Source organism: Hemiscyllium ocellatum, chromosome 13 (genome assembly GCF_020745735.1).
Source record: "Hemiscyllium ocellatum isolate sHemOce1 chromosome 13, sHemOce1.pat.X.cur, whole genome shotgun sequence".
Taxonomy (NCBI): domain Eukaryota; kingdom Metazoa; phylum Chordata; class Chondrichthyes; order Orectolobiformes; family Hemiscylliidae; genus Hemiscyllium; species Hemiscyllium ocellatum.
In genome coordinates, this window is record NC_083413.1 from 37,966,109 (window position 1) to 38,038,197 (window position 72,089).

The 72,089-nt window shown below is 41.0% G+C and overlaps 1 protein-coding gene and 2 non-coding genes across 4 annotated transcripts; all 3 read left to right on the forward strand.

Moving 5' to 3' along the window:
• The first annotated feature begins 33,194 nt into the window (after nucleotides 1–33,194).
• Nucleotides 33,195–50,764, forward strand: ncl (nucleolin). 2 transcript variants are annotated; one of them, XM_060834764.1, is made up of 15 exons: nucleotides 33,195–33,301; nucleotides 35,330–35,422; nucleotides 38,083–38,212; nucleotides 40,857–40,943; nucleotides 44,099–44,317; nucleotides 45,305–45,394; nucleotides 46,529–46,655; nucleotides 47,436–47,572; nucleotides 47,884–48,013; nucleotides 48,099–48,247; nucleotides 48,487–48,604; nucleotides 48,793–48,920; nucleotides 49,022–49,148; nucleotides 49,423–49,661; nucleotides 50,377–50,764. In XM_060834764.1, exons 1-15 carry the CDS (start codon nucleotides 33,284–33,286, stop codon nucleotides 50,427–50,429), a joined length of 1,845 nt encoding a protein of 614 aa, XP_060690747.1. In that variant the 5' UTR covers nucleotides 33,195–33,283; the 3' UTR covers nucleotides 50,430–50,764. The 2 variants fall into 2 exon arrangements, with proteins under 2 accessions (XP_060690747.1, XP_060690748.1); XM_060834765.1 differs by having other exon boundaries at nucleotides 40,860–40,943.
• Nucleotides 46,387–46,454, forward strand: LOC132821996 (small nucleolar RNA SNORD82). The gene has a single exon (XR_009645382.1). It is a non-coding gene; the product is annotated as a small nucleolar RNA SNORD82 (small nucleolar RNA).
• On the forward strand, nucleotides 48,336–48,412 carry LOC132821998 (small nucleolar RNA SNORD20). The gene has a single exon (XR_009645383.1). It is a non-coding gene; the product is annotated as a small nucleolar RNA SNORD20 (small nucleolar RNA).
• Nucleotides 50,765–72,089: the final 21,325 nt, after the last annotated feature.

Genomic DNA, 72,089 nt, shown 5'->3' on the forward strand with positions numbered 1-72,089 from the left:
TCAGGGAGTCTAGAACTAGAGGGCATAGGTTTAGAATGAGAGGGGAAAGATATAAAAGACAGCCACGGGGCAACTTTTACACACAGAGGGTGATACGTGTATAGAATGAACTCCAGAGGATGTGGTGGAGGCTGGTACAATTGCAACATTTAAGAGGCATTTGGATGGGTATATGAATAGGAAGGGTTTGGAGAGATATCGGCCAGGTGCTGGCAGGTGGGACTAGATTGGGTTGGGATATCTGGTCGACATGGATGGGTTGGACCAAAGGGTCTGTTTCCATGCTGTACATCTCTATGACACTATGACTCTATTTTTTGTTATGAAGACCTTTAAGAGACTAAAAACTAGCAGTGACAGCATTAAGTGTTCTCAATAATACACAGTGTAAGATGTGCTGCAGCTACTGGGTTAGCTAGTTGCTTGGAAATCACAAAACAGATTTGAATTAGGCCAATAATTCAATAGGCCAAGTTATACCCTGAAAAATACCAAATTTCAATCAAGTTTGAATTGAATATATTGACAATCTTAAAAGCCAATGACACAATCCGATGCTTTGGGGTATAAGACTGGGGACAACTGAACAGTTGGGAGGAGAACTATCACCACACCAACAGCTGTAGATTGCTAGTCAGAACTTTCTGAGAGGTAGCTGTCCCGAGAAGAAGTTTGCACAGAGAAAAACCTCAACACTGACTGGGAGAGCCAATCTACCAATGAAGATAAAGAGAAGATTCGACTGCTGGCTAGTTTTAACATGTGAATTTTCCTGTAAATTGTAATCAGGAGATTTATTGGACTAGTATTATAAAAGGGAAGGTAACAGATAGGTTAGAGTAAGGAATTGTAAATAGTTGTTAGTTAATTATTCTCTGTTATTCTTTAAGAAATAACAGTGTTAATTGTTACTTTAAATAGTTCTCGGCCACTTGAAATTTTTCAGATTACTGCACAGGATAAACCTTTTCTGTGTTGCTGATTTTAAATTAAGCAGGAGGGTTTACCCCATGTCATAACATTTAGTCCATAAAAAGTCTTAGTAGGACAATCAGAATATCATACCAACTTTTACTGTTCTAACCTTTGCTGTAATATCATTTCCTCCCTGACTGAACTGTAAGCTTTGCTGCATCTTCCCACAAATCCCTCATGATGTCTCTGAATGTCTCACTGCATCATCAATGTGTGAACTATGGACCATCTGGTATGTGCAAAGCTGCAGAACGGAAGTCACACCTTTGTTCATCAGTTCAAGTCTTGGACAGCCACATACTGGGCCTTGCAAATGCAATTCATGAAAGTTATGCCAAAAGGTGATTAACATCTACAGGGCTGTAAGAACCAAAGGTCGTTTTCTTGCGATAGCAATAGCTGAGCATTCTCTGGATACAAGGTAGGCAATGCACACCTCAGAAATGATTATCAGCATTCCTGGTTAGGGAATGGGGGAGTAGCAATTATGGGAAAGTGTTAGTGTTGTGCACTTCATGATACCAGAAGCTCACTCCAGAGGTTGAGCAGTCTTTGTAACAGTTCAGTTTAGAATTTTAGCATTCTGCCTGATTATAGGGAGAAAGAGAAAACAATGGAACTAATGGCACCAGGTGGATGTCACAGAGCTGGAAACCTCTCCAGGGTTGTCACTCCCTGATCGACCTTCTCTTTAAAAATGATGTGCCCAGAATATCGCAGCTCTCTGTGAGGCACTGTTTGTGTTACAGTGACAGGTACATACAGTTAACACAGACTGTAGATGTCTCTCAGCTAGTTGCCCTGCTTCAAAGTTATCATTTTACAATCAGAAAGAAGAATTTTGCATTCATTGCAAATTATAGTGCAAGCTGAAACATTTCTCAGTCAGAAAGTGTGGTGCTGGAAAAGCACAGCCAGTCAGGCAGCATCTGAGGAGCAGGGGAATCGACGTTTCGAGCATAAGCTCTTCATCCCAATTCCTTTGCCTCTGCTGCACTTACTCCCAGGAGGATCATTTTTTTCTTTTCGTGAAATGTTTCTCAGTCAATCAGGTAAGTTGAATAAAGGATGTAGCGATCTCCCAGCCAATTGGTTCAAACCATACAGAAGAGTAAAACAAATATATCCATGTAGGTCAGTACCCCTGAAAGCAATACGGTTCTCACACACCATTCTGAGTGCTCTAGAGTGTACTGCACTGCTCTGTCAGACTAGTCAAAGCATCTTATCTTTGAAGACTTGTGGTCTGCTCTATAGTGGCCCTAGAGGAAGTATGGGCAGTTTTGCACCTCTTCTTGGTGTCAGTCTGTAGATTCTTGACAAATGTCATGAACCAGCATTTGAGGGTGTAGCCCTTGCCATCAACCAATCATCCCTCTATGCATGAGGGGGCTTGAAAGTTGCAGGCACTTGTGACTGTTCCAGAATGTAGATGTGGTAACAGTTCCCTGGATAAAGGGTGCAGATCTGCATTATCTGGCTGGTGTGGTCACTGATAATCTACACTTCATTGAGTGGGGGCCTTTCTTATTCAGGAACACGGCTGGTTGCCAATGAGTGCTCTAATGGTTATGGGGGCACAATTGCACCCTGTAGCTGTGGAAATCTTACCAAGGTCACAAAACCAGCTGCCCTGGCTGCCTGACTCCTAGGATCTAAGGAAACGTTAATAAATAGTTGAGGTTCTACAGAATTCCCCAGTGCCTTCCTGGAATGATCCACTAGCATAGAAATTGAGAGCTGTCACCCTCAAGCAACAAGGAGGAGATTCCCTCTTAGTCGATGAGTACATCGGTGCTCATCCAGTAGCTGGTAGATGTTGGAGACAACTGACCGGGACATCCTGACATGGTGACAACACTGATGGTCTTGTACGTGCAAGGAGCTGCAATGAATCATGTAGATTCAATTTAAGTCACATTTGCTGTCAACATTGGCATTTGTGCAGGACTTTGTGACAATGCAGGCTGGTATCAGCTCTGCCTGCTGCTGTGGCCTCACTGTTGCAATTGAAACAATTGATGCATACATTCATAGCAGGGTTGATATATCATCAGGAGATCTGTTGAGGTAGTGTACTAAGACAGTAGTCACGTTTCTGTTGGACTACTGCACTGCCAGCCTGTCTGAACGTAACTAAGAAAGATCATCAATGTTTCCCACCTGACCTCCTCCCCAACCATCATGCCCTCTATGGGGAGCAGCATCTTGGATGGCTTTCTGAGTACTCAAAAAACCATTTAAGTGTCAACTTACTATCCCATTGCCTCCTGCATCAACCATCACCAAGCCACCTTTCCTGGTTCCACATTTCCCTGGATTCCAAAAGCTGCCCTCCCTCACGGACATAACTTCAACATTTCACAGTGAACTTCATCAAACTAGGTCCACTCCTGGAATGTTCTGAGCTCTAATCATGCTCATGTCCATCTATCAAACATAGATTGTTGGTTTTCAAAACCAGTCTGAGCAGCACTGACGGATTAATGCTGTCAGGCATTTTCCCTCAGCCAGCAACCTCCCCATTTTCTCCAATCTCAGAACTTCTTCTGAGCTCATGCTGGGGACTGCAAAGAACACCCCATGTTTCTTTCCTTTCCAACCTTGGTTCTTGTCAAAACCATGTTAAGAAAAATTGTGACCCTTATCGTCCATTTCTCTTGAAAACTGTTCATAACTGATTGTGCATGCAAAAGATATTTCAGTATGAAATGTGTTACAGTATACTTGGTTGCCTATTAGAATTGCCTTCTACGTTCTGACAGCATTGAACCATAGAATAACTGTTATTGACTTCTCACTGATTCTCTTGCACAGAACCATATAGTTTAGCTACAGTATAGCTAAAAAATAGCATGCCTGACATACAATCTACACTTTGTTTTCTTCACATACTCGTGAGCTTCAATTCTTGTCTGCAAGCTTTCAAATTACTTCTCAGTGACTAGCCCTGTCCTAGGTGATCTTGTGATAAACCCCGCTCCTGTTGCTTGGCAGGTTGGACTTTGCCACCCAACAACATTCGAAACTGTCTTTCAATGAATGCTACCAGTGATCAATGGCTTGCTCGCTCGGTACTAAGAAGTATTTACAACCACAGTAATTCATCATGCGAAGTATATGCTTGGTTTTTATGTCAAATTTCTGAACTGTCAAGCTTCTTAGTGGGCGGCACGGTGACACAGTGGTTAGCACTGCTGTCTCACAGCGCCTGAGACCCGGGTTCAATTCCCGACTCAATTGGATAGATGCCAATCGGGAAGACAAAGTTAATTCCAGCAAGTTAGGCTCCTTGGTCTATATACTCAACCTGCCACTTTAAAGACTGAAGTTTAATTTGAAGGTGAGAATCTGATTTTATGTCTCCTGCCAGACTAACTTCATCTGCCTACTGTTCTTCTCACCATGCTGGGGATTGCAAAAAGCACCCCATGTTTCATTTCTTTCCAACCCTGGTTCTTGTTAAGAACATGTTAAGAAAAATTGCGGGCGGCACGGTGGCAAGCACTGCTGCCTCACAGCGCCGGAGACCCGGGTTCAATTCCCGATTCAGGCGACTGACTGTGTGGAGTTTGCACTTTCTCCCCGTGTCTGCGTGGGTTTCCTCCGGGTGCTCCGGTTTCCTCCCACATTCCAAAGATGTGCAGGTTAGGTGAATTGGCCAGGATAAATTGCCCGTAGTGTTAGGTAAAGGGGTAAATGTAGGGGTATGGGTGGGTTGCGCTTCGGTGGGTCGGTGTGGACTTGTTGGGCCGAAGGGCCTGTTTCCACACTATAAGTAATCTAATCTTTATGGTCCATTTCTTTTGAAACCTGGTCATAGCTGATTATGCATGCAAAAGATATTTCAGTACGAAAAATGCTACAGTGTACGAAAGACAAGTGGAGGGCATGAATTTCCCTGAAGATTTTTTTGTTGTGCAGCTTTATGCCCATATCCGACAGTTTATGATTAAGACAGACTGGTGAAATGAAGATAAGGTCAAGATCTGTCCCCAGGCTTGACCTTCTTATAAGGCTAAATGTTACCCACGAAGGTTAAATGCTACAATATATTGAACTGAAATGAATTAGGTTTATAGTCACATTGCTGACATGATTACGGTGAAATGTTTACAAGTCACCACTTACAGTGCCATCTTAGGGACTAAAGGTACCTAGGTACATACAAAGCAGAAAATTAAGGAAAACAAAGTTAAAAGTTAAACATTACAGTCTTTCTTAACAAAAAGTTAACACTTCAACACCACAGTTGAGAAGCACCTAGCTTTGCTGGCCTCACACTCCTCACAAAGGCTTGACTTCCAAACACTCCGGGCTCAACCTTGCCCCTGCCACTGCTCTGGGCTGCTGGCTCTCACCACCTTACAGCCTGTTCCTGCTACCACCGGTCACCCAAGGCTTCCTTCTTCCACTCTCACCGCACACCACCCTGTGCTGCCTTCTCCCACTCTCACCACACACCACCCTGGGTTGCCTTCACCCAAATCCCACCAAGGGTTATCTCCATAACCCTTGCTTCCACTATCCTTGAGATATGTTACAGCACAGCACAGTCCCTTCGGCCCTCGATGTTGTGCCACCCATTCTGATGCCCATCTAACCTACACCGTTCCATTCTTATCCATATGCACATCCAATGCCCACTGAAATGCGCTTAATGTTGGTCAGTCTACTAGTGTTGCAGGCAGGCCATTCCATGCCCTTACTGCTCTCTGAGTAAAGAAACTACCCCTAATATCTGTCCTAAATCAAAATCAAAATCCAGAGTCTGGGCCTCCACTGCCCTCTGGGGCAGAGCATTCCACACAGCCACCACTCTCTGGGTGGAGAAGTTTCTCTTCATCTCTGTCCTAAATGGTCTACCCTGTATTTTTAAGCTGTGTCCTCTGGTTCGACATTCACCCATCAGCGGAAACATGTTTCCTGCCTCCACAGTGTCCAACCCTTTAATAATCTTATACGTCTCAATCAGATCCCCTCTCAGCCTTCTAAACTCAAGGGTATACAAGCCCAGTCGCTCCAGTCTTTCAGCATATGATAGTCCTGCCATTCCAGGAATTGACCTCGTGAACCTATGCTGCACTCCCCCAATAGCCAGAATGTCTTTCCTCAAATTTGGCGACCAGAATTGCACACAATACTCCAGGTGTGGTCTCACCAGGGCCCTGTACAGCTGCAGAAGAACCTCTTTGCTTCTATACTCAATCCTTCTTGTTATGAAGGCCAGCATGCTATTAGCCTTCTTCACTACCTGCTGTACCTGCATGCTTATCTTCATTGACTGGTGTACAAGAACACCCAGATCTCTTTGTACTGCCCTTTTACCTAAATTGATTCCATATAGGTAGTAATCTGCCTTCCTGTTCTTGCCACCAAAGTGGATAACCATACATTTATCCACATTAAACTGCATCTGCCATGCATCTGACCACTCACCTAACCTGTCCAGGTCACCCTGTAATCTCCTAACATCCTCCTCACATTTCACCCTGCCACCCAGCTTTGTGTCATCAGCAAATTTGCCAATGTTATTACTAATACCATCTTCTATATCATTAATATATATTGTAAAAAGCTGCAGCCCCAGCACTGATCCCTGCGGTACCCCACTGGTCACTGCCAGCCATTCCAAAATGGAGCCATTTATCACTACTCTTTGTTTCCTGTCAGCCAACCAACTTTCAATCCAAGTTAGTACTTTGCCCTCAATACCATGCGCCCTAATTTTACTCACTAACCTCCTATGTGGGACTTTATCAAAAGCTACATCTACTGGGTCTCCCTCATCCATCTTCAGTGTTACATCCTCAAAAAATTCCAGAAGATTAGTCAAGCATGATTTCCCCTTCATAAATCCATGCTGATTCCGACCTATTCTGTTACTCCTATCCAGATGTCTCGTAATTTCATCCTTTATAATAGACTCCAGCATCTTTCCCACCACTGAGGTCAGACTAACTGGTCTATAGTTTCCTGCTTTCTCTCTCCCACCTTTCTTAAAAAGTGGTACAACATTAGCCACCCTCCAATCCACAGGAAATGATCCCGAATCTATCGAACTCTGGAAAATAATCACCAACGCATCCACGAATTCTCGAGCCACCTCCTTCAGTACCCTGGGATGTAGACCATCAGGCCCCAGGGACTTATCAACCTTCAAAACTAACAGTCTCTCCAACACCAATTCCTGGCAAATATAAATTCCCTTCAGTTCAGGTCCTTCAGCCACTGTTACCTCAGGGAGATTGCTTGTGTCTTCTCCAGTGAACACAGATAGAAGTACCAATTAAATTCTTCTGCCATTTCTTTGTTCCCCGTAATATATTCAGCTGTTTCTGTCTTCAAGGGCCCAATTTTAGTCTTAACCATTTTTTTGCCTTTCACATACCTAAAAAAAGCATTTACTATCCTCCTTTATATTTTTGGCCAGTTTACCTTCGTACCTCATTTTTTCTCTGCGTATTTCCTTCTCAGTAATCCTCTGTTGTCCTTTAAAACCTTCCAAATCCTCCGTTTTCCCACTTATTTTTGCTATGCTATACTTCTTCTCTTGTAACTTTATATGTTTCGTAACTTCCCTTGTCAGCCCCGGCCACCCATGCCTCCTCCTAGGATCTTTTTTCCTTTTTGGAATGAACTGATCCTGCATCTTCTGCATTATACACAAAAATATCTGCCATTGTTCCTCCACTGTCACCCCTGCTAAGGTATTGCACCATTGAACTTTGGCCAGTTCCTCCCTCATAGCTCCATAGTTGCCTTCATTCAACTGAAATATTGTCACTTCCTATTGTACCCTCTCCCTCTCAAATTGCAGATTGAAGCTTATTATATTATGGTCACTACTTCCCAATGGCTCCTTCACTTCGAGGTCTCTGATCAATTCTGGTTTGTTGCACAAGATCCAGAAATGCCTTCTCCCTGGAAGGCGCCAGTACCAGCTGTTCTAAGAATCCATCTCTGAGGCATTCCATAAACTCTCCACACACCACCCCGGGCTGCCTTCATCCACTCTCACCGCACACCGCCCTGGGCTGCCTTCATCCCCTTCCACCGCACACCACCCCGGGCTGCCTTTTTCCAAATCCCACCACACACCACCCCGGGCTGCCTTCTCCCACTCTCACCACACACCACCCCGGGCTGCCTTCACCCCTTCCACCACACACCACCCCAGGCTGCCTTCACCCACTCTCACCACACATCACCCCAGGCTGCCTTCACCCACTCTCACCACACTACACCCCGGGCTGCTTTCTCCCACTCTCACCACACACCACCCTGGGCTGCCTTCGCCCCCTTCCACTGCACACCACCCCGGGTGGCCTTGGTTCACTCTCACTGCACACCACCCTGGGTTGCCATCACCCAGTCTCACTACCGGTTGCCCCAGTATGCCCAGTTCCACCTTTGGTACGGCCACCCAGGACTGCCTGCTCCCCATCCCACTGCCAGTTGTCCCAGGGCTGCCTTCTCCCACTTCATCCCCAGGCAGCCTAGGCTGCCTGATCTCACTGCTGCCCCCTTCTTTTGGCATCAGGCACAGGAGCTAGAGCACTGCCTACCCTGCAACCCCCATATAATAATTTCGAATCTCGCTGTAACATTACCGATGGACTTTACAATAAACTCTGCCATTTAATGCTCATCGATGCACTCCACATGCTTCTCTGCACATGTTTGGAACATTTGCCTGGCTAGATTTCAGACTTTTGCCTAGCTCTCCATCTGTTTCCCTTTTGCTTCTCTTGGCTCCATTTATACTGTGCTATTTATACCTAGTGAGGAGCCACTCTGAGTCATCATTGCAAGATTGCTGACAGTCTCCAGATAGACATTTACTACAAACCCACAGACTCACATAACTACCTGGACTACACCTCCTCCCTCCCAGTATCCTGCAAGAACTCCACCCCATTCTCCCAATTCTTCCACCTCTGCCGCACCTGCTTAGATGAGGAGACATTTAATTTGCAAGCATTCCAGATGTCCACCTATTTCGAACAACATGCTTTCTTCCATCTGTCATCCAGATACCACCTCCATTCATTGTTCCACTGCTCTAAACCATCCCCCCTCCCAATTCAATAAAGACAGAGAATCCTAGTCCTCACCTAGCACCCCACTGGCCTCTGCATCCAACACATCATCCTTAAACACCTCTACCAACTCCAACTGGACTCCATCACCAAGAATATCTTCTCCTTCACATCCCACTCAGTCTTTAGCAAAGACAGTTCTTTCCAACAGTACTTGGTTTGCGCTATTCTCACTACTGACGCCCCCAAAACCCCAGGTACCTCTCCCTGTGGCCGGAAAAGATGCAAAACTTTTCAGTACATCACCCTGCTTACCTCCATCCAGGGCCCCAAACAGTCCTTCCAGGTGAGACAGAGGCTCACCTGCCTCTCTTCCAACCGAGTTTACTTCATCAGGTACCCCCAATGTGGTCTTTTCTACACCAGGGAGACCAAACGGAAACTTAGGGAACGGTTCACCAAGATCTCAGCTGGGCCTGCAGGAGTTGACTGGACCCCCCAGTCATCACCCATTTTAATTCCCCTTTCTGACATGACCATCCTTGGCCTCCACCATTGCCAAAATGAACCACACCGCAAATTAGAGGAACAACTCCTCATCTTCCGCCGGGACAGCCTACAACAACCTCCCTTTGCATCCCTTCACTCCCAACCACCAACCAGATTCACTCCTCCCATTGATCAACCAGGTCAAAGCCTCCCATCTTCACCTATCCCCATTTCACCACCCTGCCCTTCACCACCCCCTTTATCTGCAGCTCCTCCTACACCAACCCCCCAGTTCTGATGAAGGATTACACTCAAAACATCAATCTCTCCACCTCCTGATGCTGCCTGGCTTGCTGTGTTCTTCCAGCTTCCTGGAAGGATCCTAAAAGCCTTTACTCAACACCCGTCCAAGCTTTTCTCCCCAATCGTAACACTATCATTTAATAAATATTCTCAAGTGAGTTAACAAGATTACTTCTTTTACAACATTTATTGATCACTTTTCCTGATAACACCCACCTTTTCTCAAGTCTTTAACATATAGTCTATGTCAGTAGGTGGGTGAGAAAAGTCTTTGATTAATAAAGGAGAATGTGAGGTAAAGTTGCTGACCTTTGAATGTCTTTGCTGGTTTCTGTTAGTTCAGAGATTTAATTGATCTGGTGGCCTGGCCACAAGTCTAGAACGGGTGGTACAAACCAAGGAGTCAGTCAAAGGAGGTGGTGCTATGATTTGTTCCAGTTGAATAGGTGGCTCCTGCGGTGATAGAAAATGATGTGACTGCAGTTGTGTTGCAAGAGTCCTTCAGTTGATCTAAAAGATGCTACCTAGACAGGTGCTCTCTGATGGTATCCTTTCTATTAAAGATTAATTGTCCACGTTTCAATGTCAGTGATGTTTTGATTGCATAACATTTGTTGTAGTTCCACAACAGCCCACTTCAGAGTTGACATTCTTTTTTGGGAAACAATCCAGATTACCCTATTATTGTCCCTTGGAACTAAGTTGCTTGGTAGCATGGGAAGATGAACTGTGTCCCATCAACAATTCTGATGGTGACAGTCCTGAGGAGAGTGAGCAAACTGGTAATTGAGCTGAGCAGTAAGGACATCTGAACTTTTCTTCAGTAGATGTTTTGTTCTGCATAACCTAGACTGAGGGTATCTGGTTGAACTGGTGATATGTCGAAAGTCCAGTGCCTTTGTAAATGTTTTGAACATTGTGTGAACATTCAGAAACAACATATGGAATACTATGAGTGGTGAATACCTGTCTTAGGACTCTCACAGCAGTTTCAGTGGTCATTCATGTCAGTTTTTGAAACAAACTATCTTCAGCAGCACTGAACTGGCATGAGGTACAGTTGGCTCTCTTACATGAAAAGGTCAGTGCCAAATGGGCGCAGGATTTAGGAATGAGAGGTTTCATCATTCATTGCTGATTATGACACATGTATTAGAGTTAAAAACAAGGCCCTCAAACTGTTTGAAGATCTCTGGCTATCAACTGACCTCACAAGCTCTTGTTCTACTTTGGTGCATGTGCTGAAGTTGTTCCACAGTGAATGGGAAATTACCAGTCAATTATTGAAAAACTAAATCCTCATTGATAGCAAAGTGCTGCCTAAATTCAAAGTAGGCCTTCAGAACACAGTCTCCAACTTGAGATCCAGGTCCCCCTTTAGTGCAATACTTGGACACAATCACGCATTTAGAATCCTTCCTTTGTAACTTATTAAGAGGTTAAGTTTGTTTGGTGGGACTGGCCATAGTTATTGCCTGGACATTGGATTGTATTTCAGCCCCAAAATCATGCTGATCAGATGTGAGTTTATCAACTGGGGGTCTGGAAAAAGTACCTGCCAACATCTGACACTTACCTTGGTCATATCAGATTCAGTAAGTTTGAGATGAAATCATTGTACACAAGAAAGCATTTTTGCTAACTTGTTTTGATCTAGCAAGGAGACCAAAGATTTATGATCAGTCTCAATCATAAATTTTGAAGTCCAAACTGTCGCAAAACATTTTTCAACAGCCTATGTAAACAGAAAAGCCTCTTTCTCCATGACAACATCCCAAGTTTTGTATTCAACAGGGCTTAAATTGTAACATGTAGGTTTTCAACTTCCTTCTGACTATTCCTGATTAAGAACTCTTCAATGCCTGTGGCTGAGCCAACATCATGGAATATGATTAATTGTAATGTACTAAAACATCAGTAGAGGTCAATGTGTCCTTAATGTTCCAAGATGCCTGTATACCAATCTTATGCCTTTGACTCCATAGAATCATCATGGAATCTCTAGTGTGCAAATAGGCCATTTGGCCCAACAAGTTCACACCGATGTTCCAAAGAGCATCCCACCCAGAATCAACACCCTTCCCTTTCCCTGTAACCTTGCATTTCCTATGGGCTAATCTACATAACCTACACATCCCTGGACATGATGGGCAATTTACCAGGCCAATCCACCTCACCTACACATCTTTAGACTGTGGGAGGAAACCGGAACACGCAGATACTGGGAGAGCATGCAAACTCCATACAGTCACCTGAGGCTAGAATTGGACCTGGTGCTTGGTGCTGTGAGGCAGCAGTGCTAACCACTGAGCCACTATGACAATCTTAAGAGATTTTTCAAGGGTTCTGTAACTGAGCTGAGATAAAAACTTAGATAATTCATTCACCACACCCAAAACTCATTACAAACCATGCAATTACTTTGGAGTCAGAAGTCTTTGACTAATTTTTCAGAGGAACAGCTTATACACCATCCTTGCCAATAATATGACATAGGAGATGAATGAAATCTATCAAAAATTCACGGATCATTCAGTGTAAGGCTTCATAGAGTCATAGAGATGTACAGCACAGAAATAGATCCTTTGATCCAACTCATCCATGCCGACCAGATATCCTAACCTAATCTAGTCCCATTTGCCAGCACTTGGCCCGTATCCCTCTAAACCCTTCCTATTCATATACCCATCCATATGCCTTTTAAATGCTGCAATTGTACCAGTCTCCACCACTTCTTCTGGCTGCTCATTCCATACATGCACCACCCTCTGCGTGAGGAGGTTGCTCTTTAGGTCACTTTTATACCTTTCTCCTCTCACCCTAAACCTATGCCCTCTAGTTCTGGACTCCCCCACCCCAGGGGGGGAAAACCTTGTCTATTTATCCTATTCATGCCCCTCATGATTTTATAAACCTCTATAAGGTCACCCCTCAGCCTCCGATGTTCCAGGGAAAAGAGTCCCAACCTATTCAGCATTTCCCTGTAGCTCAAATCTTCCAAACCTGGCAACATCCTTGTAAATCTTTTCTGAACCCTTTCAAGTTTCACAACATCCTTCCCATAGGAACATGACCTCCCAACTCCTGTACTCAAAGCTGTGACCAATAAAGGAAAGTATACCAAACACCTTCTTCACTATCCTATCTACCTGCAATTCTACTTTCAAGGAACTATGAACCTGCACTCCAAGGTCCCTTTGTTCAGCAACACTCCCCTTAGCAAAAGCAAATCTTAGCAGGACCTTACCATTAAGTGTATAAATCCTACTAATATTTGCTTTTCCAAAACACAGCACCTTACATTTATCTAAACTAAACTCCGAATTGTAAACCTTCCAGGAGTGATACCAAAAGTCTATTAGCACAATATCAATTGAATAGGGTGATGAAAATGGAGACAAGTCAAAATGTCTTGTCCAGAGGGAACTGTTCAAAACCTACTATTGATATTCGTGATTCTCTTGATGAAAAGCGTAGTTAAAGCCTATTGACTGTAGGCAAACAAGGAATTTCTTGAGCAACTGCTTTATTAGGTTGTGTGATATCCATACAAATTCATAATAAGCCACTGGAATTTGGAACTGTGACCATAACTCTTTTACCATCATGGAGATAACTCCCATACTGACCACATTTTTATGTTTTCGGTTACTAAATATGGAATTTTCCTAGGTGTAAGACAATCTATTTGTTTGGAGTCAACTTTCAAAGTTTTCCTAATCCTGTAAATAATTTGGGATACTGGCACTGAAAGACTTTTTTTTGTAGTGCTTGTGAACTGCTGTAACCTATATTGAAGGTTAAGGGCAATGCATGTATTCTTACCAAGTAGGAAAGATTCCTGATTGGTAATGTTATATGCTTTCTCCTCACATGAGTTCTTTGAATGTCAGGATGACATGCAACATTCCTTTAACTATAGGTAAGGCACCCCTGACTGCACACAGCTTTAAACCAGGTCATAAAGTATTCATCTCAGCTAACCATGGGATATCACCCACTGTAACCATTACACTGGCACGGGTATCAAGTTTAAGTTTGATTGGATAACCATTTCCATAGACGACTTTTATCAAATCTACATCAGGTGACTGTTTTATATCTACATGGGAAGGATAATATTCGAATTCCATAGGTAATTGCTCCTTGAATAAAAACACCTGTTCCATTGCAATATTGACCTATTCCTGAAGGCGCTGTTTCAAGATACACACTGGTTTGCAATGATTTGGTTTGATGCTGTGTATGTTCTTCAGATTGCAGCTGTCTTTGACAAGTAACTTCTTTTCCAACAATGAATATATTATTGGTGTAAGGCTGAACAGGTTTTTCTTTGCTCATGTAAGGATTTAGAACCATACCTGAGACAAGATACTATACTACTAGATTGTTTAGGATTTCATATTGATGTTGTCTCATCCAAAATATTTTTCAGATGAGATGTCGTTCTTCACTGTCTTCAAAAGCTGTATTGTGCTTTAAGTAATTAACACTCATTTATCAATAATGAATCAATGATCAATGATGATCCTGTTAAAAATTGAATGTTTCCATAGCTACATGGTTAAATAGCACATTCATGTTGTTAAGGACCCATTTACTGAGTCTCCTGGGAGTTCATATGTGATATTGAAACATGATCCTGCCAGTGTCTTATTTGATTTTGAAGCAAAATATTAATCAAAAACCACTTTGAGGTTGTGATGCATCATTTGTTTCTCATCAATCTGTTGCTTATGTAACCGATGATCTGACATTCTTCCCATGTGGTGAAAAATTGCCAACCTGTACTTCATTTGATTTGGTATCCAATTCTGAAGCCAGTCAAAATCTTAGGAGTTGAGTTTTCCTCATTTGTCAATTGGTTGATTCATCAAATGGAGCTGATAGATTTTGTTTCTAGTGGGAAGCTTAGTCCAGATGAATTTTGTTGGATTTGCTGATTGTTGATAAGCACTTCAAATTGTTGTTATTTTCTTGATTTGGATGATCATTGATATAACTTTTATACACTACACTATTTTCTACCATGTTGTATTCTTAGCTGATGAAAGCTCTTGTTGGATCTTTGTTGTTGCAAAGCTTCTAATACTAAAACTGAAAGCAGTCCAAGTGTCTGCTGTTGTACATACCATTTACAATATGAATTTGGGTCTTCCTTTACCAGTAAGGTGTTTTCTTAGAAATGAATGAAGTCATTCCTTTTATAAGATTGCTGAAGGGGCTTTTCAAAAGATCTGTAGGCAGAAACGTTCTTAAGTTAGCATTGGTCAAAAATATTCAATAATTTCTTATCAAAGATAGCTGCCATCAAACGTGCTATGTATTCTGCATCCAAGGCACTTTCATACTGAATTCCACACAGTGATCAAAATTGCACTCCTCAACCTTTTCTCTTATTTACTGGGTTTTTAATAAAACTGCTTATATTGCATTTCTCACTCAAACCATTAAAATAATAAAGATGACATTAACTTTATTGTCAGGACTAATTTTCTTAACTTGCTTACTGCTAATTTTGTCATCATCTAAATAGTTTAGAAATTGTAAAATCACCATTGGAAGTCTTAACCCTGATTCTCACTTTACATTTTGGGTGGAAACAAAACTCTGTTTTCTTCTAAGGGACTCAATGCTTTTGGGGTGCCTGGTAACTGGGTCTTTTCACCAGTGCTCAATCCAGATTTATCCCCTTGGTTGTATGATGCTGCTCCTTTAACAAGCTTAAACTGTCCTTGTTTTTTTTTCAGAGAGGTCATAAAAGCAGTGATTCTGAAAAGTTTGGCTTGGATGAGTTCTGGGCCAATTTGATTATAGCTAACAGATACTGCCCCAAGAAATAGGCTTTCAAGTTTTTCAAAGAAACACTTGTACAATGAAAGGGGAGTGACAAGTTCTCCCAGCTCAGCTTTTCTCTGGTTTGGTTTAGTTTTAGCAGTCTCGCTGTTCACTGAAAGCAGTCAGTTAGTTTTGAGGCTGCTGATCTAAGAAACAGCTCCATGGAAGGGGGTATTCCATGCTGCCATCTCTCTCTCTCTCTCTCTCTCTCCTGTAAGACCCTATGCTTGATTTTAACTTTTGTGCCAAGGGTGTGTTTATGGGGATTATTGCAAATATTTGGTATAGCACCATTAAGTTGGGATAATCTGTTGAGTTTTTGGATAGGTTAAGTTATTTGGTATTCTGTTCTCTTTTTTGTGTGTTTCATTTGGTAATCTTAAACAAAACAGACTTTATTTACAAAACTAAGTAGTTTGACCAGCTGCATCTCCTGAACTGTCCACTTTTCACCTGCTGAAAACAGTTAGCAAAGTTAATGTCTGGGCTACTTTCTTGAAATGTTTTGAGGGGTCTGGCCTGGTCCATAACAGATGCTGATCTCACTATTTCTTTTCTTTAAAGTTTGTTTCCAATTGTTCTCAGGTTGAAGGTGTGTACTGTGCCTTTCAGAGAGAGTAAATGCTGTTCTGCACCAAGAGCTTACAAGCAACCATGTCTATGGCTGATGTCCATAACCACCTGATGAAGGAGCAGCGCTCTGAAAGTTAGTGCTTCCAAATAAACCTGTTGGACTATAACCTGGTGTTGTTTGATTTTTAACTTGTTCCCACCATTTTTTTTGTGAAGCTTTATGCCACATCCAAAAAGAATTTGCTTCTTCCATTGTTCATTTATTAAAATCTCAAACTGCTAAATGTTATCCAATGTGATCATGGAAGTGAGTGAAGAGACATGAAATCCATACATCTGTAGCATCAGCAAAAACCGGACAATAGTATTAGCTAAATTGTGTCCTTGTATACTTAACTCTAAATATCCTTGTAATGAACAATGTTTAGACATTTCAGTACTACTAGCTATAGTACAAATCTGCAAGCCAAAAGAAAAAAAAAGAAACCAAGCCCTAATCTTAATTATAAATGTATACACAACTATATATATCTCAACTGTATGTGTAAAACAGAACAAATCCAATTAAGTATTGAAAATGCCTTCAGCAGTACTATTAAGAGTTATCCATTTACCTCTAACCTGCATGCTGTTGCTCAGTTCAGGTGGGGCCAGGATTACTCAACTCCAGACCATATTGCAGCCTTGGTCCAAACATGAATGAAAAAGCTGCATTCCACATGTTAGGTGAGAGTACATACCAAGACAGCTTTTGATCAAGTGTATAATCAAAGAATCCAGGTAAAATTGAAGTCATTGGAATCTGGAGGAAACTCTTCACTAGCTGGAGATATAACAATCACAAAAGGAAGATTGGTGTGGTTTTTGAAATCCAATTATCTCAGCATTAGTGCATCACGACAGCTGTGCTTTAGGCTAATGTTCTCGAACCATCCATTTTAAAATGTATTATCAATGGCCTTCTACAGTTAAATCATTGGTGAAAATGTTCATGGATGATAGCATCTGTACAGTGCCATTCACAACTCTTCAAATAATAAAACCAAACATGCAAAAAGAACTAGGCAACAACCATTAAGTTGCTTGATGACAAATAACAAAAATGTCAGGCAATGATCACAAGTAAGAATGGAGCTTAAGCATTTCCCTTTTACATTCAACACTACCATTTTTGAATACAATATACAACCATCAACATCATGAGGTCAATATGACTAGAAATTTAATTGGGCCATCCATAAAATTCTATGGCTATGAGATAAAATTGGAGGCTGGATATTTGATGGTGGGATACTCATCTTCAACATCCAGAAGATTCAAGACTGGAGTGCAAAGGAACATTCAATTCTTGCCTGAATGAGAGCAATTCCAATACACAAGAAACTCAACACTATCCACAACTAAACAGGCCCCTTGACCAGTATGCGATTTAACATCCAGTCCCTCCTCCAGAAGGAATAGCAACACAAAAGCAATGTGCCCATCTACAAGATTCACTGTATCAATTTGCCAAAACTCCATTAGCAGCAGCTCCTAAACCCACAACCTCTACCACATTCCTCTGGGGAAGGGTTACTGAACCCAAAATGTCAACTGATTTCTCTGCACAGATGCTGCCAGACCTGCTGAGTGTTTCCAGCAATTTCTGGTTTTGTTTCTGATTTCCAGCACCTGCTGTTCTTTCAGTTTTTATCTCTACCAACTCATAGAAGAGAAGCAACAGATGCTCGGGAATCTGGACGTTACCCTCCAAGTCACATAGTATTCTGACTAAGAACTATCCCTCTATTCCTTTATTGATGCAGAGTCAAAATCCAGGAACACCCAACAGGTACACCTTCATCTACATAGACTGTAGTTGTTCAAAATGTTTCAGATGAAACTATGCAAGTAGCAAGTGACAACAAATAAGCCCTGTAGTGTATGTCGTAAATAGCATGTGCAAGACACAAGTGCAAGCAAATGGCCATGAGCTATAATAAAATTCAACCATCTCCTCTTGACCATATTGCCATTTTTCAATACAGCACAATTAACATCATGGGCTCACCATTTAGGAGAAACTTAAGGTAATTAGGGCTGGACAATAAATTCTGGCTTTGCCAGTGGCAGTCTTATCCATAAAGGAGCTAACAAAAAGGAACACTCAGTCTACCGTGTTTTTGTTGGCCCATGCTGGAGTTCTGTCAGATACTTTTAAGATGATGTACTGAAGGCAATATAATATCCAGACTTGGGCTGACAAGTAGCAAGTAACAGTTATGCCACACAAACGCCAGGCCATGATCATCGCCAATAAGAGACAATCTAACCACCGCAACTTAGCATTCAATAGTGTTACCATCACTGAATTCCCCACTATCAACATCCTGGGGGCTATCATTGCCCAGAAATTCAACTGGATTTACCACATAAACATTGGCTACAAGAGCAGGTCAGAAGCTAGGAATACTGTGACAAATAACTCACCTCCTGATTCCCCAAAGTCTATCCACTATTTACAAGACACAAGTCAGGAGTGTAATGGAATACTCCCCACTTGCCTGGATTAGTGCAGCCCCAACATCACAAGAAGTTTGACACTATCCAAGACAAAGCAACCCACTTGATCGGCACTACATCCACAAACTTTCACTCCCTGGACCACCAACATTCAATAGCAGCAGTGTGTCCATTTGCAAGATGTACTGCAGAAATTACTAAGGTCCTCAGACAGCCTTCTGAACCGACAACTACTTCCAACTAGAAGGTCAAGGGCAATAGACATATGGCAACACCACCAACTTCAGTTCCCATTCAAGCCACTCACCATTCTAACTTGGAAATATATTGCCGTACCTTCACAGTCACTGGAACAAAATTCTGAAATTCCCTTCCTAATGCATTGTAGGTCAACCACAGCAGATGGACTGCTTCAGTTCAACAAGGTAGCTCACCAATACCTTCTCAAGGGCAACTATGGACAGGCAAAGAATACTGACCAGCCAGCAATGCCCACATCCTACAAACAAAAAAAAATGTAAGCTGTTGTTAAGTAAGCCTGTTGAGCAGAGGTGGAATAAAAACCTGCTAATAACAATAGCTCAAATTTATAGCATGAATTTTCTGCCAAGGTTCAAAAGCAATGCTTATTATTTTTATTTGAACTGCAGTTAACAAATTATTAAATTGAATGCACGATTCATGCATAATATTCCCTTATAAAATTGGCAACTGGTTTGTTAAGATTCAAGTACGTGTTAAACTTTCTGCATGAAAACATTGGCAGCAATAAAGTGATCAGTGGCAGGAATGCTACAGGACAAGATTTTCCAGTGAATCCGTAGTGAACACATCTCTGTGGATTGTGAGATAAAATCAACAGGGCTACTTAACCAACCCATAGTAAACACACACAAAGCCGTGCTAGATAAACTTTGGTTGAGCTACGACTGAAATCTTTATCAATTTAATGAATTATGTTTATTGGAACACAGAAAACAATAATGAACAGCAGTATTGCGAGGGAACAAATAAAATTATTCAATAAACCATCTCAACAATTCTTCATTTTAAAATGTATCCATTAAAATATGTTAGCATCAAAGCAATCACTTTGATAAACATAGTAATTAAGAGTAGAGGTTGACTATTCAGCCCCTTGAGTCAGCTTTGTCATTCAATAAGATTGCCACTGATTTGCTTCTGTTTTGAACTCCACATTCCCATCTGCATTTGATAACCTACTATTCCATTGCCTAACAACAATCTTTCTGAAACAAAACAGAAATTGTTGGAGAAATTCAGCAGGTCTGGTAGCAATTGTGCAATGAAAGCAGACTTAACATTTCAGTCCCGTGACCTTTCTTCAGAACTCTGCCTTGTCATGTCTTGTTCACAACATACTTTCCAACTATTATTAGAGTCTTGGAGATGTACAGCATGGAAACAGACCTTCATTCCAACTCGTTCATGTCGACCAGATATCCCAAACCCAACCTAGTCCCACCTGCCAGCACCCGGCCCATATTCGTCCAAACCCTTTCTAATCATATACCCATCCAGGTGCCTTCTAAATGTTGCAATTGTACTAACCTCCACCACTCATCATCACCACTATTCTATACACATACCACCCTCTGTGTGAAAAAGTTGCCCCTGATGTCTCTTATTTCTTTCCCCTCTCAATCAACACTCAATAGCAGCAATGCCCTCTAGTTCTGGACTTTCCCACCCCAGGGAAAATACTTTGCCTATTTACTCCATTCATGCCCCTCATGATTTTATAAATAGCTGCGATCACCCCTCAGCCTGTGAAGTTCCAGGGAAAACAGCCCTAGCCCATTCAACTTTGCCCTATAGCTCAAATCCTCCAACCCTGGCAACATCCATGTAAATCTTTTCTGAACCCTTTCCAGTTTCACAACATCTTTCCAATAGGAAAGAGACCAGAATTGCATGCAATCTTCCAAAAGTGGCCTAATTAATGCCCTGTACAGCCACAACATGACTTCCCAACTCCTGTACTCAATACTGTGACCAATAAAGGAAAGCATACTAAATGCCTTCTTCACTATCCTATCCACCTGCAACTCCACTTTCAAGGAGCTATGAAACTGCATTCCAAGGTCTCTTTGTTCAGCAACACTCCCGAGGACCTTACCATGAAGAGTATAAGTCCTGCTAAGATTTGCTTTCCCAAAATGCAGCACCTTTCAATTATTTAAATTATACTCCATCTGCCATTTCTCAGCCCTTTGGCCCATCTCATCAAGATCCTGTTGTAGTCGGAGGTAAACTTCTTCTCTGTCCACTACACCTCTGATTTTGGTGTCATCTGCAAATTTACTAACTATCCCTCTTATGCTCACATCCCAATCATTTATATTAATGACGAAATGTAGTGGACCCATCACTGATCCATGTGGCACTCCACTGGTCACAGGCCCCCAGTCTGAAAAACAACCACCACCCTCTGTCATCTACCTTTGAGCCAGTTCTGTTTCCAAATGGCTAGTTGTCCCTGAATTCCATGAGATCTAACCTTGCTAACCAGCCTCCCATTGGGAGGCTTTTCAAATGCCTCACTGAAATCCATATAGATCACATCCACTGCTCTATCCTCATCAATCCTCTTTGTTACTTCTTCAAAAAACTCAATCAAGTTGTGAGACATGATTTCCCATACACAAAGCCATGGTGACTATCCCTAATCAGCCATTGCCTTTCCAAATACATGCACATCCTGTCCCTCAGGATTCCCTCCAACAACCTGCCCACCACCAATGTCAGGTGCACTGGTCTATAGTTCCCTGGCTTGTCCTTACGACCTTTCTAAAACAGTGGCACCACGTTGGCCAACCTCCAGTCTTCTGGCACCTCACCTCTGACTATCAATGATACAAATATCTCAACAAGATGCCCAGCAATCACTTCCCCAGCTTCCACACAGTTCTTGGATATACCTGATCAGGTCCTGGGGATTTATCCACTTTTACATGTTTCAAGACATCCAGCACTTCCTCCTCTGTAATATGGACATTTTTCAAGATGTCACCATCTATTTCCCCACAGTCTATATCTTCCATGACCTTCTTCACAGTAAATACTGAGGCAAAGTACTCGTTTAGTATCTCCCCGTCTCCTGCGGTTCCATACAAAGGCCACCTTGCTGATCTTTGAGGGGCATTATTCTCTCCCTCGTTACCCTTTTGTCCTGAATGTATTTGTAAAAACCCTTTGAGCTCTCCTTAACTCTATTTGCCAAAGCTATCTCACGTCCCCTTTTTGCCCTCCTGATTTCCCTCTTAAGTATACTCCTACTGACTTTATATTCTAAGGATTCATTCAATCTATCTTCTCTATACCTGACATGTGCTTCCTTCTTTTTCTTAACCAAACCCTCAATTTCTTTAGTCATCCAACATTCCCTACAACTACCAACCTTTCCTTTCACCCTAACAGGAATATATTTCTCTGGACTCTGGTTATCTCATTTCTGAAAGCTTCCCATTTTCCAGCCGTCCCTTTACCTGCGAACATCTTCCCCCAGTCAGATTTTGATAGTTCTTGCCTAATACCATCAAAATTAGCCTTCCTCCAATTTAAAACTTCAACTTTTAGATCTGGTCTATCCCTTTCCATCACTATTTTAAAACTAATAGAATTATGGTTGCTGGCCCAAAGTGCTCCCCTACTGACACCTCAGTCACCTGTCCTGCCTTATTTCCCAAGAGTAGGTCAAGTTTTACATCTTCTCTAGTAGGTACATCCACATACTGAATCAGAAAATGTTTTTGTACATACAACAAATTCCTTTGCATCTGAACCATTAACACCGTGGCAGTCCCAGTCTATGTTTGGAAAGTTAAAATCCCCTATCATAACCACCATATTATTAGATTAGATTAGATTATTTACAGTGTGGAAACAGGCTCTTCGGCCCAAAAAGTCCACACCGACCCTCCGAAGAGCAACCCACCCAGACCCATTCCTCTACATTGACCCCTTCCCCTAACACCACAGGCAATTTAGCATGGCCAATTCGCCTAACCTGCACATTTTTGGACTGTGGGAGGAAACCAGAGCACCCGGAGGAAACCCACGCAGACACGGGGAGAATGTACAAACTCCACACAGACAGTCGCCTGAGATGGGAATTGAACCCAGGTCTCTGGCACTGTGAGGCAGCAGTGCTAACCACTGTGCCACCATGCCGCCCACTTTTTAAAAAGTCCAGACTGACCCTCCGAAGAGTAACCCACCCAGACCCATTCTCCTACCCTATTACTTTACACTTCCCCTGACTAATGCACCTAATCTACACACCCCTGAACACTATGGGCAATTTAGCATGGCCAATTTACCTGACCTGCACATCTTGGGATTGTGAGAGGAAGCCAAAGTACCTGGAGCAAACTCATATAGACATGGGGAGAATGTGCAAACTCCACACAGACAGTCACCCAAGGGTGGAATCGAACCCAGGTCCCTGGCACTGTGAGGCAACAGTGCTAACCACTGAGCCACCGTGCCATATTTTACAGATAACTGAGATCGCCCTAAAAATTTATTTCTCAATTTCACACTGACTATTAGGGGGTCTATAATACAATCCCAATAAGGTGTTGTCCCTTTCTTATTTCTCAGTTCAACCCAAATAACTTTCCTGGATATATTTCCGGGAATATCCTCCCTCAGTACAGCTGTAATGATATCCCTTATCAAAAGCGCCAAAAATGCAGTTTAATTTATCAGTCCCACCTTGTTCTCTGCTTTGGCCCTGACTGTTTGACTCTCTTCTCAACTGTACAGGTCTCAGATTTATCTCTTTCCTCACTATCTCCCTGGGTCCCACCCCCACTTTAGTAGCTTAAATCCTTCTGAGCAGCTTTAGCAAATCTCCCTGCCAGTAAGATTAATCCAATTTAGGTGCAATCCGTCCTCTTACTAGAGGTCACTTCTACCCCAGAAGAAATTCCAATGATCCAAAAATGTGAACCCTTCTCCCATACACCAGCTCCTCAGCCATATGTTAATATGCTCTATCCTCCTATTCCTATCCTCACTAGCTCGCAGCACTAGGAGTAATCTGGATATTAATACTCTCGAGGACCTCCTTTATAAATTCCTGCCTAACTCTCTATATTCTCCCTTCAGAACCATATCCTTTTCCCTTCCTATGTCATGGGTTCCAAGGTGTATAATGACTTCCTGCTGTTCCCTCTCCCCCATGAAAACATTCTGCACCCTCTCTGAGACATCCTTGATCCTGGCACCAGGGAGGCAACACACCATTCTGATTTTCATTGCTGGCCACAGAAACATCTGTCTGTACCTTGGACTAGAAAGTCCCCTAACACAATCGATCTCTTGAAACCTGACTTTGCATTCCAGCCAGTCTCAATACCAGAAATTTGGCGGTTCTTGCTACATTCCAATGAGAATCCATCACATTTTCCAAAACAGCGCACTTGTTTGAAATGGAGATAGCCACAGAAGACTCCTGCACCGCCTGCCTACCTCTCTTACTATTCCTGGAGTTAACCTATCTATGTGACTGTAGCTGCAACATTTTTTTTCCCTTCTATAACTGCCATCCATCACATCCCCTTGCTCTTGTAAATTGCTCATTGCCTCTAACTGTCTCTCCAATCGATCCATTTGATCTGACAGGATTCGCAACGGACATCATTTATTGCAGCTATAATCCTCAGTAACATGCAAACTCTCTCTAAACTCCCACATCACTCTACTAAAGGCCACTTTTGCTTCTTCCACTCTACATAGAAAATAGCACTGTCTTATCCCTCTACAAGACACAGATCCAGGCTAACTTAATACTTATGGCTTATATTTTTTAAGTTTAATCAAGAGACATATCTTAATAAAATATAATCAAGAAAGAACCCACTCTACTTACTACTGCAGACATATTGTCAGGCCACATTTCAAAATATTCACTTACCTGTTGTTTATGTGCTGTGACCTCTCCCACAAAGGTTCCTCCAAGCTTGATTGTAAATTTCACTGTATGTTAATTTTCCCAGACGCACTCCGATGTCCAGCAATACATGAATTCAAAACAGCAAAGGCAGTAATTGTGCAGGTTCACTGCTGTCAGGGAGCAGTGTGGATTTCTTTCTCTTTCTTTCTTGCACTGCTTGACCATGTGCTGCCTTTGTCTGTTCCTCTCCCTTTTAAAAGGGCTGTTGTTTTGACTTTTTTTTCCTCCAAATTTCCAAAACAATGCAACAGCATTAAAAGCAGTAATTGCTGCTCCTGGAATTTGAGGACATCACCTCCAACACCAAAAATACCTCAAAAAATGGAACAGCTTGTGACAGCCAGAAATGTTTTCCGTCCTCCATCTTGGATTATCCAGAATTTATTGTGTCACCTATGAATTTATCTGTCATACCTATATTTCCTTTATGTACATAATTGGTCTGAATCTTATCTGAAATTGGTTAGGTGTCATTTGTGTCAAGTTTCATGGAAGGTTTTCCACATTATCATCCTAAATGCAACTCATTAACTAGGTGCCATACTCCTATGGTTTTCTGTTTGGCTGATGCTAGCCAATTCTCCCACTCCTTGTAAGCAATAGTAACCCCACTGCCAGGATCACTGTGCGGTGCTGTGCACCTGGTAAATAATCAGCAGCTTGGAGCTGCTCTATCTAGTCATAGAGATGTACAGTATGGACAGACCCTTGAGTCCAACTCGTCCATGCTGACCACATACCCTAAATTAATCTAGTCCCATTTGCCAGCCCATATCCTTCTAAACCCTTCTGATTCATTAACCTGTTCAGATCCCTTTTAAATGCTGTAATTGTACCAGCCTCCGCTACTTCCTCTGGCAGCTTATTCCCTACAAGCAGCACCTTCTGCATGAAAAAAGTCACTCTTTAGGTCCCTTTTAAATCTTTCCCCTCTCACCCTAAACCAATGCTGTCTCATTCTGGACACCGACAACCCATGGACAAGACCTTGTCTATTTGCTCTATCTATGCCACTCACGATTTTATAAAGTACTACAAGGTCACTCCTCAGCTTCTGACGTTCTAGGGAAAACAGCCAGGCAGGAGACTGGAAAAACACAGCAGGCCAGGCAGCATCAGAAGATGGAGAAGTCAATGTTACAGTGTAACCCCACAGCCCCAGGCTTATTGACAACCACATTCAATGTATTTGCCATGTTTGCTATTCTGCACGTGTGACATTGATGTAGACAGTGCTGTAAACTATCATTAAAATAACACATTATTAATAAGGGTCAACATTCTAGTCTTCCTAAATATTTGTTGTAACTCTATGCTAGCTTTCTGTACTTATATAAAAATCCCTTTGTGTTTTAAGTAGAGCTGGTCTTTTGTTCTCCCATCCAAAATGAACAACTTCACATTTCCCCACATTATACTTCATTTGCCAACTTTTTGTCCACTAAATCTATCGATATCTCTCTATACAGAGGAACCTCTTTTATCCGCAGAAGATCTCAAGGTCCTGATGGAAACATTACATCAAAGATGTGTTGCCAACATTGATCGCGTCTTTTGTTTAGTGATTAAAAGTGAACTCGGCAACTGAAATGCTGCCCAAAACAGTCCTGGACATCAATGGGAGTCCAGGCACCATCTCCAAATGACTGACCTCCCGTCCTCTCTCTCTCTCTCCCCCTACATTTTCCCTGGAGTTCTACACAGGGATGTACCCTACACCCCACCCCGCCTTCCCCAAATAATCTCTCCAACATTGTCCTGTACAGTAAGAAATTGTGTGCGCACGCTATTTGGAGACTCACCGCCAGCCCCTCCCCCCCAAAAGGCAGCACCAGCAGTATACAGTCTATCTGCCCTGGAGAAGTGACAGTGGTGGCCGGGAGTGCACAAGTGGCGGAGGTGCATGAGGGGGCAGGGCATGGACGGGGAGACGGGTGCGGCTTGGACAGGGCTGGGGCACGGACAGGGGATGGGTTGCCGGCAGATGAGGGGCGGTGTTGGGTGGGGGTGGGGGTGGGGGCGGGGGCGGGGGCGGGGGCTGGGCATAGGGCCAGTGTTTTGGAGGTGGAGGCTCACACACGATGTGCTGCTGCCTAGTCCCCTGAACGGGGAGCAGACTTAACAGAAAATTCCGAGCCCCAGAGGAAAGGTATTGAATCAAATTAACCAATAGTGCCCATCCTTCTCATTCAGATAATCGAGGTTTCTCTGTAAACCATTTGTATCTCCAATTTTGCTTCCCTCTAAGTCATTAACATACTTTGTAAATACTTGCTGTCCCAGCACTAAACCCTGTGGAACCCGACTGGTTACAGGTTGCCAATCTGAAAAAGAACCCTTACTCCCGACTCACTGTTTACTGCCCATTAACCAATTCTTTAGCCAAGCCAATGGGAATCAGTTTCACTCAGCTGGCTGGGTTGGTGGTTTGCAGAGCTATGTGACACCAACAATGTGGGTTCAATTCCCATCACTAGTTTGAGATTACCATGAAGTACTCTCCTTCTCAACCTCTTCCCTCACCCAAGGTCTGATGGCTGTCAGGTTAAATCACCATCAGTCACTTCTCTCTAATGAAAGAGCAGCCCCTTTGATCGAGTAAGACTATGAGGACAGACAATGTCTAAGCCAGTACAATGGGATCCCCTTTTATGACTTAACCTTTTGTGAAATATCTTGTCAAACACCTCCTTGAATTCCAGATACTCACATATACTGGCTCTGTCTATCCATTCTGGTTAACACTTCTTCAAAAAAAAACTTAGTCAGATATGATTTCCGTTTCATGTCCCAGAATGTAGAATAATCAAGGAGTTGCTTTACTAAGTATGTTAGTTTGTCGATCAATAACTCAAGTTGAACGTAATCTGTTCAACTTAGTTTGTGCGACAGAGCAAATCCAATTTGAAGAAAAGATATAATGCCCATGAAATTAGATTTTTGGGCTTGGAAAGTTCTGCAATTTTCACAATCAACCTCAAAACAATATAATTCTATCAATTCTAACCTTAACTTAATCAGCCCAGCACAACTGTCTCTATTGATGGGACACATTTCATATTCCATGCCAGCTGAATACCTGACTTAAACAAAAAAGTCTGTGTTTATACCACTGCTACTCAATTGTGCTCCAATTAAATTATTAAAATAATCATTATCTCTGTTCTCATTCCCATATCATTGGGGACATTTATTACATAATAATTGCTCATTTTTCTATGTCAATATTTGAGAGCAATTAACATTTTTCAACCTAAGTATCACTTAGAGATATCAATGGTGAGGAAGTACTACACAGGACTGTCAGATGCTTGTAGGATGTTGTCGTATAAAATATGGACTACTAGCTATCAAATTCCATCAACTAATTATTAGCTTATATTTCAAGAGCTTTTTTCAAACAGTACACAGTAGATTTCTGACTGCAGAAACAAAACAAGCTGAAAGAAGGCTTATCTATCCTGATGGAATATTGCATGCAATTCTGGTCTCCTTCCTCTCGGAAAGATGTTGTGAAACTTGAAAAGGGTTCAGGAAAGATTTACAAGGACGTTGCTAGGATTGGAGGATTTGAGCTATAGGGAGAGATTGAACAGGCTGGGGCTGTTTTCCCTGGAGAGTCGGAGGCTGAGGGGTGACCTTATAAGAGGTTTACAAAATTATGAGGGGCATGGGTAAGATAAATAGACAAAGTATTTTCCCTGGGGTTGGGGAGTCCAGAACTTGAGGGCATAGGTTTAGGGTGAGAGGGGAACGATATAAGAGACCTAAGGGGCAACTTTTTCACACAGAGGATGGTATGTGTATGGAATGAACTGCCAGAGGAAGTGGTGGAGGCTGGTACAATTGCAACATTTAAAAGGCATTTGGATTATCCATCCAAATGAATAGGAAGGGTTTGGAGGGATATGTGCCGAGTGATGGCAGGTGGGACTAGATTCTGGATTCTGTATGCCTGATGAAGGGCTTTTGCCCGAAATGTCGATTTTACTGCTCCCCAGATGCTGCCTGACCTACTGTACTTTTCCAACACCACTAATCCAGAAACTGGTTTCCAGCATCTGCAGTCATTGTTTTTACCTAGGTGGGACTAGATTGGGTTAGGACATCTGGTCGGCATGGAAGGGTTGGACCGAAGGTTCTGTTTCCATGCTGTACATCTCTATGATTCTAAGAACAGTTCAACGACAACACTGACTTGAAAGAAACATCAGAATCCAGACAACTTAGAAGGTACCAGCTATATTCATGACTGCTGACACCCATGACAATTTAACAACTTTGGTCTCAGGTTAAACCTTAATGCCACAAAGATATCCAAAGGATTCTAAATGCATATTCTTTTTGGACTGGAGACTATCCTCAAGAGGTAGAAATGCTGTATTTTATTGGCTTGCAAGTTCTCTGAAGAACTCTGTTACATGACTTTGATAGGACGCATCCTCTCCTTTTTCAGCATGATGTGAAGGTGCTAGTATTGACATTACCGGACAAAAGAGCAGTGCTCCAAAAGCTTGTGATTTGAAATGTACCTGTTGGACTAAAACCTGATGTCTTGGGACTTCTGACCTTTTTCTGGACATTGTGCTAATGATGCTTAGTAGACCTGCGGTGAAAAGTGGTTTCCACACAGGTTTCTCTACAAGGGACAGCTGATCTGGCACAGCCTATATGGAGTGACATTGTGACCAGACCCATTCTTAGGATCACAAGGGACACCAGAATGTCAGCAGAGTGATGTCTGGTGTTTGCGTACAGAGGGGCCATACACATGCTACAAAAAAATCTATAAGAATACAGGCAATGTTGGGTACATTTTTTCCTGTTTTATTTTCAAGTTTGTATATCATAACCCTGCAAATAGGGCTTATTTTCAATTCCAAGTAAAGCAGAAAATGTTTCAGGCAATTACCACAGCATATGGACAAACAATGGGCCAGGCCTGTGCTACATACAGTGACACTAACCACCTAGCACCCACTGACCTGATTCTTAATTGAAATAAAGAGAAAGCATTACTTCCACATATTTAGTTTTCAATCTCACCTTGGTTACTTACTCCAAGTTTAGTGCACATCCAAGCCTCCTCCAAAACTATATAATCAGCACTTCCTGTTAATTAGACCAGTTTGTGAAGGTTCAGAGGATTGGTCAATCCATTTCCCAAAGAACATTGACTCATTTCACCATGGCTCATAAGACTCCTTAGAACTAGTCATAAATGCTAATTAGTCAGACAGCAGAACCACTGATGGTGATGTCACTCATGTACAGGGAGGTTTGACTGGAGCACCTTCATTGCCCGGGACACATTTGTTCCAAATATTATTTTATTCATAAAATTTGTAAAAACATTTCAACTTGAATCTTACAGAATTTCAATTAAAATTCAACTTGACTCCAAACAGTACTTTCCAGTCAATCCAACTGCAGACTTTACATTTAAGAAATATATGTCAGTTATTCAGGCAGAGGGCAAAACATTTCAAATTGCAAATTATGGAAAGTACGATAGATATAACATTTTTCTCTATATTACTTTCTACTTCAAGGTGCCTCAATATATATTCAAAACTTTTCATTTGCAGCGTGCATTCGAAGATACAAAGGCTTCGGGGTTCTACAGTTTCCAGTCCCCTGGTACACGATGGCTGAAAGGCCTTTCACCACTGCACATCTAGGACAGCTATGCCAAGCTTTAGCATATTCCTCAGCATGTTCTGAATTCCTAGACCTTGAAATTGCCATCTGTAACACTCATTCAAGGACAAACTGGAGACCAGCAAGCTTCAGGGAGACCAAAGCACATTTTTCTACCAGGTTGGTAGTGCTTCATGTAGTAGCTGTGTGTCTCATTGTGCACCCACAGGTACAGACTACCGAGCACAGAACTGCTCAAAGTGAATCTTGCCTATATGTTACATCCCTATCCTGGCTCATTGAAAAGAGACATTCGTGAGAATAACTGTCTCCTCCGGTTTCCTCCCACAGTCACAAAGATGTGCAGGTCAGGTGAACTGGCCATGCTAACTTGCCCATAGTGTTAGGTGCATTAGTCAGAGGGAAATGGGTCTGGGTGGGTTACTCTATGGAGGGTCGGTGTGGACTGGTTGGGCTGAAGGGCCTGTTTCCACACTGTAGGGAATCTAATCCAATATCTAACCATCAGCATCCATAGCCAGAAGATCATCAGCTGCTACTTCCACCATCTCCAAACACATATTCCCCTCCCTTCCCTTGTCCACTTTACACAAGTACCACTCTCTCCAGGACATCCTGGTGCACTCTTCCTTCACTCCCAACACCCACCCTACAGTCCCACGGAACCTTCCCCTGCAACTGCTGAAGGTGTAATACCTGCCCATTTGCCTACTTCCCTCCTCAGTATCCAAGGGCCCAAATATACTTTCCAGGTGAAGCAAGACTTCATCTGTACTTCTCACAATCTAGTCTACTGCATTCACTGCTCACAACATGGTGCCCTTTACATTAGAGAAGCGAAGCATAGACTAGGTGACTGCTTTGCATAACATCTATATACTGCTTGCAAAACAAAATAAAAGACCCTGGAGCTTCCAGTTGCCTGCCACTTTAACCTGTCCCCTTACCAACATCTCTGTCTCAGGCTTGCTGCAGTGCTCCAGCAAAGCTGAGCGCAAGCTGGAAGAACAGCACTTCATTTTCTCCTTACAGACCCTGCAACACTCTGGACTGAATACAGAGTTCAATAATTTTAGGGATTGAATTTACCCCATGTCCTAGCCCCCTACCACACACACCAGGCCATGTTATCACAGAGGAGAAAGTGAGAATGCTGGAGATCAGAGTCAAAAAGTGTAGCACTGGAAAAGCACAGCCAGTCAGACAGCATCTAAGGAGCCGGAGAATCGAAGTTTTGAGTGTAAGCTCTTCATCAGGACTTGTTATCACATAGTCTGCTATTACACACTACCTATTGTTAACCACTAACAGCTATTCACCCTCCCAGCCAGATCGTTATTGAGTCTTTTGTCTATCCAACTGTTCTTCTCTCTCCTTCCCCGCCTATCATTTACTCCTTACCCCTTCTCTCCTCTTGAGATGCCTCATCACCTGAACTAACATTAAAACATAATCTTTGAGGCAACAACCGAATGTGTATTTAGATTCCTGCCTGCACAAAATGATTGCTGGTATACAGTTATACAATCACAGAGTTGACAAGAAACAGACTCTTCAGTCCAACTCATCAATGTCAACCAGATATCTTAATCTAGTCGCATTAGCCAGCATTAGCCCATATCACTCTAAGTTAGATAGATAAAGCTAGATAACTGAGTGTGGAAACAGGCCCTTCAGCCCAACAAGTCCACACCAACCCTCCAAAGAGCAACCCTTCATCTAACACTATGGGCAATTTAGCATGGCCAGTTCACCTAACCTGCACATTTTTGGACTGTGGGAGGAAGCCAGAGCACCCGGAGGAAACCGACATGAATGTACAAACTCCACACTGACAGTTACATGAAGCAGGAATTGAACCCAGGTCTCTGGCACTATAAGGCAGCAGTGCTAACCACTGTGCCACCATGCCACCCAAGTCTTTCCTAATCATGAACCCATCTAGATACCTTTTAAATGCTGTAATTGTACTAGCCTCCACCACTTCCTCTGGCATCTCATTCCATACATACATCACCCTCTGCGTGAAAAAGTCCCAAAGGTCCCTAGTTAGGCTTACTATTTCCTGTACCACAGGAGTTTCTAGTCTTCCAGGTCTGCTTGGGACATGTGTCAGCCATACGACATTCATAGTTTTGTAGGTGAAGCTGTAGACTTATAATACATCTGGGGTTTGATTCTCTTAACTACTTTACCCCAACGTTCAACTTGACCACCGTAATTAAGCTATTGAGTGAAAGTGAAATATTTTCAACAAATATACAGTAAGTCTCAAAAGTTGGTCTAGTGTCACTCAAGCAAAGCTTCAGCCTCTCACTCCTCCTCCAGAAAAGAGCCATTTTACTTCAGCGATTCAAGAACACGCCAGAGTGACACCAAATTCACTGTCTCATAAAATCCTAATCCTGCAAGCAACAGGAGAGTACACTTAAAATAATCTTTCTATGTGTACATATGCAAGTATTTTCCCCTCACACGCAACAGAGGCAATCAGAAGATAAGTTTTGAACAAACGACAGTTTACTTGGCGCCCGAGGCGGCCATTTTAAAAAAGCACGTCCATCATTCTGCCTTTTTGAGAAATACACGAGCTGTTGATTCGCTGCCTGGAACACTGATCGGTCCTGATTGGCTAATCCTTCTGACGATCGGCTTGGTGCGTGGCCTGAGGCAGCGATTGGTCACGGAGATGGCCCCGCCCTCTTGTGCTAGAGCCCGGGACGCGATTGGTTGTCCGTGGTGGGAGGGGACGGCGTCCTGAATTTCCGATTGGTCGGAACGCATCACGTGGCGGGGTTGATGCATGTCAAAGCGTGACGTTAGCGGTGGCTTTTTCTTTTGGTGCGCAGCTCGCGGGGAGAACAGCGACACGTGGGATCGCTCCGTCCGCTCGAGCAGACAAACAACGTTTATCAAGATGGTGAAACTCGCCAAGGTGAGGGCGCTATTCTTGTCAGGCCGGACGTGCGATCTCCCAGGTTTATCTATGGCGTTCGGCTGAAGAGCCTCGGATCTGACGGCAGTGAATCGGGGCACGAGCGAGTTTCGTTATGGGCCCCCAAAGAGCTGGCAAGATCGAGGCCCCTGGACCGCGTGTTAGCCTCGGCCTATCACCTTCCCCAACTCCGACCCCACCGCACGCTCGCTGTCGTGTGCACACGCACACGCTGGGGAGGGAGGACATCAGGTGGCTCCTTCCTTTCACCGCCCGATCCCATCCTTTTCCCCACGGGCCTCGCGTCTGTTTGAAGCCGCTCCCTTCGCTCGGGCCATCCAAACTCCGGGCTCGTCCTCCCCGTCTCTTCCGCGTGTGGGTGGGGGGTCGCGATGGTGTGCGGGGCTGGCACTCCGCTGTTCCTGTTCACCGTGGCCGGTACATCGCACGTGTCTGAGGGACACACTTGCTTTTACCGACGTCCATGGCTAAAGTTTTGATTTTATTCTAAGTCGATTTCGATCTTTCACCCCCCCCCCCCCAAAAAAAACTGTTGCACCCTGGAAAGAAATCCGCCTGGTTCAGGCAGGTCCACGTTTTGCGGAACACGTGTGAGGTCTTGAATGCATGTTGACCATTTCAGACGGCCTCCTGATCGCTTGGAAGTTGTTTGTGCATTACTACTGAACCATCCTTAATAACCATTGCTGATTTTAAAAGAACACCCTATGGTCGGTTATTGTTAAGAGATTTTGTAGACCTGCAAGCAAGAAAATCATTATTTAGACATGTTGTTTAGAGTATGACCGAGTTACTTTATGGCTTTTGAAGTATAATTGCTATTCCGTAAAATACCACGAACGGTTGCGGGTGATCAAACCAAAAAGGCGAGCTGTAGTGTGATGCTTGAGAAGTAAATAGTTATTTAAAATTAATAAACTTGTACCAAGTTGCTTGCTCTGATTCAAAATAACTTGCTTGTGCTGGGAGTCGCAAGTAAAACCTGAATGCTGGAAATCCTCCGGTCTAACAGCATCTGTGCAGAGAAAAAGTTAATATTTCATGTCACAGACCTTATTCGAATTCTGGTGCTTTTTCCCCCAGTATAGAGTAATACAAACATATAGCACAGAAACAGACCCTTCGGTCCAACTTATCCGTGCTGACCAGATATCACAACCCAATCTAATCCCACCTGGCCATATCCCTTCAAACCCTTCCTATTCATATACCCATCCAGATGCCTTTTAAATGTTGCAATTGTCCTAGCCTCCACCACTTCCTCTGGCAGCTTGTTCCATACACCTACCACCCTCAGTGGAAAAAGTTGTCCCTAAGTTCTCTTATTTATATCTTTCCCCTCTCACCCGAAACTTTTGTCCTCTAGTTCTAGACTTTTCCCACCCCAGGGAAAATAATTTGTCTATTTATCCTATCCATGCCCCCTATGATTTTATAAACCACTTATAAGGTCACCCCTCCGACGTTCCAGGGAGAACAGCCTCAGTCTCTCCCTATAGCTCAAATCCTTCAACCCTGGCAACATCCTTGTAAATCTTTTCTGAACCCTTTCAAGTTTCACAATATCTTTCCGATTGGAAGGAGACCAGAATTGCAGGCAATATTCCAACAGTGGCCTAACCAATGTCCTCTACAGCCGCAGCATGACCTCCCAACTCCTGTACTCAATCCTCTGACCAATAAAGGAAAGCATACCAAATGCCGCCTTCACCTGCGACTCCACTTTCAAGGAGGTATGAACCTGCATTCCAAGGTCTCTCTGTTCAGCAACACTCCCTAGGGCCTTACCAGTAAATGTATAAGTCCTACTAAGATTTGCTTTCCCAAAATGCAGCACCTCACGTCTATCTAAATTAAACTCCATCTGTCACTTCTCAGGCAATTGGCCCATCTGATCAAGATCCCATTGTAATCTGATGTAACCGTCATTGCTGTCCCATACAGCTCCACTATTGCTATCATCAGCTAACTTATTAACTATATCTCTCTACTTGTTTTATCCTTCAGGCAGGTAAAAAGCAAGGAAAACCTAAAAAGGCTGCCCCACCACCACCCCCTGAAGAGTTTGAAGAGTCCACTTCTGGGGAGGAAAATGAAGAGGTGGTAATTACTATATTCCAGTCAAAATTTGTAATTTTGTATTAAGTCCATCAAGTCTCCCAAGTGGGCAGGTCACTTAATGCTATTTCTTCACATCTCCCTGCAGCCTTGCAGAATTCCATTATGCCCAATTCCATTACCTTGGATGTAGTGTGGTAGTGTAGTTGATATCTTAATCCACTTGTGGTGTGAACCGTTTTTCTTTGTCTATTCTGTCCAGACACCTAGTGATTCTTGAATGCCTTTTTCAAGTGTCATCTTGGCTTTTTCTCCAAGATCTTCAAGATCCAACACTTGTGACTAAAGTTTTTCATATTTATAACTATATTTGTAAACTTGTTTTGCACTTTTTTTTTCAATGTCTTCACACTTTTCTTTAAGTAGGGTGTCTAGAATTGAATTCGGGCCATATTGCACTACTGTCTTGCAATATTTCACTAGTCTTCTTGCTTGAGTACTCCATGACCCAATTAATAAAGCCAACGCTATTGTAAACTTAAAGTGCTATCTAAATTTGTTGTGTAACCTCATAACTTTTATGCATATACACCCAGTTCCCTCTGCTCCTTTCAATTGGTACTATTTGTTCTCTGCCGTATTCTTCCAATCTATAAATTGGAGTCATAGAGATATACAGTGGAAAAGTGGCATGGAAGCACACAACACATCTGGCAACATCTGAGGAGCAGGAGAGACAATGTTTTGGCCTTAAGCTTCTTCATCAGAAATGTTCCTGATGAAGGGCCCATGCCCTCAGGAGAGCATTGCAGTCCTGACTTTCTCAGAGACTCTCCAGTCTAACTGATCTCTGATGCTCAGAGATCCCATATAAATCTAGTCCTAATTGCCACAACTGCCCCATGTCCCTGCAAACCCTTACTATTTGTATACCCATCCAGATGTGTTTTAAGTGTTGTAAGTGTACTAGCCTCCACCACTTCCTTGTAAATCTTTTCTGAACCCATTCAAGTTTCACAACATCCTTCCGATATGAGGGAGACTGAGAATTATGGGCAATACGCCAAAAGTGGCTGAACCACCTCCTATACAATGGCAGTCTGAACTCCCAACTCCTATGCTCAGTGCACTATGTCTGCATTGGTAGAGGATTGGTTGACTGACAGGAAACAAACAATGTGGATAAATGAGTGCTATTCTGCCTGGCAATCCTTGACTAGTGGTGTGCCTCAGGGTTCAGTGTTGGGACTACAATTATTTACAACTTGTATGGATGATTTAAGTTGAGGACCACGTGTCAGAGTTTGCAGATTACACTAAGATGAGTGGAAACCAAAGTGTGCAGAGGACTATGAAACTTTGCAGACTGATGTAGATACTTTGAGTGAGTGGGCAGAGGTCTGGCAGATGGAATACAATGTTGACAAATGTGAAATCATCCATTTTAGGAGGAGTAACCGTAAATAGAATTATTACTTGAATGGTAAAAAGATGCAGCATGCTGCTGTGCAGAGGGACCTGGGTGTCCTTGTACATGAATCACAAAGTTGCTGTGCAAGTATAACAAGTAATTAGGAAGGCAAAGGGAATTTCGTCCTTCATTGCTAAAGGGATTGAGTTAAAAGCAGAAGTTATGTTGCAGCTGTGCAAGGTACTGGTGAGGCCACACTTGGAGTATTGTGTACAATTTTGGTCTCCTTACTTGAGAAAGGGTGTGGAGGGCCTGCAGAGGAGGTTCACTAGGTTGATTTGATGCTGTTGGGGTTGGCTTTTGAGGAAAAATTGAGTAGACTGGGATTCTATTCATTGGAATTCAGAATAATGAGAGGGGATATTTTATAAAATGTACAAAATTACGAAGGAAATAGATAAGATACAAATAGAGAGGATGTTTCCATTGGTAGGTGAAGCTAGTGCAAGAGGGCATAGCCTCAAAATTAGAGGGAGCAGATTTAGGACTGAATTGAGAAGGAAATTCTTCACCCGGGTGTTAATCTATGGAATTCCTTGCCCAGTGAAGTAGTTGATGCTACTTCAGTAAATGTTTTTAAAGCTAAGGTAGCTTTTTTTCTTAACAATAAAGGAATTAAGGGATATGGTAAGATTGCGGGTAAGTGGTTCCGAGTCCATGAAAAAAGTCAGCCATGATCTTATTGAAGGGCTGGATGGCCTACTCCCTCTCCCAGTTTGTATGTTGTCTGAAGTGTATAAGTCCTGCTCTAATTTGTTTTTGGAAAATGCAGCATCTCCCATAAACTCCGCTTGATCCTCTTGTACTCCAAATAAACCTTCTTAGCTGTCCACTATGTATCCACTTTTAATATAATCTGCAAAAATTAACAATGCCTCCTACGTTCACATCCAAATCCTTTCTATAAATGACACAAAATAGTGGACCCAACACCAATCCTTGTGGCATATGACTACACCATTTGACATTGGACTTTATCAGCAACAAGACTGTCCTCTTTCACTGACAACTGTCCTTTTGAAGTTCTGTACTTGGTTGCAGTGGTTTCAAGTTAGTTGTATAGCGGTGATGTATTAAACTTATTCTTTGGGAATTGATTTTCTTGAATATGGAATGAAGCTAACTAAATTTTGGTATTTGTCCCAATTATGTTATTTCTGACCAGACTTGGGCATGTTGAATGTATTGATGCTTGTATTAATCTCATTTCATTTAAACAATGTTGATTTAGGAATTGCCAGCACCCCCTGTTAAAAAGGTGAAGACCCCACAATCTTCCAACAAAAAAAATGGTAAAGCTGTAAAGAAAGAGAGTAGCGAGGAAGATGATGTCGAGGAGGAAGATGAGGAAGATGATTCTGGTAGGTTAATGAAAGCTGCAGTACTTGTCATCTAAGCTTGCCTCCTTTAGCCTAGTAAAATGTTCCAAGATATTTTTGCTGGATTATTGGTTGAAACTTAGTCTTTGTATGACATGATAGAAACAGTCCCAATTCACCACCAGGCTCATACAACTTCACCTTTTGACATGGAGCTAGTGAGAGGCCATGGGTACCCATGGACACTAATTATGCCTCTTTCTTTGTGTGTTACATGGAACAATACTTGTTCTAGTGCTATCCTTCTTACAACACATCCTCCAGTGCATTGATGCTCTTTTCCACCTCAACTGGAATTGGGAAAATTTGTCAATTTTGTCTCTCTTTTCCATCCAACTCTCACCTTCCTTACTTTGAGACATCTGTTTCCATATCTGGTCATAAGATCGGTATCGATGTTATTATAAAGGCATCAACTAATACAGATACGTTGACTGTACCTCGCACTCTGCTTCCTGTACATATTAAGTTCCATGGAACTTTGTCCTTCATTGCTAAAGGGATTGAGTTTAAAAGCAGAAGTTATGTTGCAACTGTCCAAGGTGCGAGTGAGGCCACACTTGGAGTACTGTGTGCAGTTTTGGTCTCCTTAACTTGAGAAAGGATGTGCTGGCAGTGGAGGGGGTGCAGAGGAGGTTCACTAGGTTGTTTCTGAAGACTTCTGTCTCTGTTGCATCTATTCTGATGGCACCTTCTACAGGGAGCTCCAGGGCCATTTTCCCTCAGCTCAGCATTCCCTGCCACAGTGCTTGACAGGGACCTCAGCTATGTCTGATCCATTTTCCCCTTCTTTCTGTCTCTCAGCAATGATTGGGACCCCTGGTCATCACTAGTCAAACTACCAGCCTCTGAATCCAAAGGTTTGTAAACTGCCATTTCTGCCACCAGGGTTAGAGAGGGGAACGTTAGACCTTCAAAACAAGTGAATATGGTAGCATTACAGGGCAGCTAAACAACAAGGCCCAGAATGGGACAGAGTATACATAAACAAAACAGCATTGATTAGGTCAAAGTGAGAAGGAGGGGCGGGAGAGGAATAGTAAAGAGGCAAAAATGGTTGACTGTTTCTAATATTTACAACGAAATTGATGACAAATATTAAAGGGTATATGAAATTTGGAAAGGATGGTACAAGATGGATGATGGCAATAAATGATTACATGATGTAGAATCAATTTGGTGGACAGAGGTAAGTCATAGAATCATTGATACACAGCACGGAAACAGATCCTTCAGTCCAACTTGTTCATGCGAATCAGATATTCTTAATATTTGCCAACATTTGACCTATATCCCTCTAAGTCTAAAAGTATGGTTCTGGAAAATCGCAACAGTCAACCAGTATCTGAGGAGCAGGAGAGTTGACATTTTGGGCATGAGCTGCTCATTAGGAATGATCCCTCTAAACCATTTGTATTCATATATCTGTCCAGATGCCTTTTAAATGTAATTGTACCAGCCTCTACCACTTCTGGCAGTTCATTCCATACACACACCAACTTCTGTGTGGAAAAAGTTGCCCTTTGGATCCCTTTTTAAATCTTTCCTCCTGACTTGTACGCTCTAGTTTTAGACTACCCCACCCTGGGGAAAGGACTGTCAATTTACCCTATCCAGGTCCCTCGTGATTTTATAAACCTCTACAAGTTCACCACTCAGCCTTTCACACTCAGGCGAAATTGCCACAGTCTGTTTAGCTCCTCCCAATAGCTTAAACCCTCGAATCCTGACAAAATCTTGTAAGTAAATATTTTCTGAGCCCTTTTCAAGTTTCGCAACATATTTCTGACAGTAGGGAGACCAGAATTGAACACAGTATTCCAATAATGGCCTAATCAATGTTCTGTACAATCGCAATATTACCTCCAAACTACTCAGTCTATTGACCAATAAAGGCAAACATACCGAGCACCACCTTCACTATCCTATCTCTGTCTTGACTTCGGTTTCAAGGAAATATGAACTTGCACTCCGAGATGTTGTTCAGCAACATTTCCCTGGACCTTAACATTCAGCATCTTTAGTCGATTAACACTTAATCAAGAGACAGATCTAAATAACAACATATAATCAAGAAAAATGCACTCGTACGTTTACACAAGAAAACACAAGAAAGGTTGTGTTTTAAAATGCCACTTAGCTGCTCCCTTGCTGTGAGTTACCACACAGTGTTTACTCCAATGCTGGCTGTGAATTTCACAGATGGTCTGTTTTTCTTAGAACTCCAATAGTTAGAGACATTTAGACATGAGTGGCAGAAGCTGTGCAGTTGAGACAGTTGCGTGGGTCTCTTTTCTCCCTTTGAATCACTACCTTTTATTAAGTATTGTTGTTTTCATTTTTTTTCTTCAAGTTCTAAAACAATGCATCATCTTATAAACCAGTAATTGCTGCTCCTAGAATTTGAGGGAATTGGCTCCAAAAAGGAGCAGCTTTGTAATAAATGGAAATAAGACCATGGTAGCAATCCTCGAGACATTCCCTAACAAATATATGGCAAGACAGAATAAATGAGATTGAGAGTGTAGATTCAGCCAGGCATCTGCAATGAGACCGGTTTAATAAATAATGTTGAGTAGACCGTGCCTGCAGTTAATGAAATCATACCTGAACATTTTTATTTCAGCAGAAGCATCTGAAGAGAAACCTGTTCCTAAGCGTGCAGCTGTAATGGTTAACAAAGCAAAGGAAGAATCTGATGAAGATGAGGATGGTAAAGAAAATTTTACAGTATGGAGATGCCTGTTTGAAGCTTACTTATTTGAATTAATTTAACTAGATAACTTGGAATACAGAAAAACCTCAATTATCCAAATTTCAGATTATCCGGCAAGATCCCGATGCTTGGTTAAAATATGTCTTCCAGCATTCGATTAATCAAACAAAATGCTCCCTTCTTCTGTCCATCGGATAATTGAGGTTCCCCTGTAGACAGTGCCTGACAAATATTTGTAGATCACGTATGCAGTTCTGCAAAATCTGCCATCTTGTATGAGATTAGGTTGTGCTGCTTCATAATTTCTTTATAATCGATCAACACTCATTGGCAATTGCTGAAGTTGAATACTGTATCTTATTACTAACATGTCATAATCATTCTTCAAGAGCTGGGAAATCCTGTCTCATGAACCTGATTGAGATTTTTGAAGAAGTAACGAAGGATTGAGGGCAGAGTCTCGGATGTAATTTATTTGGACTTCTGTAAGGGGTTGGACAAGGTTCCCCGTAGGAGACTAGTCAGCAAGATTAGATCACATGGAATACAGGGAGAATGAGCCATTTGGATACAGAACTGCTTGAAAATAGAAGGTGGTGGGTTGATTTTCAGACTGAGGCCTGTGCCCAGTGGTGTGCCATAGGGGTCGGTGTTGCATCCACTATAAATAATTTGGCTGTGAAGATAGGTATAGTTAGTAAGTTTGTAGATGACACCAAAATTGGACAACGAAGAAGGTTACCTCACATTACAACGGGATCCTGATTAGATGGGCGAATGGGCAGAGGAGTGGCAGATGGAGTTTAATTTAAATAAATAGGAGGTGCTGCATTTTCAGAAAGCAAGTCTTAGCAGGACTTGCACACCTTAATGGTAAGGTCCTATGGAATGTTGCTGAACAAAGAGACCTTGGATTGCAGGTTCATAGCTCCTTGAAAGTAGAAATGCAGATAGGTAGGACAGTGAAGAAGGCATTTGGTATGCTTTCCTTTATTGGTCAGAGCATTGAGTAAAGGAGTGGGAAGATCGTGTTGTGACTGTATAGGACATGGGTTAGGCCACTTTAGGAATATTGCGCGCAGTTCTGGTTTCCTTCTTATCGGAAGGATGTTGCGAAACCTGAAAGGGCTCAGAAAAGGTTTCCAAAGATATTGCCAGGGTTGAAGGGGTTGAGCTACAGGGTGAGCCTGGGGCTATTTTCCCGAGCACTGGAGGCTGAGTGGTGACCTTGTCGAGGTTTATAAAATCATGAGGGGCATCAGTGTGGTAAATAGATGGTCTTTTCCTGAAATGCAAAAGTCCAGTACTAGAGGACATAGGTTTAGGATGAGAGGGCAAAGATAAGAGACCTAATGGGGCCATTTTTTCACGCATAGGGTTGTGCGTGTTGCTGGAGGAAGTAGTGGAGTCTGGTACAATTGCAACATTTAAAAAGCATCTGGATGGGTAAATGAATATGAAGGGTTTCAGGGGTATGGACCAAGTATGGTGAATGGGACTAGATAGTATATATGGTCAGCATGGACGAGTTGGATTGAATAGTCTGTTTCCATGTTGTGTTTCTCTATGACTAGACACATGAACAGGCAAGGAATAAAATGATACAAACCATCTGCAGGTATATGGGATTTGTTCAGAATAGCGTAGTAGTCAGCACAGACATGGGTTGAAAGGCCTGTTCCTGTTCTTTATCTGTGGGTGTATCCATCCTATTCTGTTTTTTTTTGCAGTAGATGTTCAGGGCAAAATGGTGAGAAGATGCTTAAGTTTAAACCAGTTGCAGAAAGGGAGCAAGGAAAGTCAAAATGAAAATTTCGAATGAAAGAAAGCCAATTTCATTGTTTAGCAAAGGTGGAGTATCCAAAGCTACTCTGGAAGACAAAGGACAGAGGTTCAAATTAAGCAAAGCACATTATAGCAATATTCCATCCCAAAAAAGTGATAGGAACACTACCGAATAATATGTATATGTAATTAGAACAAAAGAACAAAATTGGTTGGGTGGTATAAAAAGGACCTTTTTTATTTTTTGTTACTGAGAGGACAGGGATCTCATTGAGGCACAGTAAAACATTAAATGTGTGCTGTGGCTCTGTTTTCTAGAAGATATAGTAAATGATACAAAGATTTGCATATTCAGATGCCATTCATCCTAGCTACTAAGCAGGCTTAAGTAATAGTGGAATAAGATGTAGCAATAATATTTCAACAGATATTTAATGTCTCCGAATTATTTGGAGAAAGTGCCTAGCAGTAAGGGCTTGTTGTTGATTTGGATATGTAATTAACTAAGGTGCAGAACCTAGTGGGAAACAGATGAACTGTAGAGAATTATGTTACCAAATTTCCCGGGGTTCATATATGAAGAGTTGAGCGAGGACTAGCTTTGAAGTTCAGATGACTTAAAGCTCGGTGACCTGGTAAGTAGTGAACAAAATCTGCAGAGACCTGAAGGGTCAACATAGATCTGGATTAGAGTGATGTTGGAAAAGCGCAGTAGGTCCGGCAGCATGTGAGGAGCAGGAAAATTGATGTTTCAGGCAAGTTGGATTTGTTGACAAAGCATGTAGGTTACTTGCCTTTGTAAATTACACAACTGCAAGTAACCTGTGCTGAAACATCACAGCACCAGTTGGATATCAACTGGAATTTGTGTATACGTCTAGGTATGAACTTTTTGGCAATGCTGCTTTTGATGTATACCAGGGAAGTTCATATATTGTAGAGACTTTGGAGAAAACAACTGTAACTTTTAGGCTTGTCTAATATAGTTATTTAAAATTGCGAAGACCTAATTCCTTTGGCAAACTAGTGAAGAAATTGAAATAATTGGTAAGAAGAACCAGAAGAACGATGACATTTTTCAAGTGGACATACGCTTGAAGATTAGTGGTTTGTGAGTTTTGCAGGAAAGATTTGTTTGTTTGAACACAGCGGGCAGTCTATTTAATGGTGATGGCCTCCTGTAATATATTAGTTGGAGGTGCTTTTTTCTCCGCCTGCTCTGGATAAATAACTTGGCGCCCTATCTGTATTTTAGTGTAGTTATTGGTGGTCTGGTTCTTTAAAGGTTCTAACTATTTGACTCTTGAATGCCTTTAAGACCATATTTCAGTATTAGTGTTGTTTAAACATTTTTTTTTAATTCAAAGAATCTGAGGAAGAAGAGGCCATGGATGTCGCACCACCACCCAAGGCAAATAAAGCTGGCATGGTGAAAGCTCAGGAAGATGATGAGGATGAAGAAGAAGATGATGATGATGAAGAAGATGATGATGACAACAATGAAGAAGAAGAAGAAGATGATGAGGATGATGAAGATGATGAGGATGATGATAAAGAGGATGATGAAGAAGAAGATGAAGAAGTTGGTAAGTTCACATATCATGTGGCAAAATATGCAATCCCAAATGGGAATTTAAATTTTTAGTCCAGGTCTTGTCATATTTTTCTAAATACTGATGCACATTCACATCATACACAAACCCCAATTGCAGTGATTGTAATGGAGTCCACCAGGTGGACTGCATAGAGTATGAGTTCCTTGACTGGGGTGGTTAACCTGGTTCATTTAGGGAGCTGTGGCTGTCAGAAGTTCTGTTCACCAAGAGCTGTCCCTGAGAAAGGTGGACCGCTTTAAAGTTATCCAAACACCAGTTATCCAAATTTTGGATTATCCTAACAGGATCTCAAAATCCCGAATTGTTTCTAAACTGTTATCTGAACATTCAGTTATCTAAACAAAATGCTTGCCACTTGTGTCGTTTGGATAATTGAGGCTACCCTATAGTGTGCATGTGTAAATAAAGGGTGACTTGGGTGACAGGTGCCTCTAGAGTTATTTCACCAATGTTGAAAGAAACTAGAATTAGTTTTCTGTGTGATGGTCTGGAATTTTCTAAAGGTTTTTGGCCACTGTCAGAAACCTATCTCAGGTGCTGAATGTTTGTACCTTACAAATGTAATTTGTAAGTGAAATATGTTCACAAACCTCATCCCTTTTGAGTAGTTTTTCGAGTAAAACAAATGTATAACAAAGTCATACACATCAAAATGTTTGTTCGATGTCTGCTAAGGTCTCTGCACCAGAGTTGGTAGGAACTTCTTTTCATATTTCTGTTATTTGATCAATCCATCTGTAATGTTCCCACTTCTTGAGTAAATAGCCTGCAATGTAGACATTTGCATGGTATGCCGGTCTGTGTGCCACTGGATTGGAAATCCTTTCAGTAGTACGGGATTGAATATCCATGCAATAACTACATGAAATCTTACTTTAGTAAGAAGGACAAAACTTGAAACTTTTATGGCAGTGTATTATCTTAAATTAATAATTTGATTTGACTGAATTTTTGTAGAGATTGCTGTACCAACCAAAGCTGGAAAGAGAAAGAAAGTGGAACAGAAGTCAGTGACTCCAGCTAAGAAACAAAAGTCTGACAGTGATGGTGAGTGTGTTTTAATCATAAGTCCGTACTGAAATCCAACTTGTGTTTACATGTTAGTGTAACAATAGAAAATCATTTGAAAACAATTCTGAAAAGTCTGGTAAATGGACACCAATCGAAATGAGACTTAGCACTGGTGACCAGGAATGTGAGAGATTGTAGAATCACAGGTTAACGATGTGAAGGTTCTGCTGTGGCAACTCTTCCGTTCCTCATGGGAGGTTGTAGAGTTTGGCAACTCTTTTTAAAAACATGAACAATTTTAAATTATTTTTAATAAACTTTGGAAACCCCAAGACCCAGAATTTTTTAAGCCCAATCATGTGGGAAATTGTGTGTCTGGTAGATTGGATAACTTGCATGGGTAGTGTACAAATAATGTTCAAATTCATATGTAACACAAAAATCAAGATTCAGATAGAACTTATCTGAATTGTTATATTGCATTTATTTTCTTAAACTGTATATGTAAGTGCAGGTGCTTGCACCAGTTCCCCTATGAACCAAGTTTTTTTTAACTTTTGTAGATATAATTTTCATATTAATGAATTCCCGTACGAAAATATCGGAGGTTGCAGATTAATGATCCATATCATAAAAGAAATGTTCATCCTAAAAATAATAAAATATGATTTGTGTCCAAGGCAAAGTAAATTAAGAATTCGTGACACCATGTTCAATTAGCAAGCCCTAAGTTTTTTTGAACAAGTGAAGTGTAATTTTGGGTCAAAAGATGTTGACTGCAAAGATTCTTGTTCTGCTTTAGGAAAGTTGCAACTTGCCAGAAGCAATTTTCCCTGGGGCTCTGAAGAGGTAAATAATTTGCAGCCATAAAGTGCTGCTAACAGGATTTTGTAATTTCATTCTGGTGTTTCCCATACTTTATTTTCTTTGCTTTAATTTGAGATAGTCACTAACTGTTAGCTTCCAAGAGTACATCAATAGGAAGCCTTAGGAATTAAATTTCTTCATATTACTAACTTTTTTCTGTTTGCACAGAGGATGATCATCAAGAGGGACTTAATACTGAAGAGTGTGATGTTTCTTTGTTCTGATGTGCCAGTAGTATGCATTATGATATATTGAAGGCTCAAAATTATGCACATTGAGTTTTCTTTCTGCTTTATTTCAAAGAATCGTTCTCACTGTTTGTTGGAAACTTGAACTCTGAAAAGAATTTTGAAGAACTAAAGAAAGCCCTTAATGGTTTCTTCACCAAAAAGAAACTGTCAGTTGTTGATGTCCGAATTGGATACTCCAGGTAATGTTTAAACTGTGTGTTATATGAACTGGTTTTCAGGAACATGCCCAACTGGGGGAATCACTAATAGAGACTTTGGGCAACTTCAGTTATTTTACTGATTGAGTTATTAACTGATGGTGATTAATAGTTAGGGGAGAAAAAAGATCAGGGCAGCACGGTTGCTCAGTGGTTAGCACTGACGCCTCACAGCACCAGGGACCCGGGTTTGATTCCCACTTCTGTGTAGAGTTTGCATATTCTCCCCGTGTCTGCGTGGCTTTCCTCCAGGTGCTCCAGTTTCCTCCCGCAATACAAAAGGATGTGCAGGTCAGATGAATTAGCCATGCTAAATTGCCCATAGTGCGAGGTTCATTATTTGGGGGTAAATATAGGATTGGGAAGTAGATCTTATTAGGTCATTCTTCGACGGGTTGGTGTGGACTTGTTGGGCTGAAGGGCCTCTTTCAATAATGTAGGGAATCTAATCCAATCTAAACATGCATCAGGATTGGCCCTGGCTGATTTGTTTACCATAGAAATAAATGCATTGCTTACTGTTCACTGGTTTTCAGGGGTGGCTGGCCAGCATAGTCTCCTTCTAAGAAGATTTAAATTTGAGTCTTTTGATTAATCTGTCTGAGAATTCATGGAGATTTTCCACAGTTTCAAAACAGTCTTGAGTGGATATGGCAGTGGATAAACTTTGTTTTTGAGTGGTACATTTGATCTGTTAAGTTTGTCTTGTGTTTATGTGCAGTTAAGTTTTTTTTTCTACGAGTGTATCATGTCTTAATGTAGGAAGTATGGTTACGTGGACTTTGAAACCAAAGAACAACTAGAAAAGGCATTGGAATTCAATGGAAACAAAGTGCTGGGCCTTGCTGTCAAACTTGACAAAGCACGCAGTAAAGAAAGCAATACAAGTGCCAAAAAAGGTATGAATGATCTGGCTTTTATTTTGTCATATTTTCACATACCAACTTGTAGATCTAGTCAGTAGTTTGAATTTATTTAAGTGGACGTTGTGTGCAACATCTACTTGACTGATCATCAAATTGGTCATTTTGATTTACTGGGTTGGCTGGATGTGTCATGGAAAATGTTTGATGTAGTAAAGAGTGTTGGGTTATGTTCAAACAGGATGAAGAGGCAAAGAATTGTATGCCCATTTTTTGCCAGAATATAGTGATTTGGTCCTGTTACTTACTGATTTTGACGAAGAAACTGATTTTCTTTTTTTTTGCAGAGAGAGACTGCAGGACGTTGTTTGTCAAAAACCTCCCTTTCAAGATAACACAAGATGACCTGAAAGAGATTTTTGATAATGCAATTGATATTAGAATTCCTGTTTCTCGTGATGGTTCAAGTTCACGGGGGTACGTTTTGAAATTTTAATTTTGATGGTTATGCATTAAAAACATGGTTTCTAAGCAATAGATTGACTGTCTGTCTTGCATTCAGCATTGCATACATCGAATTTGAAAGTGAAGCTGCAGCAAATTCAGCATTGGAAGAGAAACAAGGCACTGATGTTGATGGTAGGGCCATCGTTATTGATTTCACTGGGGACAAGAGTATATTAAATGCAAAGGCTGGACAGACACAACCAAGTAAGTGTTTTAATTTTATTGCTAAACATGAAGTTCACTTAGAAACATCATGATAATGGTTCAAAATACAAATGATTTTTTTGAAAGCTGGATATGATGAATGTCAGTCTGAAACACATGATGAACCTTTGCAGAATTCCTCTAGATAGTCAAGTACTGATCCAACTTTGGCTTTTGAAGACAAAACTGTATTGAAAATTGAGGAGCTAGTATTGACGTACTTTTTCATTTCATTTCAGATTCTGATACACTCATTGTAAATAACTTGGCGTATTCTGCAACAGAAGATACCCTCCAGAATATTTTTGAAAAAGCATCATCAATCAAAATTCTAGAAAAGAATGGCAAACCAGTAGGGTAAGATTAATGGAATATCTGAAGCATTGAGAATCCTGAAAGTCTCTTATGTAATGTGCCTTTTAAAGCTGCAGATGCTGTCTCAAGAGCCAATATTTGATCATTGTTTTTTTAACTTCAATGTTATTATTCCAACAATGTAACTTTCATGAAAGACTGAATTTTTTTTTTATTTGCAATTGTTCCAGGATTGCATTTGTTAAATTTGATTCAACTGAGGATGCTAAAGAAGCTCTGGAGAATCATACCAATACAGAAATAGAGGGGAGAACTGTGAGATTGGATTTCACCTCTCAAAGGCACAGGAGTGGGGATGGTAAGATGCTGATGATTGCCTGCTTGCAATTTTTAAATTTCTCATTAATTAGTTCACATTCAGTACAAGTATATTTATTTGCTGATCGTGACAACTTCTAGGTTCTAGCAAGACATTGTTTGTTCGTGGCCTTTCTGATGAGACAACTGAAGAAACTTTAAAAGAAGCCTTTGAGGGTGCTGAGAATGCTAGAATTGCAATAGACAGAGAATCTGGAAGATCAAAAGGGTATGTCAACTTAATCACCCCTTCCATGCCTTCTCATTGAGCTCCTTGCTGTCGAAATTGTGACAGTGAATGGATTCGCAAGAGAAGAATAGTAAACTACAGGCTGCTTCATTTTGAAAGAATGGTAGCTAGTCTGTCACACTTGATATAAAATTTGTTTATTTCACAATTTGTAATGAGATTTGTTAAACGGCTTTTTTTATATAGTTAATTTTTCTTTACTGGAGGAAATTTCTGCAGTAGTGTTTTTAAAATGCTGTTGCTCTGCTTTTAGTTTTGGCTTTGTGGACTTCCCATCAGAAGAAGATGCAAAATTAGCTAAGGATGCGATGGAAGATGGAGAAATTGATGGATGCAAAATTATGCTTGACTTTGCTCGACCAAAGGGTGACAACCAACGAGGTGGTCGAGGTGGTAGAGGTGGTGGAGGCTTTGGAAGAGGTCGAAGAGGTCATGGCGGATTTGGTGGCAGAGGTCGTGGTGGCCGAGGTGGTGGTCGGGGTGGATTTGGAGGTATGAAACTAGGGGTTTTGTGATTTGTTCAGATACCACCACAAAAGTTTGCGATCTTTTAAGAAATTCTTCCCTGGAGACTTGAGTGACTCTTGCTTTTGGTTGAAAACGGTTTTCAATGCAATTGGCTGTGTTGCTTTTCATTAATTCCAATGCTTAGATGCAGCAGTAAATTTTCAAAATTCTTCTCAAAACTCAGTAAATTTTCATTTTTTACGTCTGAGTTGACTATTGTCCTTGCAGTGTCGAGACAGTGTTGCAGGAAGAGCACAGCAGGTCAGGCAGCATCCGATGAGCAGAGAATCAGCGTTTCGGGCCGAAGTTCTTCATCAGGAAATCAGCCCCATTTGATGTCCGAAATGTTGATTCTCCTGCTTGTCGGATTGTGCTTTTCTAGCAACACTGTCTCGAATCTGATCTCCAGCATCTGCAGACCTCACTTTCTCCTATTGTCCTTGCATATCAGTAGTCTGGTAACGTTGCTCTTCCAAATATAGTCCAGTACAACCGAGGCCATCTGTAATGGCGTACCTGTTCAAACTGTGTTCCATGCAGCCCTTTTCCACCATTTTGTAGCTCAGCATTTTACTGAAACACCAAATAATACTATTTAGTCCGCTCCTGACCTGTTGTGGGGAATTGCATTTCGATTAGGTCATTGTGTATTGTATTGCTCATTTTCAGATTGAACCTGAATATTCCCTTTCTTTTGTAGGATTCAGAGGTGGAAAGATTACTCCTCAAGGAAAGAAAACCAAATTTGATTAGCGGGGCTAGTAAGACCACTTTACCTTGTTGTGTTCGGACAGAGCCTCTGATTGCCTCACAGTTGGGACATTCCACGATTCTGCATGGACTGACTGGCTGTGCAAATTGGAGTCTAGTGGGAGCTCCTTAAGTTTCTGAATGGACTTACAATTAAGTAAAGACAGAAATTGTTGGTATATCTTTGTGCATTTTGTCAAATTTAAGTTTCCTGTTTTACAATGTGTAAATGTATTGCTCTTTATGATTTTTTTTTAGTTACAATGTAAATCCAAAAATAATGTTTTAGAATGTTGTGCTTGACATACTGTCTACTGGATTAAAAGGACCTTATTTCACATTTTTGGTATTTAATAGTGCGCATTAAATTGGCTAGTAAACGTCTTTACAGTATTGCAGAACTTGGTAAAGTACCTTGCCAGAAGCACCACTAATGGTTCCCACTGGACTTTTCACTGGAGTATACTGTTGATGTATACTTTGCAAACTTTTATGTTTTTGATGTTGTCCTGTAGCTGGATTTGCAAGCTGGGCTACTTCTCCTCTAACCACCTCCTGCTGAGTACAGTGCCCAGCTAGGATCAGCTAATGGATAAAGCCTATGAATTAATTCAAGAGCACTCTCTGCTTGTTTTAAAATTGCTTATTTTGCATTACACTGAAAATAATTTGGTCTAATCCAGCCATTTGTTTCATTTGACAAAATTAGCATGCAAGAAGTATATGAACACTTTGATTTGAACTGAGCTGTTCAAAGTGTGACAAGTTTCTGCTGTACAAGTTTGGTTAAAATTTAAGTTAAGCAGTAAAATTAATTTGGTTATTAAAATATAATATTATTTTTACAAAACATTGAATCTCTGCTCATGGCTCTATGTAGTTAGCAGTATTAAATGGATCAGTCAATAAGACCTGTTCAAATGTATAAAAGCAAATTACTGCAGATGCTAGAAATCGGAAACAAAAACACAATAGTTTATGAAGAGGCCTTATTGGATTTCGAAACATTGACTGACTGTTTCTCTTTCCCTAGATAGTGCCAAGCCTGGCTTTCTCCAGCATATGTGTATTTAAGCATGTTTTTATGAGCTGTGTTAATAGCTATTTTATAACCAAAGTAACCCAATCATGCCATCATCTGGCTAGTTTTTAATGATGTGTATTTTCTGATCAATCATGTCAATTCCTGAGCATTTCCCATGTCCTTTTTTCCACAAATTAGATCAGATTTGGCCAGTGATGCTTGACATTTTGTAGGTTTAATCTAAGATGACTGCTATTTGTGGGTTCACTGCAGCAGAATTTTTCTTTTTTTTTAAATCCTGGATTCAAATTTTTGGCCACGATGATTATCCTATGGACATCCCCCTGACTTGTAACCAAGAACAGCTGTTCTAGCTATTTAGTTTCTGATGGAGTTATACATACTTCAGAAGAATTTGTAAACATCCTAATTAAATGGATGATGCTGGTTTAGGACTGAACATGTTAACACTGGCTTGAATTGTCTGCTAAACTCGCTAGTACTTGTCTCATGTCTGTGTTTTAGGATTGTAGATTGGAAGCACTATAGCAAGGCTCAACTGTACATATGAGATTTTTTTAGTTGTCTTAATTTTTACAAAGTATCCAAGGTGCAACATTGTAGAAAATATTTTTCTGAAAAGTGGAATAAATGGACATGTAATTCTGTTTCCCTGTTCGATGTGCATTAGTCTTTTGTAAGCTGTGAAAGAAGCCCTCAGTGGGTTTGTCAGTTTCAGACTAATGTTGATTTGCCATACCTTGGGTACAATATCAAAACTGCATCTGCGTAATATTTTATTTTTCTGTACCAAACAACCCCCACCAAAATAATTGCAGGTGCTTCCTCTAAATCCATTGGTTTTTTTTTTAAACAGTAAAAGGTTTGTGGCTTTCATGCACAGAAAATGCATTGCAATTTCTATGAAATCTATTGACTGGAGTGACTGTCTTCAAAGGTCTGTTGGAATTAACAAGTGGTGCCCAAGTTGAAATTCATCTGTTGCTTTTAAACTGAAGGTGTGTTGGTAAAACTTGCCTCAGTGGGATGGAACAGTTAAAGCATGCCGAATTCACAGTGGAGTTTGTAATGATCCAGCTCAATTGTGCATAATGGCCAAATGAAAACTGATCCGATCGCTGTACGCGTGTCGCTGGAGAACAGTGTCAGAACATATCTCAAGGCAAGCAATCTACAGATGTGAGTGACTGCTTGACGTGAGGTTGAGTGGAGTCTTTGAAGCAATGTAACGTGGGTATTGATTTTGGGTGAGTCGGTGGGAGCAAGAATTACTCTAAGTAAATCAGACTTGAAATTAAAATTTGTAGCTCAACTGTTGACTGCTACAAATTAACATGGTAAGTTGACTTTCTAAACTGCTCTGTTTTGTTTGTTGCGAAACCTCCCCATCCTACACAAGCTTTATTCTCTATCCTCAATCCTAGCCTATAATGCACCATCACTATTTGGTTTTTGTTCCAATCTATTCTTGTTGCTAATTGATGCTGCCCTCTGCATTATACCATTTCAATTTGGGTATTCCTAGTTCAGTGTGGTCAGTTTTAATGCCAAATCTAAAGGCCATAATATTTTTCATATAATAGGATTCGTAATGACAGCTTAACTGGATGATGTTACGAATAGGATATTGCTAATAACTCCAAGAAATGGGAGCTTTTCATTCCCACTGTTTGATTTTATATTGAGCCAGTTTGATTGGCCTAGCAAGCCACTTAGTTTTAGTTGAAGAGGTATGATTGTGCAATCTACAGATGTGAGTGGGTGCTTGACGTGAGGTTGAGTGGAGTCTTTGAAGCAATGATACATTGAGTTTGCAATTAGTTCCTAAATATTGTGAAGTTGCATTTTAATAGGTGATTTAATGGTTTGAAATTGTGAATGGAAATTATTAATATGGACAACCTAAAGCTAGTTTTGGGAATCTTAGTTCGTTCTTAAGAAACTTGCTTTTCTAATAAAGAATATTAAGGCCATGATTGAATCTGCTGTGACAATTGTTGGCTTGTATATTTCAGATTTTTAGCCGCTCTGTTTTTTAAAAAAAATACATCTGACCACTGTCATTTGCTGCATCCGGTGCTGCAGCCTTCTGTCAATTGAAGTGGTTTCTCTGCTGTTGAGACCCCTCAGAACTTATCAATTCTTTGTCATCTTTGCTGACAATTGCCCCAGCTGCTGTAGTCTGTCCCTTTTATAATTAAAAGCTCCTCATACGTGGAAGATTTTGTATCTTTTTATTTCTTCCCTGTCCCCTTTTGTTATATCTTCATCTCTCTTTCAGTCTGGAGTGCATCATCAACAATAATACTTCCAAGTGAGGCTTAGCCATTCACAAGATATTTTATTCACAAGAACTATCATGCTATTGTATTCCAAGCCCCTCTTTATAAAAGTTGTGTGCTGCTGGAAAAGCACAACAGGTAAGGCAGTATTCAAGGGGCAGGAGAATTGATGTTTTGGGCGTAGCCCTTCATTTGATCTCCAGCATCTGCAGTCCTTACTTTTTCCCCTATTTGTAAAACCTGTTTGTGTTCATTTTCTAGACCTGTGCTGTGATTTGTCTATGATTTGTATCCTTTATTTTGCATTGCCTACCCTTCCATATCCTAACAAATTTATATAATTCCACATCATTTAATTTACTGCATATTCCCTTTCAAGTTTTGTCAATGTTTCCATGATAAATGTACCTTCTAACATAAGCCGATCATTAACTTCTTGGATCTAGCAAATAATCAATAGTTCTGATCCTGATCCATGGGGAGTTTCCCCTTGATTGCAGAGACTGTTTGCTGACCTTTAAATTAGTGCTCATGCTTTGCTTAATGAGTCCATAGGCCAATTTGTTTTAATTTTGTGCCAGATTGTCATTTTGAAAAACCCTTGTTTTGACTGCTGAGGTTAAGTTGATGGATCTGATTCTGGACTTAACCATTTAAATGGTGTAAACACTGAACATTTCAAATGTAATTGGTTACAGTTTTATAAATCCATAAGACACAGAAGAGAACTCTGGCCATTCAGCTCATCGATTCTGCTCTAAGTTTCACATCCTCATTCTCCTACCTTTTCCTTGTAACCCTTGATCTCCTCAACAATCAAACACCTATCTATGTCAGTCTTAAATACACTCAATGACCTGGCTTCCACAGCCTTTTATAGAGTCAGATGCACAGCATAGAAACAGACCCTTCGGTTCAACCTGTCCATGCTGACCAGATATCCCAACCCAATCTAGTCCCACCTGCCAGGATCCAGCTCTTATTCCTCCAAATCTTTCCGATTCATATAAATGTTGCAATTGTACCAGCCTCTACCACTTCCTCTTGGAAGCTCATTCCATACCCATACCACACTCTGTGAAAAAGTTGCCCCTTCGGTCTCTTTTATATCTTTTCCCCTCCCACCCAAATCCTATGCCCTCTAGTTCTGGACTGCCTGACCCCAGGGAAAAGACTGCCTATTTACCTCATCCATGCCCTTCATAATTTTTAAACCTCTATAAAAGTCACCCCTCAGCCTCCGCTCCAAGGAAAACAGCCCCAGCCTGTTCAGCCTCTCCGTATAGCTCAAATTCTCCAACCCTGGCAAGATCCATGGAAGTCTTTTCTGAACCCTATCAAGTTTCACAACATCTTTCCAATAGGAAGGAGACCAGAATTGCACGCACTATTCCAATAGTGGTCTAACCAATGTCCTGTGCAGCTGCAACGTGACCTCCCAATGCCTGTACTCAATCCTCTGGCCAATAAAGAAAGCATACCAAATGCCGCCTTCACTATTTTGTGGTAGTGAATTCAGTACAACTTCAGCTGAAGAAGTTTCTCCTTCTCTCCATTCTTTAAACATGCTCTGTATTCTAAGGCTGCACCCTCAGATTGTGCCAATGGAAACCTCTTCCAAATATCTACTGTGTCCAATCCATTCAGTATTTGAAGTTTTCAATCGGATTCACTCATTCATCTTTTCAAACTCCACTGAGTATAGATCTAGAGTCCTCAAATGTTCCTTTGTATGTTAAGCTTTTCAATCCTGGACTATTCTCGTGAGCCTCCTCTGGACACACTCCAGGGCCAGTACACCCTCCTTGAGATTGGGGCCCAAAACTGCGCACAACACTGCAAATGTGGCCTGATCAGAGCCTTCTAGCACCTCAGAAGTACATCCCTGATTTTATGTTCAAGTCTTGTTAATAAATGCAATCGTTGCATTTGGTTTCCTAACGACTGATTCAACCTGCAAGTTTATGTGGAGAGAATCCTGAAGTGCACTTCAGATGTTTGAATTTTCTCCCCACTTAGAAATTAGCTCATGCCTTTGTCCTACTAAAGTGCATGACTTCACAGTTTTTCATATTGTATTCCATCTTCTACTGTGCAGAACCTTGTCAAAGGCCTTCTATAGGTTCAATTGAGAATGAGGAATTTGAATAGAATCAGATATTTTAAGGAGGAAGTGATGAATCTGCTGGAATTGGTGCTTTATCATATAGCAAAGGTATTTTTAGAGTTAGTGTATTGTCTTGGAAGGTACCAGTCATTAATGCATTGGTGCAAAGAAGGTGGAAGGGAAAGAAACAAACTAGGCTAGTTAGCTTAGTATCAGATGTGGGCAAATATATCAATATCAATATGGATGAAATAACAAATCACTTGTAGAAGCATATTTGGTGCATATTTTACAAAGAATTGAATTTGTGGTATTGGGTGCAATTATAAATTAAGGATAGATTAATGGAAGCAACAGTTGGAATAAATAGCGCACTAGCTGAATACTGAAAGGACTTTGTCTACTACAAGCTGTACTAAAGGTTACTGGTAGATTAACACTTCCAAGTTGGTGGAAAACTGGGAAAATGAGAATGTAAAGGGATATGCCTTATGAATGGGTAAGAAAGTGGTAAATGGAATGCATTGTGGAAAGCTGTGAAGTTGCCCACTTTTTAGGAAGAGAATAATTTAGTGTAGGGTCTGAGGTAGGAAAATAGCTTTGGGACGCTGTAAGCATAGTCTTCTGAAAGCTGCTTTCCTAATGTGATAACTCCTCATTCTTCCTCTTTGGGTAATTTGTTCTGCTCTTAGCCAGAAGCACGGCTGTTAAACTGAGCTATGGTAAAGTTGTGTGCTCCTTCAACCATGTGGGAATTGATAATTTGTGTAGAATCCTTGATGCCCAAAGAAGTCATGCAAACTATAACTGGCATTTTGAAGCTATTTTTGAGCTGAAATAACATTAAGTACTGCAAAGAGGTGTGATAAAGATCTGAATTTTTAGCTAGGATGAAATATTTTGGAAATTACTATTGTCATTTTGAGAAGTGATCTTTAGCAGACTTACAAAATGGCAGTTATGTATTGATGTCATACTACCCATGCACTGCAGATGGCACCCTCGATATGAAACAGTCATGAGTCAAAGGTTTACTTTATGTTGTGCTGCAGAACCTAATATTGGGGAAATGAAGTTGTTGTTTTTGTGGTAACTTATTATTAAATCCAGATCAAAATTGGCATATTGCGAAATGAGATTTAATTTTGTTTTTCCTTGTGCTTAAATGTATGAAATTTAAGACTTGAAAATGAATTAATAGGGAAATTTGAGGAAAACATTATCAACACTATATAGACTCATTTTGAAAAATGATCTATAGAAAGATATAATATCAGCTGTTCTGCAGCACTCCTCCACAGGAGACTGAGGTGGTGGAAAAGAGGGAAAAAACAATTGCCTGGGCTAAGATGCAGAAATGGCAAATTGTGCCTAATTATCTGGGTTTACATAATTGTGTGGATCTCTAGGCGTAGTTTAAAAACACAATTAGACATACTATTAACACTACACAAATATGTGCATGCATTGAATATTTATCAATTCAACACATAATACAGTTGATCAACAAAACTAGTGGTTTTCATGCTGACATGCCATATGAAAATATTTCTCTTATTGTGAAATTCCAATATTTTTGGACACTCTTCAAGACTTGATTGTTTCTACTTTGGATAATTGCATTTTTTTGTTCTTAACCTCAGGACACAGGCTAATTATTGCACATTAACTTATGCTGCTCCTACTAAGATGACACAGATTTTGTCAAAGGTAAATATTACAGGCTGCATATTTTGCTTTGTGCTTAAAACTAGTTAATTTAAGTTCAAATGTATTGGTTCTCATATTCAAATCCTAAAACTCTTAGCTTTAATTTGACTAATCTTGCAAGATTGTCCATTTAATTCTTTCAGGCAGGTGTTCTGCCAACATGCATTAACTCTGTTTTCAAATACTTTGAGATCTTTCACCACTAATATGAAAATGTACACATCGGTCTGAAAAATTATTTCCTGATGTGCTTCATATTTAGACTAATTTTGTGATCTTAAGATAGTTATTTTTTTCTCTGTTGAATGAATGAACAGATGGCTCCTTCCACGGTCCAAGTCTCAATTCTTTATTCAACTCAAGCCAGAAATTGGAGATTATACATGGGCCACCTCACTACTGAATTTTAATATCTTTATACTTTCCTGCTGATCAGAACTGGATGCAGTATTCAAATTCAAGTTTAATTACTACATTTATAGCTTGAATTCTGATGTTTTGGCTACGTAGCTTAATATTATGTAAACTTTTCAAATTACTGTTTTCTATTGGCTGCATATGTTTAGTATCAAATCTACTAGAATTCAACCTTAAGATTCTTTTTCAACTTGATCCCAAGCTATGTGAATACCATTCATAGAACTAATGTAAAAATCTGTTGAAAGTCTGTGGTGTAGGTATATTATGGTGTTATTCAAGAGGGAATTTCAGCTTTATGATGTTTGAGTCAGGATGTTGCATGACTTGGAATATTGCTGTTCCCTTGTCGGTTTAGGTTGGGAAAAAGTTGCCATTGGTGTAACTGAAAAATGACAACTCAGCAGGGCCTCCTGAGGATCGGTACTTTTGCCAGGTTTCAGTGATAGAGGAATGGATGTTCATGGCACTTGAGAAGTTACTTCAATGGGCTGTTGATGTTGACTTTTTTTAGACTTGTACTCATCGAGGACCTTGACATGTGCCTTGAAAATGGTGGGCAAGTTTTTGGTTAGCAGTCACCAGAAAATACCCAGTCTGCAATCTGTTGTAGCCAGTGCATATGTGGTTGTGACATTTCTCGTCAATGCTGACGCTAGAAATTTGCTGATAATGTCAGTTATTCTGCATGAATTACAAAAAAGTTAGTATGCAGCTACAGCATATAATGAAGAAAGTGCATAACATATCTTTTACAAGAGGAATTGAACATCAACTGTTTTTCGTCATATGTATAAATGATTTGGATGTGAATATAGGAGGTATGGTTAGTGAGCTTGCAGATGACATCAAATTAAGTGGTGTAGTGCAGAGTGAAGATTTAAGTACAATTGGGTCTTGATCAGATGGGCCAGAGTGGCAGATGGAGTTCGATTTAGATATTGTATTTCAGTAAGGCAAGCCAAAGGAGGATTTCTACATTTAATGGTAGGGCCCTGGGGAGTGTTGCTGAGCAAGACCTTGGGTGCAGGTGCATTGTTCTTTTGAAAGTGGAGTCACAGGTAGACCGGGCGAAGAAGGCATTTGGCATTGGTCAGAAGATTGAGAATGGGGATGGGATGTCATGCTGTGTCTGTGCAGGACATCTGTGAGGCCATTTTTGGAATACTGTGAAAAATCTGGTTGCCCTTCTATAGGAAGGAGGTTGTTAAACTTAAATATGCAGGCACGATTTACAAGGATGTTGCTGGGACTGGAGGTTTTGAGTTTCTGTGCTGTGACTGAGGCTATTAATAAAGTAAAAATGTTATTTTGATTGACTTATATTGGTGAGATCAGATCTGAAAAACTGTAGTTTTAGTCTCTTTACTTGAGGATGGATGTAAATATTTCATGTATTTTGAAGAAGTCATAAATTTACAACTGAGACACAAGATCTATTTGTCGCTCTGGGCCCCTGAGACTGAGGAAAAACCTGATGAAATAGGTGAAAATGGTACCAGAAGGAGATTGTATGGGGAGGAGGAAAAAGGGATTTTCATCCAGCATGTATTTCGGATTCAGGATGCATTGCCTGAGAATGAAGTGGTGAATAGACTAGGTTGAGGTTTTGACAAACTTGGGATAGTTTTCTGAAAAGAAGTTTGTTGGGGGGTGGGTGGGTAGGTAAATGATTGTGTGTGATCAGCTGAGTTGCTCTTGCAGAGAACTACAATGGGCCAAATGGTATCCCTTTATCCTGTAACCATCCTATAATAGTTTTTAACGACTGATTTAGTGTCAATTTTTGCTTTATCATTCATGTAATTTTTTTCTTACTTTTAAGAATGTGATTTATTTTACTTTGCAGAGGAATGTTTGACTTCAACACTAAGTGATCACCAGGGGGCACTAATGTATAGGGCAAGAGCTGCAATGATTTGCAGATTACAACTTTGAAATATGTTGTAAACAGAGCTTCGCCTGTGATTCTTTGTTTCCTAAGCTGTTTTGTCCTTGCATAAAGATATTAAACAATAAATAATCAAATTTTAAAATTTCAATTCCAAATCTGTTCTGCATTGGCTGTGTGATAACCAACAGTGCCTCTAGGCTGGGAAGGAACAAAATCAGGTCACATTGATTCTGTTCCAACTCATTGACCTGTGATTCCTGAAAAGTACTTATTCAATAATTGAAAACAATGCAGGAAGTTTATGGATGACAATGCTGGATGGGAGGATGACCTTGTGAGGAAGATGCAGAGAGTTCTGAATTTGGACAAGTTGCATGAGTGGGTAAATGCTTGGCAGATGAAGTCTCGTGAATAAATGTGAGGTTATACACATTTGGTAGCAAAAACAGGAAGGTCGATTAATATCTGAATGGAGATAAATTGGGAAATGGAGAGGACCAATGAGAACTCATCCTTTTGTACACCTACCACTTCTTAAAGGAAGCAAACAGGTGGTGAGGAAGGCAAATGGTGTTCAGAAATTGGAAGTAAAGCGGACATTTCTTCATCATGCTAGGTGACATCATTGAGTCACCATTTGAAGTGCTGATGTTCTGTCCTGCTTACTATTTATGTCTTGGTCTGTTGTGGTGGGTTATATCACTTCTGTTCTGAGAGGTTGGTAAATGGGGTCCAAATCAATTTGTTTGTTAGTAGAGTTTTGGTTTAAATGTCAGGCCTCGAGGAATTCTGCCTGTTCCAGGATGGTTGTATTATTCCACTCGAACTGGTGTTCCTCTTCATCTGTTTGTAAGGATGGTCATGGTTGGTCATGTCATTTGGTGACTATCACCCACCACAATAGATTAAGACACAAATTGAAAGTAGGACAGAACACCAGCGCTTCAGTAGAGGCTCACTGATGTTACCTAGCATGGCGACAAAGAACAAATCTATCGGCTCCAAGAGCAAACTTACAAACGAGATAAACATAGGAAGGATATCCTCTGTGAGGTACTTAAGACTGAGAAGTAAAAATGTTCTTCACCTAGACTGGTGAGCCTGAGGAAAAGTGGTTGAGGTCAATGCATATAAGTTCACATCTTTTGAGGACACTTCTATAAAGGCTATAATGTGGCTCATCTGGTCTCAGTGCAGAAGAACCTGCAAGTGATCATACAGTACAGTAGATTACTTTGAAAGAATAGAGTAAAATTCTGTCACCTGGCGGACATGTTTAAAGCCTTGCATTGTGGAAAGGAAGGAGTAAAAGTACAAATGTTGCATGTGCTTGCATTGCAAGTCTTGTAAATAGCGAAGAGGCAAAGGTTTTATAGTGGCAACATGCTAGGTGTGGTAGAAATCGTAAAGAATGATTTGTTAAATTTGGAAGCAGGAATGTAGAGTGTAAATGCAACAAAATGCCATTATCCTGGACGAAGGGGTGAATAGAATAATGTAAAATGGGATGGAGATCATTGATGGGGGAGTTCTTGGTTGAGAATAGAAAGGCTGCCAGGTTGAAAGCTCTACTGTGGATGGTTATATTGTCAGAAGATACAACCAAGGTGGAGAAACTGGAGGAATGAAATTTAAATCTTTAAAGTATGGTGTAAGGATGTGCCTATGGAAGTAAATGTGTTTATCTTGAACTTTAGTTGATAGCCTATTCCCAAAAAGGGGATAATTGAGTGAAGGGATGAGTCTGAAATGGACAGTTGCAGGTTAAAAATGGGTTGAACTTAGAAATAAAGTTGAGCAGTGTTTTCAGTTCAGTGTGAGTAGGCACTGACTTAGCAGTGCATCAGAAATAAAGTGAGGGAATAAGTATAGGACTGGAACAAAGGGGTAAGGCAGGAAAGTCATGAGCAGCATTACCTTGTGACCTCTGAGATTCTGGCACCACAATGAAGAGACACCTAAACAGGTACTAATTTCCCACAAACCACCTTTCTCCAGTTAGTCTGCCTCCCTTGGCCAGACACTACCTCCCCTCCCTAAAGAGACTTCCAGCTTTGTCCAGGGTGACCTTTTATAGAGGTTTATGAAATCATGGACAGGGTAAATAGACAAGGTCTTTTTTTCAGGTAGGGGAGTTCAAAACTAGTGGGCATAGGTCTAGGGTGAGGGGGAAAGCTTAAAAAGGGACCTTAGGGACAACATTTTCATGCAAAGAATGGTGTGTATATGGAATGAGTTGCCAGAGGAAGTGCTGGAGTCCGGGACAACTCCAACATTTAAAGAGCGTCTGGATGGGTATATGAGTAGGAAGGGTTTAGAGGGATTGGGATATCTGGTTGGCATGGACAGGTTGGACCAAAGTGTCTGTTTTCGTGCTGTACATCTCTTGACTCTCTTTCTAAATCCTTGACTGCTCATGACACTTCAGTCTCTCTTCCTCTGCACTGTGCTGCTACTTGATCTCAATTATTGCATATCCTCACAAGGAGGTAGGAGCAGTAGTTACTTGAAAACCCGGCAACAATAGTACGTTATCTGCTGTAACCCTGTATGTGCAGTCAGGAGTCTGAAAGCAAGTATTGTTCACTCATAGAGAATGTAATTGAGATGGAAATTAATTGTGGTTGACTTAATAACGAACATGTATGAAATGGTAGTGTGGTTGATGGGTAGGCATCACAGGGACGTGGTTGCAGGGGGTTCAGAATTGGCAGTTAAATGTCCAGAGATTTGCAACTTATCAAAAAGACAGGGAGGTAGGCAGAGGGGGTAGGGTTGTCTTGTTAGTTAAGATTGAAATTAAATCTATGGTACTGAATGGCCTAGGGTCAGATGATGTGGGGTCTGTGTGGGTGGAGTTGAACCACAAAGGCAAAAAAAATCATCATAGGTGCTGTGTACAGCCCTCCTAACAGTGGTCAGGTCCAGAAGCACAAGATGTACCAGGAGATGGATACAGCATGTCAGAAAGGCATGGTCACACTGATTATGGGGACTTCAAATATGCAGGTGGACTGGGTGAGTAATGTTGCCTGTGGATTCATGAAATGCTTACAGGATGGCTTTTTGGAACAGCTTGTAATGGAGCCCACAAGGGAGCAGGCTATTCTGGACTTTTTTTAATATTAGATTACTTAGTGTGGAAATAGGCCCTTCGGCCCAACAAGTCCGCACCGACCCGCAACCCACCCAGACCCATTCCCCTACATTTACCCCTTCACCTGACACTTCGGGCAATTTAGTGTGGTCAGTTCACCTAACCTGTCCACTTTTTTGGATTGTGGGAGAAAACCAGAGCACCCAGAGGAAACCCACGCAGACACAGGGAGAATGCACAAACTCCACACAGTCGCCTGAGGTGGGAATTGAACCCAGGTCTCTGGTACTGTGAGGCAGCAGTGCTAACCACTGTGCCACCCTGCTGCCCACTAAGTGCTATGTAATGAGCCAGACTTTTATAAAAGATCTTAAAATAAAGGAACACTTAGGAAGCAGCAATCATAACATGGTAGAATTGAGTCTGCAATTTGAAAGTGAGAAGGCAAAATCTGATGTAATGGTGTTACAGTTAAATCAAGGTAATTACAGGGGCATGAGAGAGGAACTGACTAAAATTGACTGAAAGCCTAGCGGGGAAGACAGAGCAATAACAGCAGGTGTTTTTGGGTGTAATTGAGGACACACTGCAGAGATAGATCCCAAAGAAAAAAACTACCCAGTGAGGGGTTAGACCGCCATGCCTGACGAAGTCGGAAAATGTATCATAGAAAAAGAGTAGTCAAGAGCACTGGGAAATCAGAAGATTGGGAAGACTACAAAAACAAACAGGATAATGAAGAGAAATAAGGAAGGAAGGAGAAGATCAAATATGAAGGTAGGCTAGCCAAAGTTTTTCAATACATGAGAGGCAAAGTCAACATTGGACTGCTCCAAATTGATGCTGTAAGGCTAGTGATGGGAGATAAGGAAATAGCTGAAGAACTTAGTACTTTGTAAGTCTTCACGGTGGAAGACATGAATAATATTCCAACAACTAAGGAGAGTCTGGGGCAGAGTTGAGTATTGTAGCACACTTTTGTAATAGCTAGGAAAGCTAAAAGGTATTAAAATTGATTAGAATGGAAATGAGACATTTCTTCCACCAGAGAGTGGTGGGCCTGTGGAATTCATTGCCATGGAGCACAATGGAAGTCAGATGTTAAATGTCTTCAAGGCAGGGATTAATAAATTCTTGATCTCATAAGGAAGGCTACAGGGAGAGTGCAGGTAAGTGGAGTTGAGATGCCCGTCAGCCATGATTTAAATGGTGGATTGGAAGGACTGAATGGCTTTACTTCTACTCCTATGTCTTACAGTCTAAATGCAAAGAGATTTTCCAATGTCTGCCAACAGGAAATCATTAGGCTGTTTAATATTGGCGTATTTTAGTGAAGATTAGGTAATTCATAGGTGACTGAGTTGGGATGAGGGGGTGCATTTTGAGATTGGCAACCTGTAATGAGTGCTTACAGGGAACAGTGCAAAAGCCACAATTATTTACAATATACACCTGGATGAGAAAAATAAATGGTTTAAATGAGAAGGCAAAAACTTCCCAGATTGAATACAATGTGGGGAAATGTGAAGTTATGCACTTTTTTACAAGATTAATAGGCGAATGTTATTTGAATGGACAAAGATTGCAGAAAGCTGCAGAACAAGGATTTGGGTGTCCTCGCCCATGAATTACAAAAAGCCAGCATCAAGCTTCAATGGATAATAGGGAATGCAAATTGAATTGTTGGTCTTAAAATAAAGAAATGAAGCAGATAGGACAGTTTGGCTGAAACTACACTAGGCATTAGCTAGCCTACAGCTGGAATACTGTAAAGTTGTGGGCCTATTACCTACCACCATTAGGGCAGTCCAGAGAAGATTTCATAAGGCTGATATCAGGTATGAAAGGATTTACAAAGATTGGTTGAGTCGATTGGGCCTGTACCCATTAGGTTGTAGAAGAGTGAACAGTGACAATATTGAAACATGCAAAATACTTAGTCATGACAGAATAGATCAGGATAAGTTGTTTCCCTTGTGGGTGAGTCCAGGACCAGATGAAATAATATCATTGTCTCAAATGTACAAGACTAATGATGAGGATTTTCTTTTGAGTCATTGAGATGTACAGCATGGAAACAGACCTTTCGGTCCAACTCTTACATGCTGACTTGATATCCTAAATTAGTCTAGTCCCATTTGCCTGCATTTGGCCCATATCCCCCTAAACCCTTCCTATTCATATACCTATCCAGATGCTTTTTCAATGTGTAATTGTACCAGCCTCCATTGCTTCCTCTGGCAGTTTATTCTATACATGCACTATCCTCTTAAAAGGGACCTAAGGGTCAACATTTTCAGTCTTTGCCCTTTCACCCTTAACAATGCCCCCTAGTTCTGGACTTTCTCATACCAGGGGAAAAAAACCTGGTCTGTTTACCATATCCATGCCTCTCATTATTTTATAAACCTCTATATGGTCACCTCCTCTGCTTCTGACACTTTTTTAAAAAAGAGTTGTGAATCTTTAACACAGCGGGCTGTTGAGGTTGAATTATCAAGTGATCATTTACTTAAGGCTGAGTTAGATTTTAATCGGTTATGGAGTTAAGCATTATAAGGAAAAGACAGGAAGGTGGAGTTGAGGATAGTAGATTAACCATGGTGGCTGAATGCTCTACTTCAGCTCCTCAACCTGCCTTAAAATCCCAAGAACTTCATATTGTAAACTTCATCCCACTGTTGGGTATCTGATGATTTTTTTGCCTCTTGCATAATTAGGTTCTTCCCTATGTCTTAATTCCTGATCCTGGGTACAGCACCAGATTCCACTCAATGAGCAGAATTGCAATTGATTTTCCACAACCCTACCACCCCCAACTCTCAGATGGCCTTGATGTGCCAGGTTGAGGCACATGAATTGCTGATGTAATTAGATACTTGATCCAGAATCCAGCAATTGAAACTTAAAATAAAGGAAATGCCATTATAGTAGGCCAACAAACTCCCATTGTTGCTCTTGGTCTTGTTTTCAGAAATTCCATAAACAAACCTGACCATAATGGTGTGATAGGAGAGTGAGGAGGTGGGGAGGAAACAAGAATTTTTCTCTCTTGAGCATGAAGAAGTGAAAACCAATCAGATATTCCCACTCTTAATCCATTACAAGATCAGCCAGTTCAGAAAAATAATAAAGAATCTGGAGTCTTGCTGTTAGTACCATAATGTGTATGTAGTATATATGGAAGTTTACACTGATAAGATGCTGAAACTAAAAATAGTTAGTGAAGTGAGTATTGTAACAAAGTATTTGTGAAAATAACTTTCACCGCTACATGTTGCTGAAATGTGCAAACTGTAGCTTCAAACAGCAAGTTTGTACTTTGGATATGTAAACTCTGATGATAAATATACAAAACAACTTCAACATTAACAACCTTTTGTCAAACAGATGGTTTACAAATAACCATATAAATATTACATGGAAGCACAAGAACTTCAACCACTACTTAAAATAGCAAAGTTATTTGTCCTCCATAAAGGTTGACTAGCCTGTCAATAAAAATGATTCAAAGGTAGTTAGAATATTGTCTCTGTGGAAATCTTCCTCATAGACAACCTTGCAAGAGTCATGTAATCATCCTCCCTCTCAATAAACATTGTTTCAAACCTTCAATTCATTTTGACCTTTGTTCCCAAACTCAATATTCATATCTTGTTGAAACTTTCCACCCACAAAACAATTTTCCTAATTTTGAATATTTACATTTTTCATATTCTAAGCAAATAATTTGAAAGATAGTTCACAATATTACTTCGCTTGTAGTTTTCATCTCAAAAAATGCCTTTATCAGCTGAAGCTATTACTTTCCATACTGAGCAATTTCTTTATCATCATTCAGTTTAGCTGCATTGGTTTCATCTTTATGGAAGCAATCCAGGTTTCAAAGATTGCTTGCCCCTTCGGAGAAAGTGAGGACTGCAGATGCTGGAGATCAGAGCTGAAAAATGTGTTGCTAGAAAAGCGCAGCAGGTCAGCAGCATCCAAGGAACAGAAGAATTGATGTTTCTGGCAGAAGCCCTTCTTCAGGCTTATGTCCAAAACGTCAATTCTCCTGCTCCTTGGATGCTGCCTGACCTGCTGCGCTTTTCCAGCAACACATTTTTCAGCTCTTGCTTGCCCCCTAAACAATTCCTTCCTGATAAAATATCAAAATAAAGTCTGCATTTTAACACTGCAAATGATAAGTAGAAATATAGAAAATATGAGCAGAAGTAAACCCTTTGGGCCTGCTTAACTAGTCAATATGATCATGGCTGATCATCAACTTAGTACCATATTTCCCATACCACTTGATCCCTTTAGACTACATATACATATATATAGCTCTACATATTTAAATATTATGACTCCTTGAAATCATTCAATGCTTTGACCTTAACTTTTTTACATGGAAGAAAATTCCATATATTCACCACTCTAGGTGAAGAAATTCTTGTCCTCTCAGACCTGAATGGCCTATCTTTAAACTGTGACCCGAGTTATGAACACCCCGGTCGTTTGGACCATCCTTCCTGCATTTACCCTGTCAAGTTTGTTTAGATTTTTTTTTACAAATTTCCACGAGTTCCCCATTCCCCTCGCTTTTATAAACTCCTGTGAATATAGTCCCAACTGATCCAGTCTCTTTAAACCTGCCATCCCAAGAATCATTTTGGCAAATCTTCATTGCACTCCTTAGCAGGCAGAACACCTTTTTTCAGATAAGGAGACTAAAACTACACATAGTGCCCCAGATATGATTTCACCAAGGCCTGTATAATTGCAGCAAGACATCCCTGCTCCTGTACTCAGATTCTCTCACTATGAAGACCAACATCCAACTGCCTTCTTCACTACCTGCTGTAACTGTATGACTACTTTCAGCGATTGTTGTACAAACAGTCTTTCACTATTCAGATAATAATCTGCCTTCCTGATACTGCTACCATTGTGGATAACCACACATTTATCCCCATTGTACCTTGCACTGCATGCACTTGCCCGCTCAATCAACTTACCCAATCACACCAAAACATCTCTGCAATTAGTAAATAGCTGTGGTCCTGGTACTGATTGCCAGGCAGTCCCACTAGTCACCTGCCATCTGGGAAAAATAATGTTTATTCCTACACTTTGTTTTCCATCTGCCAGCCAGTTCATTTCAGCACACTACCACCACTGTCCTCTTGTTTAATTTTACATACTTTTTACATACCCTTTAGCTGATTTTAACTGATCTCATTGAAAAGCAAGGAAATATAGTTCATGCACAAAATGGGAAAGTGATCTAGTATTGGATCTTTCCTACTCAGTTTGATTATTATATAGAACAGACTTGGAATGGAACTCTTTGACGATAAAATTCAGCAGACAAACCCGTTTTCAGAACAACTCTGGAAAAGACATAGCATTCTCCATGGCCTATCACTATTGTGGATGTAAAGGAGGACAGTGAGAAAGCAAAGAACAATGGACAGAAGATGACAGCCAATTAAGTTCTTCATTCCACAAAGTCTGTATGCAGTAGGATGAGAGATATGTGGCATCATGATATTTCACCCTCGTAAATCCCGAACTATATCGTCAATTAGTTCTCTTTCAAAACCTGAGGCAGTCTATAATCAAAAGAATTTAATAAACAAATATGGCAACTTTCATCACGTGATAAATCAATATGGTAAAGTTTTCAAACACGTATTTTACAGAAAACAAGAATTACAGAATCGAGGTGGATATTAGTTGAATATATATAAAATACTACATGGCCTGTTACTATCATGGGTAAAAGAAAATTAGCTTAGCCAGCCCTGTACAAACTGATTTGGTATACTCTGTTAGTTTTAAACTCGATGGCCTGGAATTTGTGACAGTAATTACAGTGAGACTTGCAGCCACAGGGTACAGAATTAAGAAGTGAACCAGAAAGGAGCTATCAGAATTCACACACACAATTAAAATGGGGATTCATTAATTAATTAATTTCAAATGAATTAATTGCGGCCTGATATCACAGCTCCTTCAGAGGTTCCAGTAAACTAGCCTCCCAACAATAGATTCAACATTTCAACACATTACTGTATTTAAAATGTCTAAGCTTGACATTTTGATCAGGAGCTGTATAGTGAAAGTGGAATCTGGAAGTCTGCTTTCCCCTGCATTGTGTAGAATTTTACTTTGGCTTCCAGCAGCACGGCCCAGGTCAGTTTTACTGCCGATCCTGGGGATGAGAGGGATTCAATCCAAGGAGGGTACAGGTCTGACCACAGTGTGTGTGATGGGACATCAGTAGCCTAAGGAATCGGATGCTCATGGGAATGTTCCACCTGGGGTGAGGAGCCCCTATTTGGGAGTTAGTGTCCAGTCTGGTAGGAATAGACTCTAATACCAGGCCAGGGGAATTGGAGATTCAGAATCTGAAGAATTGGTCCTGATTTGGAGATGCTGGCATTTACAAAGTTAAAAATCACACAACACCAGGTTATAGTTCAACAGTTTTAACTGATGAAGGAACAGTGCTCCAAAAGCTAGTGCTTTCAAATAAACCGGTTGGACTATAACCTGGTGTTTGTGATTTTTTTTAAAAAGATATTTTTATTAGAAATTTAATATTTTGACAGATTTACAAAAATAAACAGAACTTTCGAGCACAAACATTAATATAAAAATAAATCTTAAATATATAATCATCAAAATTCAAAGGAATGATACTAAAGAAGAAAGAAAAACAATGAAACTCAGTTAACTACTAATCTAATCCACAATTATCCAGAGTGTATAGTTGAGTCACTTACATCCTTCAAACAAGAGAAAATGTTCTCTAATACACTCATAACAGTATAATAAAAAGGAAACTATTTCCAAACAATAAGAACAAAAAAAAACATGTTTGAATGGAGATCCTCCCCCTTGTTCTCAGGGGGCCTTACTTCTTTTCTAAAGGTCCACCATATCCTCTCCCAAACAGTGTCCCACCCTTGACCCGGGCGCTCCTTAATAGGATTTAGATATAATACCGAGCTAGAGTTAACAGTGAGCGCCCCACCCCCACCCCTCCCCACCCATACCTGAGTATATCTGATAGCATCAATGCCACGTACAAACACACATAACTATAAAATTACAACTCCAACAGATTACAGTTAAGTATAATAACATAAAATAGCAAGGGAAGACAACCCTGCTCCCAGAAGCAAAAGTAAAGTATCCACTTCTCCCCACGGAGTGTGGAAGAGGCAAGCCAACATAAATTGTCTCTTACGATTTATTTAAACGAGTCTAAAAGTTCCTTAGCCTCTTCTGGTGATCTAAAATTATACTCGGATCCTTCGTGGGTAAAGCATAACGTCGCTGGGTAGCGTAAGGTGTATTGAATATTTAAGTTCCTTAGACATTTCTTCACCTCATCAAACGCCTTCCTTCTTCGTGCCAAAGCCGGGGAGAAGTCCTGAAATAACATAATCTTGGATCCTTCATGGATCATGGCTTTAGGATCCTTTCCAAGCTTTCTGGAGGCATCCAGGAGTATCTGCCTCTCCCTTTAACTCTGCAGCCGGAACAGGACCGGGCGTGGGCGCTGGTTTGGGCCAGATCCGCGTACTGCGACCCGGTAGGCCCACTCCACCCTTACCCGGTCAGTTTCAGCCCCCAGGTTTAAAAGCTGGGGCAGCCATCGCTCCAGAAATGCTGCTAACTGTCCTTTCCCTTCTTGTTCAGGGAGGCCCAGAAGACGGATATTCTTTCTCCGATTTCTATTATCCAGGTCATCCATGTAGATTTCAAAGGCCCGGACTCTCTGCTCCAGAGCTCGCACCTGTTCTGCAGCTGTTTGTGCTGCAGCCTCGGAGGTCGTGGCCTTTAGCTCCGCCCCCTTCACTCGGCCCTGTAATTCCTCGATAGCCTGGCTGTGTTTCTGCAGCTTTTCTTCGAATGCATTCCATCTCTGTCTGGATTCTGCGATGAAATTGACGAGTGTCGATTCCAGCCTGGCAATCATCTCTTCAAGGCCTGTTTTTACATCAGCTGCAGCCGGAGGAGGAGAGGAGGGTGGGGGAGGGGTCTTTGTTTTCTGAGAGCTGCGGGATCCCTTTGGTTTACTCATTATCCACTTAATATTAAACTGCTTAAATATAATAGTAAGCAGCTAATTAAGGTTAGAAAAATTTTTTGGGTGGCTTGGTAAGTGTGGTGGGGGTGAGTAACTCACTTTACCCAGGTTTTGGGACGAGCACTGTAAACTCAGACTTGCTGAGTCGCCGCCATCTTGGATCTCCGTTTGTGATTTTTAACTTTGAAGAATTGGTGACTGGGTAGTGGAGGTTTGAAGACTTGGGAATGGACAAGTACTTGGACACTGCAGCGAATTATATGATAGATCTTAAAGACAGCTCAGAATCCTTTAGAGCTGGTTGGAGGATGCAGGGTCTCCTAGACTTTGACAAGGCAGAAACTCAATTCAGCAGGTAACATTTGCTTCTTGGATCCAGTGGATCTCAACTTACTAGATTGGCCATTTAAATTTAATTGGAGCGACTCTATAATATTATTGACATCACCTCTCCTGGGGCAGTTGGCTGCACTTCCCTGCTGTCTCACTTCTGTTGAATCTGAAGGTGAATGGATTGGATTTGGAATTCAGATTTTCAATGTTGCAACTTCCCACCTGACCGAAACTTTCTTATTTTGGAATTAAAAATCCACCTGCAGTAAGGATTCATCAGTTAGGATTCTTTGATCAGGTTGAGTTTGTTTGCACTGTTCATGCAGATTCCAAATCCCTTAGAGGGAACCACATAGAAATAGGGAATCGCACAGAACAGCTACCATTGGTTGCCAAGAAAATGCACATGAAGGATCTGAGGATAGCTGTGATTACAATGAAGAGTGAATGGCATGCATTTGTCACTGACTACAAAATCCAGGCCAATAGGGGAGAATGAAAAAGGAACTGCCATTTTCCTGCCAAAGATTCTGTCCCTTTTCATTCCTGACATTTCCACCTCTTCCCTTTCACACCCTGCTGCAGGTTCATCAAAATTCAGCCACATTACCAGACATCCTGTCCTCATGCATCGATGAGCCAGCTGTAAGAAACATGCTTGACGTTGACAGCTATTCAAGAAATGAGGCTCA

Excerpts from the sequence above, each read along its gene's own strand:
- ncl (XM_060834764.1), top strand. Across the intron at positions 47,573-47,883 it reads CAATACAAGTGCCAAAAAAG|AGAGAGACTGCAGGACGTTG; the intron begins GTATGAATGATC and ends TTTTTTTTGCAG. Across the intron at positions 49,662-50,376 it reads TGGTCGGGGTGGATTTGGAG|GATTCAGAGGTGGAAAGATT; the intron begins GTATGAAACTAG and ends TTTCTTTTGTAG.